The sequence below is a fragment of the Moschus berezovskii genome, chromosome 9 (genome assembly GCF_049115385.1).
Source record: "Moschus berezovskii isolate FMDL1 chromosome 9, NW_MosBer_1.0, whole genome shotgun sequence".
In the NCBI taxonomy this organism is placed as follows: Eukaryota; Metazoa; Chordata; class Mammalia; order Artiodactyla; family Moschidae; genus Moschus; species Moschus berezovskii.
In genome coordinates this window covers 21,198,976-21,270,862 of record NC_142468.1, presented here as the reverse complement: position 1 = coordinate 21,270,862, position 71,887 = coordinate 21,198,976, and the positions used below count along the sequence as shown (strand labels likewise).

General features: G+C 41.7%; 4 protein-coding genes and 3 pseudogenes across 5 annotated transcripts; 1 reads left to right on the top strand and 6 right to left on the bottom strand.

The window, feature by feature from the left end:
• The first annotated feature begins 1,010 nt into the window (after window positions 1-1,010).
• On the top strand, window positions 1,011-1,592 carry LOC129562796 (large ribosomal subunit protein uL11 pseudogene; annotated as a pseudogene).
• Window positions 1,593-9,423: 7,831 nt separating this feature from the next.
• LOC129563300 (disintegrin and metalloproteinase domain-containing protein 20-like) lies at window positions 9,424-10,620 on the bottom strand. The gene has a single exon (XM_055437164.2). It carries the CDS (start codon window positions 10,603-10,605, stop codon window positions 9,424-9,426), a length of 1,182 nt encoding a protein of 393 aa, XP_055293139.2. The 5' UTR covers window positions 10,606-10,620.
• A 17-nt stretch (window positions 10,621-10,637) lies between these two features.
• Window positions 10,638-11,648, bottom strand: LOC148776405 (disintegrin and metalloproteinase domain-containing protein 20-like). Its single transcript, XM_088840183.1, has one exon. It carries the CDS (start codon window positions 11,646-11,648, stop codon window positions 10,638-10,640), a length of 1,011 nt encoding a protein of 336 aa, XP_088696309.1.
• A 7,908-nt stretch (window positions 11,649-19,556) lies between these two features.
• LOC129563199 (syntenin-1-like) lies at window positions 19,557-27,576 on the bottom strand (annotated as a pseudogene).
• A 3,893-nt stretch (window positions 27,577-31,469) lies between these two features.
• LOC129563299 (disintegrin and metalloproteinase domain-containing protein 20-like) lies at window positions 31,470-33,758 on the bottom strand. Its single transcript, XM_055437163.2, has one exon. The coding sequence runs from the start codon at window positions 33,717-33,719 to the stop codon at window positions 31,470-31,472; it is 2,250 nt and encodes a 749-aa protein (XP_055293138.2). The 5' UTR covers window positions 33,720-33,758.
• Window positions 33,759-52,434: 18,676 nt separating this feature from the next.
• Window positions 52,435-69,936, bottom strand: MED6 (mediator complex subunit 6). Of its 2 annotated transcripts, none has more exons than XM_055436189.2 (8): window positions 69,848-69,936; window positions 66,360-66,519; window positions 65,206-65,297; window positions 63,839-63,921; window positions 63,431-63,539; window positions 61,908-62,023; window positions 53,301-53,328; window positions 52,435-52,840 (listed from the first exon to the last, which is right to left on the bottom strand). In XM_055436189.2, the coding sequence occupies exons 1-8, from the start codon at window positions 69,867-69,869 to the stop codon at window positions 52,710-52,712; spliced, it is 741 nt and encodes a 246-aa protein (XP_055292164.1). In that variant the 5' UTR covers window positions 69,870-69,936; the 3' UTR covers window positions 52,435-52,709. The 2 variants fall into 2 exon arrangements, with proteins under 2 accessions (XP_055292164.1, XP_055292165.1); XM_055436190.2 differs by having other exon boundaries at window positions 52,706-53,030.
• LOC129562766 (proteasome subunit alpha type-2 pseudogene) lies at window positions 55,745-61,899 on the bottom strand (annotated as a pseudogene).
• Window positions 69,937-71,887: the final 1,951 nt, after the last annotated feature.

The following is a 71,887-nucleotide window of genomic DNA, read 5'->3' as shown; positions in this document are numbered from 1 at the left end:
AGTAGGAAACTGCCACAGGATGGAAAATTGTCATAGCAGGGAACTGCCTCCTGCACAGTGAACTTAGGTGGAACAGGGAGGTGTAGGGTGGGCCATCATCTACTGTACCCAGGTTCCCTAGAAAATAGATGCTGAGTCAAGGATTACAAGCATTTGATCTTCTGTGGTATGATGACAATTCCTATACAGACTAGTGGCTTCTGACTTTACAGCGGTGTATTTGGCCCATCCACGGAGCAGGCTAGAAGCAAAAAGGGTTAATACATCTAGAAGCAACTCTTAATCAATGAGGAAGATTTTGCGAATAAATCTCACGGTTTCCCCAGTCCTCTTGGAACTATTCTGAGGTGTCTGACAGTGTCTCTCAGAGGGTACACAGTAGAACTGTGTCCTAGTTGATCATGTGGTCACTCACTAATGTATGCTTGATTTACTTTTATCCCTTCCCTGTCTCAGTTGTAAAATTGGGCATGGTATGAAAGTCCCAATACATCTATAACAATGTTGACAGAGAATCTCAGCTTACAGACTGTGCTGAAAATACCACCCAAGATTTGTCACACATCTGCAAAATTATAAAGATTTAGATATCTTGTATGTTTCCTATGTAAAAATTAAAGGTCCTCTTAGGAGAGAAGTGTTACCTTAAGATTTTGGATGAGAACATTTGAGGGGATGCATTTGAAAACTTGAATCGGGAGATTTTCTTGAACACTCTGGGCCAGCAGAACTCATTCCTTAATGCTTGCTATAAGAGAGCAGCCTCTCATTACCTGGAAACCAGGCTTCACCAAAGATTATGCTTACACTCCTGAAGATCTGTCCTTAATTTTCCCTCATAGCATCTAGACCAATAACTAGTGTCAGTCTGCAAAATGGTCCAAGTGGGGCTGTACAGTTCTTAGTATGAGAGGAACTGGATCATTGCTCAAAAGAACTATGGGGCTTTTTTTCGGCTTTCGGCTCGGAGGAGGCAAAGGTGCAACTTTCTTCAGTCGTCCCGAATCAGGGTTCATCTGACACCAGCTGCCTCCACCATGCTGCCTAAGTTTGACCCTAACGAGATCAAAGTCGTGTACCTGAGGTGCACCGGTGGGGAAGTCGGTGCCACGTCTGCCCTGGCACCCAAGATCGGTCCTCTGGGTCTGTCTCCAAAAAAGGTTGGTGATGACATAGCCAAGGCAACTGGTGATTGGAAGGGTCTGAAGATCACAGTGAGGATCACCCATTCAGAACAGACAAGCTCAGATTGAGGTGGTACCTTCTGCTTCTGCCCTGATCATCAAAGCCCTTAAGGAACCACCAAAGGACAGAAAGAAGCAGAAAAACATTAAGCACAGTGGAAACATCACTTTTGATGAAATCATCAACATTGCCCAGCAGATGCGACATCGGTCTCTAGCTAGAGAACTTTCTGGAACCATTAAAGAGATCCTGGGGACCGCCCAGTGTGTGGACTGCAATGTTGATGGCCGCCACCCTCATGACATCATAGATGATATCAACAGTGGTGCAGTGGAGTGCCCAGCTAGTTAAGAACTACAAAGGAAAAAGAAAAATAAAGGATCATTTGACAACCAGTGGAAAAAAAAAAAGAACTATGGGAAGTGGCTAATATAAGACCTTAGGAGTCAGATAGAGTGCCTGAAGAACTGTGGACGAAGGTTCACAACATTGTACAAGAAGCATTGATCAAAACTATTCCCAAGAAAAAGAAATGCAAAAGGGCAAAACGGTTATCTAAGAAGGCTTTGATGGAGCAAGATGGAGCTTCATCAAATCGATGGAGCAAGATGGCAGAGTAGAAGGACGTATGCTCATCTTCTCCTGCGAGAACATCAAAATTGCAACTTGCTGATGAGCAACCATTGACAGAAGAATGTTGGATCCCACCAAAAAAAGATACCCCATGTTCAAGGGCAAAGGAGAAGCCCCAGCAAGATGGTAGGAGGGGCAAAATCGTGTCTAGACTCAAACCCCATATTCACCAGAGATGCTTGGAGGGCTGAAACAAAACCTTGTGCACACTACGCCCAGAGACCCCACAGAGACTGAGCCAGACTGGCCTTGGGGTGTTTGAGTATCTCCTGTGGAGGCGCAGGTCAGCAGTGGCCTGCCGCAGGGGCAGGGGCTCTTGCTGCAGCAGACGTGGGTCACACAGCATGTGGCATAAGCCCTCTTGGAGGAAGTCACCATTAACCCCACCATAGAGCCACCAAGCAGACAACTTACAAACTGCAGAACAATTACACCAAATAAATTCTCACACTGTTAAGAAAGTTCTAGAAACCACAACAGATTTCCCAACCTGGGTGGTCTGGCAAAGGGACTGAGAAACCCCAGGGAATTTGACTTTGGAGGCCAGTGGGATTTGATTACAGAACTTACACAGGACTGGGGAAACAGACTCTTGGAGGGCACACACAAAACCTTGTGTGCACCAGGACCCAGGAGAAAGGAGCAGTGACCCCACAAGAGACTGACCCAGACTTGCCTGTGAGTCTCCAGGAGACTCTAGCGGAGGCCTGGGTCAACAGTGGCCTGCTGCAGGGTCAGGGGCACTGAATACAACAGTGCATGCACAAGAACTTTTGAAGGAGGTCACCATTATCTTCATTCAGTTCAGTTCAGTCGCCCAGTCATGTCCAACTCTTGCGACCCCATGGACTGCAGCACACCAGGCTTCCCTGTCCATTACCAACTCCCAGAGCTCACTCAAATTCATGTCCATCGAGTCAGCAATGCCATCCAACCATCTCATCCTCTGTCGTCCTCTTCTCCTCCTGCCTTCAATCTCTCCTACCATTGGGGTCTTTTCCAATAAGTCAGTTCTTTACATCAGGTGGCCAAAGTATTGGCGTTTCAGCTTCAGCATCAGTCCCTCCAATGAATATTCAGGACTGATTTCCTTTAGGATTGACTGGTTGAATCTTCTTGCTGTCCAAGGGACTCTCAGGAATCTTCTCCAACACCACAGTTCAAAAGCATCAATTCTTTGGCCCTCAGCTTTCTTTATAGTCCAACCCTCACATCCATACATGACTACTGGAAAAACCATAGCTTTGACTAGATATACCTTTGTCAGCAAAGTAATGTCTCTGTTTTTTAATTTGCTGTCTAGGTTGGTCATAGCTTTTCTCCAAGGAGTAAGAATCTTTTAATTTCATGGCTGCAGTCACCATCTGCAGTGATTTTGGAGCCCCCAAAAATAAAGTCTCTCACTGTTTCCACTGTTTACCCATCTATTTGCCATCAAGTGATGGGACCAGATGCCATGATCTTAGTTTTTTGAGTGTTGAGTTTTAAGCCAGGTTTTTCACTCTCCTCTTTCACTTCCATTAAGGTTGGGCGCGGGAGGAGAAGGGGACGACAGAGAATGAGATGGCTGGATGGCATCACCGACTCTGTGGACATGAGTTTGTGTGAACTCCGGGAGTTGGTGATGGACAGGGAGGCCTGGCGTGCTGTGATTCATGGGGTCACGGAGAGTCGGACACGACTGAGAGACTGAACTGAACTGAACTGAAGAGGTTCTTTAGTTCTTCTTAGATTTGTGCTATAAGGGTGGTATCATCTGAATATCTGAGGTTATTGATATTTCTCCCTGCAATCTTGATTCCAGCTTGTACTTCATCCAGCCTGGCATTTTGCATGATGTACTGTGCATCTAAGTTAAATAAACAGGAAGTTCTAGTTTACGTACTGCTGAAGCTTAACTTGAAGGATTTTAAGCATTACCCTGTTAGCATGTGAAATGAGCGCAATTGTATAGTAGTTGGAACATTCTTTGGCATTGCCCTTTTTTGCAATTGGAATGAAAACTGACCTTTTCCAGTCCTGTGAGTTTTCCAAATTTGCTGGCATATTGAGTGCTGTACTTTTTAACAGCATTATCTTTTAGGATTTGAAATAGCTCAGCTGGAATTCCATTACCTCCACTAGCTTTGTTTGTAGTGATGCTTCCTAAGGCCCACTTGACTTTACACTTCAGGATGTCTGGCTCTAGGTGAGTGGACACCATTTTGGTTATTTGGGTAGTTAAAATCTTTTTGTACAGTTCTTCTGTGTATTCTTGCCAGCTCTTCTTAATCTCTTCTGCTTCTGTTAGGTCCATACCATTTCTGTCCTTTATTGTGCCCAACTTTTCATGAAATGTTCCCTTTGTATCTCTAATTTTCTTGAAGAGATCTCTAGTCTCCCCTATTCTATTGCTTTCCTGTATTTCTTTGCATTGTTCACTTAAAAAGGCTTTCTTATTTATACCTGCTATTCTTTGGAATTCTGCATTCAGATGGGTTTATCTTTCCTTTTCTCTTTTGCCTTTTCACTTCTCTTCTTTTCTCAGCTATTTGTAAGGCCTCTTCAGACAAACATTTTGCCTTTTTGCATTTCTTTTTCTTTTGGATGGTTTGATCACTGCCTCCTGTACAATGTTACAAACCTCAATCCATAGTTCATTGGCACTCTATCAGATCTAATCCTTTGAATCTATTTCTCATTTCCACTGTATAATCATAAAGGGATTTGATTTAAGTCATACCTGAATGTTCTAGTGGTTTTCCCTATTTTCTTCAATTTAAGTCTGAATGTTGCAATAAGTAGTGCATCACAGTCAGTTCCTTGTTTTGTTTTTGCTGACTGTATAGAGATTCTCCATCTTTGGATGCAAAGAATATAATCAATCAGATTTCAGTATTGATCATGTGGTGATGTCCATATGTAGAGTTGTCTCTTGTGTTGTTGCAAGAAGGTGTTTGCTGTGACCAGTGCATTCTCTTGGCAAAACTATTAGCCTTTGCCCTTCTTCATTTTTTAGCCCAAGGCCAAACTTGCCTGTTACTCCAGGTATCTCTTGACTTCCTACTTTTGCTTTCCAGTCCCCTATGATGAAAATGACCTCCTTTTTCTGTGTTAGTTCTAGGTCTTGTAGGTCTTCATAGAACCGTTCAACTTCAGCTTCTTCAGCTTTAGTGGTTGGGGCATAGACTTGGATTACTGTGATATTCAATGGTTTGCCTTGGAAATGAACTGAGATCATTCTGTCATTTTTGAGATTGCGCCCAAGTACTGCATTTCAGAGTCTTGTGTTGACTATGAGGGCTACTCCATTTCTTCTAAGGGATTCTTGCCCACAGTGGTAGATATAATGGTTATCTGAATTAAATCTGCCCATTCCTTTCCATTTTAGTTCACTGATTCCTAAAATGTTGATGTTCAATCTTGCCATCTCCTGTTTTGACAGTGTTTCAAAATAAATCAACATACCTTAAAATAATTTTCAGGTAACAAGACAAATCATGAGAGATACTAGAAAATATTTCAACTGCATGAAAATAAACTTACTACATGTCAAATTTATATATTTATTCAAAGAAAATATGTAATATGCAATTACTATAGAATATTGCCTATTCTAGGATCTCACATAAATTTCAATAGTATGCATTCTTTTGAGAATTGCTTCTTTCATTCATTATTTTTGGAGATTCATCCATGCTACCTGTTCATGAAGTCTCGATAGTACTGGCATAAGAAAAGATATATAGATCAATGGGACAGAATAGGGAGTCCAGAAAGAGTTTTTCTTGCTTTGTTTTCATGATAGTTCATTATTAATGTGTAGAAAAGCAACAGATTTCTGTGTATTAATCTTGTATCCTACAACTCTATTGAACTTATTGGTTTCAATCATTTTTTGCTGGAGACCTCAGGATTTTCTCCATATATTACCATATCATCTGCAAATAGTGACAGGTTACTCTTTCTTGAATAACGTCTATTTCTTTTTCTCATCTGACTGCTATGGCAAGGACTTGCAATGATGTGTTAAATATAAATGGTTAGAGTGGGTATCCCAGTCTTGTTCCTGATTTTAGAGAAAAAGTTTCAACATTGATTATAACGTTAGTGTGGGTCTGTCATAATGGTCTTTATTAAAACGTTCCTTTTATACCCACTTGAATGAAAGTTTTTATCCTTAATGAGGTTGAATTTTGTCGAATGCTTTTCGTGGGTCTATGGAGATGATTGTGTGCTTTTTATCTTCCTTTTGTTAATGTGGTATATGACATTGATTTTTTTCAAATGTTGACTCTTCCTCACATCTCTGGAACAAATCCCACTTGATCATGGTATTTAATCCTTTCTACATATTGATGAATTTTCTTTTTTTAACTTTATTTACACATTTTCAATTAAAATGGAATAGGCATAAACTCGAGAGGGAAAAAAACCAGGATGATGTACCGCTGTCATTCTGTGAGCAGGGAGGAGGCAGGAAATGGAACAGATGAGCAGAACAATGTCCTGAGACTAGGCTACATAACAAGTAAATGCCTCAATCAAGTCAGCCCACTTAATCTACACGTGAAAAAAGGAGTCAAGGTTCATCTTATTTAGTTCAAGAATTTTACACTTAATATATAGTGCTTCATTTCTCAGAAAGTGATACCAGTTACTTTTTTTTTTTTTAGTTTCCCCATGCATATAAAAGTCATGTTTTTTTTAAATTAATTTATTTTACTTTACAGTATTGTATTGGTTTTGCCATAAATTGACCTGAATCCGCCATGAGTGTACATGTGTTCCCCATCCTGAACTCCCAGTTACTTTTATAAGGAAGAAGTTCCCATTACACAGGGACTGCTGCTGCTGCTAGAAAACCTCAAATCCAAGTAGGTAGCTCTGCTAGCTCAGGATGTACCATCAGACTGTGCAGCTTGTGTACATCTCATTTGAATGCAGAACTGCATCTGGGTTTACAAAGGCAGCAATCATTACATCTTGGCTTTTATTCTAGATGCTTAACTTAGTTAAAGTGACAGTTCAAGTGCATTAAATAGTTAAAATGTAATGACAATCAATACAATCTCAAAACTACACACATTGTAATAATGCTTACATGGAATGAAACCAGTGTTAACGTAATTGGTGTGTGACACACACAGAACTGAAGAAAAGCAATTCTAAATGTACTACAGTGACACAGTAAAAATGCAAATACACTGCAGAACTAAAGTGATCCAACAGCATTGCTTGATACCCAGGGTGAAGGTGATGGGTCTAACACAGAGTTGAGCCTGTATCAGCCATCCCACTCACAAGCTTGTGAAGCATCAGTTTGGTTCAGTTCAATTGCTCACTAGTGTCTGACTCTTTGTGACCCAATGGACTGCACCATGCCAGGCTTCCCTGTCCATCACCAACTTCCAGAGTTCACTCAAACTCATGTCCATCCAGTCGGTGATGCCATCCAACCATCTAATCTTCTGTCGTCCCCTTCTCCTCATGTCTTCATTCTTTCCCAGCATCAGGATCTTTTCCAATGAGTCAGTTCTTCACATCAGGTGGCCAAAGGATTGGAGCTTCAGCATCAGTCCTTCCAATGAATATTCAGGACTGATTTCCTTTAGGATGGACTGGTTTGATCTCCTTGCAGTCCAAGGAACTCGCAAGAGTCTTCTCCAACACCATAGTTCAAAAGCATCAGTTCTTTGGCACTCAGCTTTCTTTACAGTCCAACTCTTACATCCATACATGACCACTGGAAAAACCATAGCTTTGACTAGATGGACGTTTGTCAGCAAAGTAATGTCTTTGCTTTTTAATATGCTGTCTGGGTTGGTCATAGCTCCCCTTCCAAGGAGCCAAGCATCTTTTAATTTCATGGCTGCAGTCACCATCTGCAGTTATATTGGAGCCCAGTGATTTTGATTCTCCTTCTAGGAAAGTCTTGCTGACCAGCTGCTGCAATTATCAGCATAGAGCCTCCTGATATTAGCTCTTTGGGGTCAGCCTCAATTGCTGAGGTGCATGGCCAAGCTGTTACCCTTCTTGGGGCACCCACATCCAGTGAATGGGCAAGGGGAAAGTATGAAGACCAGGCCATTTTAGCCCAACTCAAGACTAGTCTGTCAGGTAGTATTCATTCCAGAGCTTGCTGTCAAGATTTTAGGGCTCCAAAATCTACGGATGCTGACTGCAGCCATGAAATTAAAAGACGCTTACACCTTGGAAGGAAAGTTATGACCAACCTAGACAGTATATTAAAAAGCAAGGACATTACTTTGACAACAAAGGTCCATCTAGTCAAGGCTATGGTTTTTCCAGTGGTCATGTATGGATGTGAGAGTTGGACTGTGAAGAAAGCTGATCGCCGAAGAATTGATGTTTTTGAACTGTGGTGTTGGAGAAGACTCCTGAGAGTCCCTTGGACTGCAAGGAGAACCTACCAGTCCATTCTAAAGGAGATAAGTCCTGGGTGTTCATTGAAAGGACTAATGCTAAAGCTGAAACTCCAATACTTTGGCCACCTCACGTGAAGGGTTGACTCACTGGAAAAGACTCTGATGCTGGGAGGGATTGGGGACAGGAGGAGAAGAGGATGACAGAGAGTGAGATGGCTGGATGGCATCACCGACTCGATGGACATGAGTTTGAGTGAACTCCGGGAGTTGGTGATGGACAGGGAGGCCTGGCGTGCTGTGATTCATGGGGGCGCAAAGGGTCAGACATGACTGAGCGACTGAACTGAACTGAAATGGTAGTAGTATTTCTCATCTGTACAACTAACTTGCTCAACCCTTTCTCTCTAAACTTTAATTCAGTGTCTGCTGCTGGAGAATTCAAACGATCACAATGAACTAAGTACTGAAAGCACCTTGCAGCCACAGGGCCAAGGGAACAAAAGAAAGAAGTTGGTTCATTCAAGTACTGGTGATTTCAGGAGGTCCTCTCCAGAGAAGGGACCAAGACTTCTAAGGAGGGCAAGTGACCAGCTGTTGCTGTTGCTTCAGCAACTCAGAGGAGAACCACACCGCTAACCCCAGAGCTACAACTGTGATCTCTCAGAGTATCAATGGTCAACTGGTACTTGAACTTCTAATGAAGAATGAGGGTGGTTCTAACAGTCAACAAAACTGGAATCCAAATGTAAGCTTGGCTACCAAACTGACAGAGTAACTTTTGGCACACAAGAAGGTAAACTCCCTTCTCTCTTCATCCATCATTCCAGGCTACTTTTACTGGCACCCCCTTGGCACAGCTCCCCAGAAAAGAGCTGGCAAAACAGAAATAGGATATATAGCGGCACATCTTGGACATGACATTTTAAGAGTACAAAGGTGGGAGGATGTTTACAACTGATACACATTAGCTTACAAATGTGACTTTGCCATGCCTTTGCTCAGCAAACATAAAGAGATGACTTCCAGAGGGAAAAATTGAACTTTTAATATTGCCTAACACACTGAAGAGTAAGTTAAGAACATGATAGGAATCCATCAGTGAAATATTAATGCTTATGATCCTGCTATGAGAAATCGTTACAGTTTTTTGAAGCAGTCAGATATGCCCTAATGCTCCTCTACTATTTAAAGGAAAAACTAGGGATTTCTTTTATTTTTTGTGAATGAAGTAGGAGCCTTAGTCACCTTCTTCCTCTATCTCCTCCTCTTCCATTCTGTCTTCCTTTATCATTTCTGGCTCTGCTTTTTTTTTACACTTCTTACAAAGCACAAGGAAGCAATATACAAATAAACAAATCACAGGAGGAGGCCACAGTAACATGTGAGTTTTCATCCCCATGTTTGTCTCTTCATCCTCATCTCCTTGGGAATTACCAGGTGGGCCACTACTATTACTGCCTCCGCTGCCTTCGTCCTTGCAGTAGGGAGGTGCCCATCCAGGGTTGCAGTGGCACTCTTGCTTATTATTGCAGACACCCTTCATGTGGTAGGTCTCGGGCTGACAGGCTTGTGGCTCACGAACCATACTGACACACCTGCTGTGAACACAGATCTTTTTTTGACCACACCGTGTGCCGTCTCTCACCTGGCCGATATCAGGGATGGACATTCCCATGTGGTAGTCGGTACCCCAGCAAGTGGTGTCGTTGACGTGAAACTGATGCACTGTGGAATGTTCCTTCAGATTTGGGATTACTCCCACATTTGCACACTGAACTCTCCCACACAGGATATCTGCGACTGCACATTTTATGTACACTGTGTCGCTGATACCACAGTGCCCAAATCGATTTCCTTGGGTGTTGACTTCTTCGTAGCAACGCTGAGATGCACTACTTGCATCTTTGCCGAAAATCTCCCTGCACTGTTCATCATGGTCAGCACAGTGCTTTTTATAGCAGTAGGCACCGTCACTACAGGGAATCCCATCCTGCACATAGACATCTTCTGGGCACTGATGCGACGTCCCATTGCACCACTCTGGAAGGTCACATTCATTGATCTGTTTTCTGCACAAAGTCCCTGCTGAACTGACCTTGCATTTTTTGCAGCAAGACCCAAAAGCACAAGCGGCTCCAGGCTTCAGAGTGCAATCCGGCAGACAGCAGGGATCACGTGTACACTGCGCTATGGTTCCACAGTCACACTCCTCTCCTTCTTCGACCGCTAGGTTCCCACAATACTTAATCCTAATGATCCTCTCTGGATCTGGAGCAGAGTAAAGACAAAATCCATTCCTCATCACATTTTCCCAAAACTCACCATAACTGCAGTTGCTAAATTTACTCGTTACCGTTCTGGAAGGAAACATTATGCAAAACTGAAGTTCACACACACAAAATTGAGTATCATGCAGCATACCTAAATTATGACCAAGTTCATGGGTAACAATCAGCCCAAAATCATACAGACTGTCATCTTCGAAAACATCAGTTCCACAGTTAAGAGGATACTGGCATACTCCAGCAACATAGGAAACTCCAAGTGAAGGGCCAAATGATTCTTTATGAAAAGAAGGGCTCTATCTTGTGGCAGTTGGTTATCAAGGTTAAAAAACTTCCAAGTAGCAAAATCCTCCAAAACTTTATGTATGTAATCAGTGGCAAGTTGGTTTCCTTCAGTCCAGATTTCAAGTCCAGTTAAAGTTACATCAAGTTCCAAAGGGCGATACAGGCTATTTATTACATTGACAACATTAGCTATATCATTTTGTACTACTGACACATTGCTTCCCGAGTGAACGAATCGAAGATTGTCCACAATCACTACCAGCTCAAGAAGCCGCAGGTGTGTCCACCAACCTGTGTAAGAACTTTGCGTCAGAGTGAAATTATGCAACTCCTGCAACTCCAATTGGCGTGCTAGTTCCTCTTCTGTTAACCCACATCTCATACGTGGGAACTGAGTATCGTCGACGTCTAGTCTATACACCCGGTGTTCAAATGTCTTAGAAAACCTAACTGGTTCAATTTCATAAGCAAGATCATTTATCTGCAGTATTCCTCGAAAACCTCCAGAACAGGTACTGAGGGCAACCAGGGAGTTGGGAACACCCTCCACATAACCATGATAGTAGCAGTCATCAGGAACAAAAGGCTGATCCTGGTGCAGGGAACGCTGGTCTGTGTAGGTGAACACCGGGAGGGGTCTGGAAACCAAGAACTTCTTGACCTTCATGTGGGCAATGTATCTTTGGCCCCCGAATCGCAGGCTATAGGAAAGCCAACCTGGAACCTTTGCATTTCTGCCCCAGCCAGTCACCTTCAAGGGGATCACCAACTCTGGGGAAGAGAAGTGCTGGGAGGGCCTGGCCTGAGAGTGACCAGAAATGAACAGACACACCCCAAACCAGAGCAGCAGAGGAGTGACTCTGAAGTCAGCCAGGGCCTCACCCACTGTCATTATGGAGCCACCTGCTCAGAGCAGAAGAGGGCAGGGCATCAGGCACTGCTGGTCTGGCTCCTCCCTCTGAGCTGTTGAGGGTATAGAGATGACCTTTATGGATCTGTGTCCTGGAAGAACTGGACCATCAAAGCTGCAACGCTGAAGTGAAAATAGAAGATCTAGGATAGGGTGGTTGGGGCAGACAGGGTAGGGCAGAGAGGGACAGTAAGAGAGTGATTTCAATTGGGACAAGGCTTGAATCAATAAAATTCCGGAGATTGTCTCATATATCCGTAAGGGCAAGGGATAAGGGAAGAGCAGGTTTACAGGGAAAGAAATGAAGGAAATTCATCACAGATGGGTAATTGTTGAATCCTGTTTTAATATAAGGACTCATTAATATACTATTCTCTAAGCAAGTACACTGGCATGACATTTTACATATTAGAAAGATTGACATCCGACTCCCAATCACTCCTCCACCCAAAAGTCTATTGGTACTCTGCTAGCTTCGTAAGCGTGTGGACAGCCCATCCAAAACTCACCACTTTTTCGTTTCTTTATTCAGACAGTTTGCTCCATCGCCCCTTCTCTTCTACAGACTTCTCATCTAGCTCCCATTCTGTCTGAGGTTAGCAGTCAGAGTAAGTCTCACTTGAGGGACTCATTAGTTTCGGGATCCACCACCCTAATCCAGACAAACGTGTATTTTATAACACACACTCATCTGCAGAAAACCCCTGGACCTTCTAAGGAAGGCAGCTATATTGACAGAGTAATAGGAATGAGGCTGTTATTTGGGGACAAGTCAACAACTTGATTGCCTCTAATCACAGCATGGAAGCAGCAGCCTTCTCTGCACCTAGCCCAGCTGCATCATGTTCTCAGTCATAAGAGACTCACCTTGGCTGTGTATTAGATATATTGCAACCTACATTTGACATGAATGGTGACTTAGTCGAATTCAAGAGAAGGTTTGACTGAAGAATTTAAATCTAGAGTCAGTTCACTAAAAGATTCAGAGATCACAATTTGAATGGACTTACTTCATACCTGTTGAAAACACAGATTTTAACTCAAGTTAAAGCTAATTTTAACCAAGAATGTGGGCGGCTTCGACACTGAAAATTAGGTAAACGGGTCTGGTAAACTTATCTCCTTCAGACCCCAGGAGAGAGATAGGCACAGCTGTGTGTGTGTGTAATGAAAAAATTCCTGTGAGTTAGGTAATTTAGAAATATCATGATTTGAAAATGCTATATAACCCCTTGGCTCTGAGTGCTCGGGGTCCTTGTTGAAACCCACTGCATCGGGCGGACACTTGGACCCCAGCTAGCTGGAAATAAACCTCTCTGTGTGTCTTGAAAAAAATAAATAAATAAAAAATAAAGCTAATTTTGTTCATTTGCTGACTTTCAGTTAACAGGATCAATAGTTTGCTTAACATTTGAAAACAAAAGTTTAAAAAAATTGGAGACACATCAGAACATACACTGGTGGCCTGAATATTCTAAACACGGACACAAATGGGGTTGATCGCAGAGAGCATAAGAATACTCTGGGCATTACGATGTCAGGAACACCTGGATACTCCTAGACACTTTGCCAGAACTAATGGACGGCTACTGGAGGCCAAGAATACTGGATGAAACCTCTGAGGGAAAGCGTCTCTGATATAGGTCAGATCCGAATACCACATTTCCTTTCCATGTCTCCCTTCATGATATCCTTGGTATGTGCTACAGATCTGGGGATAGTAACATGGAAATGTGTGAGGTGAAAGAGGACTATTGGAAACAAAGCATCATCAAGAGGAAAATAGCTTATGTTAAGTCATTTCCTCAGAAGGAGGATGCGGTAACAAGAGAACATTTCTTTGCCGAGGGTCTTTAAGTCACTCCAGTCTTTGCCACTGCTGTGCCATTAACTACGCTGAACTGGGGTCACGCCAAAGCCCTTCCTCTCTAGCATTACCTGCACTTCAAGCAGGGTCAGAATCTTCCTTGGCATCAGTAATTAACTCTTTCTTCTATGCCCAGCAGCTACTTCAAACTCCTCAAAACCTCTATCTTACCTCGTCTCCACTCACTCTTAGTCACAGCTAATTCAGGGTTTCTTACACTTAGGTCACAAACCATTCAGGGTCATAAGGAGAATGGAGTGAGCCACAACTAAATAAAACAACAGAAAATAGCAGAGTGCGTCACACAAATCATTTATCACGTCCTATATATCACCTGTCACCACAGAAGCTATTAGCAGAACTCTGCTGACATAGCTTATACTGATTATCAACTACTTTCTGAGTCCTAAAGCTAAAGTTTATACTTTGTCTATGGAGCTAGAGATGGGAATCTACACATTATATTTCCCCATTTCTAGCTGGATTCCTGAAAAGTGTTGTCAAGGAAAGCCTGAGAGGGAGAATAAGAAGCAAAAGGGAAGGACAAGGGGCTCTTCCTGTTTGCCTGCTGTTACTGTCAGTGACCTTCCCCCTACGCCCAGAATGGTATCTTGCTCTGGTGGTGAGAGTCAGTTACCACGTTCCCAGAACCAGCTCCATCAATCCCTACCAAAGGCACCTAGTGGACAGTGCCCCAACCCCAGAGGGCTCAGAAGCAGATGTACAGAGCAATCTCCAGTACCGTGGGCAACCCATACCAGCCAGCCAGTATCTCTTTCTCAGATATTTCAGGCTATACCACAAAGCTCCCTGAAACGGGCTTGATACACTCCATGAGACGAGTAACCCTCTGTCTCTGAGATCTGTGTCAGAGTTCTGGAGGACCTTCTTCCAAGTCCCGAAGGAACCAGTTCCAGCTCAATGTTACCTAATAGGAAGTACAGCTATCAACTCCACACTACTTTTCTGAGTTCCTAAATTACCAGCATCACCTGGGCTGGTAATGCTCTATCTTCTATTGTCCAGGTCCAGACCTATGAGGCCCACTGTGAGAGCTTCTAGGTTATGAAAACCCCAATCTCTTCCCTTTGTTCCCACAATCTTAGGGGTGAAAGTCTCTCTGGTAATTCATACTTCTGAGTACCTCCGTGTTCCCTTTTCACTTTTTCAGCCCTCTAATACCTTTTCAAGAATTCCCTATAGTAATTACTCTTGGTGGATTTTTCTTTTCTGGACTAGATCTTGACAGATACAGGACTTGGTACCAAGAGTGCTGCCAACAGAGAGAGATAAAATGGGTCTCTGGGATTTGCTTAGGTATGTCCATGGCCTTATCACACTGCTGAACACCTGTTGAATGGGGGATGGGCTCATAATAACATCACAATTAGTTAACTTTCTACTCAGTGTTGATTGTGATGAAGTGCCCTATTGAAGCACGGGTGTGGGGGACCAAGGGAGGGCTGTGATGTTGCCTAGAAGGATCTCAAAGACTGAGGGGTGGAATAGGTGTACTAAATTCTAATGGAGATTTTGCACAATGAGGCTCAAGGCTCTAAGGTCTCAGCTCAGATTGCTGATAATAGTAGACTTTAAAAAAAAAAATCTCTCCTTTAGCCACAGAGCCAACTTCAGAGAAAAAATTTAACTGTGGAGTTTCAGAATCACAGTGTAGCTGAATACCAAGATTTGCCAAGGCTGTAGTATAGTGGGAAATCTGATTGAGACAAAAACAAAAAACTTTGACCTTGATAATGGGAGTTCCAGGTGGACTGAATTGGTTCTGAGTGTCTAGATCCTCCCAAGTGCCCCTGACGCTCCTCTACCAGAGAAGGTGCCTAGACTCCTCTTGTCTGAGAAGCCTAGCCACCTCTAGCTAGAGACCCTGTAATCATCTCAGCTGGGGAAATTATCCCACTAGGGCATGTCTAAGGTTCTTTCCTCTGAATTGAGAGGAAAGAACTTCTACTCTAAAATAATGGCAATAGTTTACTAATTTATATTGACGAAAGAAAGGAAACAAACCATATTAATAGCAGAAAAGATGAAGTCATTACAGAGATAAAGATATATTTAATATGATAAAATTCAGCAGGAGTTTGTATCTACTTAACAAATAGCTTTGAAATATATAAAGTGAACACCAACAGAACAAAAAGGAGAAATAGAAAAATTCAAACTCTACTTGTAGGTATGAACATACTTTCTTTCAGCAACAAATACATCAGACCAAAAAAATAAAATAAAAAGAGTAAGTAGAAGATTTAAGCAAACTTAATCAAATTAACCTAATTGAAACAGGCTTCCCAGGTGGCCCTAGTGGTAAGAACCCACTTGCCAATGCAGAAGACTTAGAGATGTGGTTCAATCCCTGGGTCGGGAAGATCTCCTGGAGGAGGGCATGGCAACCCACTGCAGTATTCTTGCCTGGAGAATCCCATGAACAGAGAAGACTGGCAGGCTAGAGGCCATAGGGTTGCAAAGAGTCACACATGACTGAAGCAACGTAGCACACAAGCACGCACATGATAGTTACCAAAATAGACAATATCTACAGTCATAAAGGAAGTCTTAACAAATGCTAAAAATAAAAACTGCGTAACATTCCTTACTAGCAGAATTAAAATTGTAAAAAGAAGAAAAAAAAAAAACCTAGAAAACAGTCATTTGCTTCAAAGTTAAAGAACAGCCAAGATCCAAACATGGTTTAAATGTATAACTGAAAGTATCTTGGGCTGAGTGAAAATATATCATATTACACTTGTGTAATGGAGTTAAAGCAAAAGCTTAGATGAAAATTTCTGGCTTTGGGGATACATAGTAGTAAAGGCAGAGAAGGCAATGGAAACCCACTCCAGTACTCTTGCCTGGAAAATCCCATGGGCGAAGGAGCCTAGTAGGCTGCAGTCCATGGGGTCGTAAAGAGTCGGACAGGACTGAGCGACTTCACTTTCACTTTTCACTTTCTTGCATTGGAGAAGAAATGGCAACCCACGCTAGAGTTCTTGCCTGGAGAATCCCGGGTACGGCGGAGCCTGGTGGGCTGCCGTCTATGGGGTCGCACAGCGTCGGACACGACTGAAGTGACTTAGCAGCAGCAGCAGTAGCAGTAGGAAAGGAGAAAGACTAAAAATACTTTGTGTAAGATATAATGTCACAAAACTTGAAAAATAAGAGCTAATCAATCTTTAACAGCAAAATTAAAAATTAGAGTACCAAAGACATAAAAAACAAACACTGAAAAGAAAATTAAAGCCAAGTTCCTTGTAAAGAACTGACAAACACCTACCAATGATGATCAAGAACTACACTGGAGAATCGAACTGGGGTCTCCTGCGTTGCAGGTAGATTCTTTACCAGCTGAACTACCAGGGAAGCCCACCTTCTCACAAAGACATAAAAAATAATGAACATATAAACAACTTTATATCAATAAATGTGAAAATTTTAGCAATATGGGAAAATGCCTTGAAAAACCACACTAACAAAAGTAACAAAACTAAATGGTTCTATATTAACTGGAGGTTGGATCTATAGTAAAAATATAAATTAAAAATCATATATCTTTTCACAAAACCCCTAATACAGTGGATTCTTCCAACGGTTTTTGGTGGTAATACAAATGATTGAATAGTATTAAATCAGAGATTCTCCTTATCAAGTTTTATTAATAAAGCTTCAGTTGCTTCAACAATATTAACCTGAGAGCAGCTGTTTGAATCTGGAGGAATTACAAATGTCTGTGCTATGATAATGATGCCAATTATACTTGTATTTAACTCACCTGTTTCACGTACACAAATGGGTTGATCTTGAAGAGCTACTATTGAGTTTCCTAAACTAGGCACAGGTGACTGTATTTATACTGGATATTTCAGTTGTGATTTCTTTACTAAATAAGCCAAACCTAATATCCCATCACTTCATGGGAAATAGATGGAAAAACAGTGGAAACAGTGTCAGATTTTATTTTGGGGGGCTCCAAAATCACTGCAGATGCTGATTGCAGCCAGGAAATTAAAAGACGCTTACTCCTTGGAAGGAAAGTTATGACCAACCTTGATAGTATATTAAAAAGCAGAGACATTACTTTGCCAACAAAGGTCTGTCTAGTCAAGGCTATGGTTTTTCCAGGGGTCATGTATGGATGTGAGAGTTGGACTGTGAAGAAAGCTGAGCACCGAAGAATCGATGCTTTTGAACTGTGGTGTTGGAGAAGACTCTTGAGAGTCCCTTGGACTGCAAGGAGATCCAACCAGTCCATTCTAAAGGAGATCAATCCTGGGTGTTCATTGGAAGGACTGATGCTAAAGCTGAAACTGCAATACTTTGGCCACCTCATGCGATGAGTTGACTCACTGGAAAAGACTCTGATGCTGGGAAAGGTTGAGGGCGGGAGGAGAAGGGGACAACAGAGAATGAGATGGCTGGATGGCATCACCGACTCTGTGGACATGAGTTTGAGTGAACTCCGGGAGTTGGTGATGGACAGGGAGGCCTGGCGTGCTGTGATTCATGGGGTCGCAGAGAGTCGGACACGACAGAGAGACTGAACTGAACTGAACTGAATATGAAGATAATTATGCAAGGCTGAAAGCAAAAGATAAAACATCTGGATATTAAAAAGTAAAGAAAGTAGTCAATGCAAACATTATAAAAATAAATCATATTAAAAGATGACAAGGTATTGATGGTAATAAAAAGGTATAAATCAAGTAGAGAAACATCCAATATGATGAAAAGAAAAACAGGGACCATTCTACAGTGTTTTATATGCACACAGCAGCATAGCTTCAAAACATACAAAGCATATGTTGACAGATGAGAGATCATGAAGCAAGAGTTGAGAGATCAAAAAAAAGAAAAATCCAGGATCATACTTGAAGTTTACCAAGAGTAAGCATGCAAAAATTGTAAAGACATAGAAGAATTAAACAACATTGATCAAATTGACCTTGATACATATAAAATACTATACTCAAAAACTGTAGAATACACATTATTTTCAAATGCATGTGGCACATTTACCAAGATTGATGATATCCAAAGCCACAAAGCATCTACACAAACCTTAAAACATACAAATTGCACAGCGGATGCCCTTCCAATTTCCACTCTGACATGTAAAGATCTTGCACTCCCATTCTCACAAAAAGAAAAAAACTAAACTGAAAAGCAATGAGTTTTCTTCAGTTCAGTTCAGTCGCTCAGTCGTGTCCGAGTCTTTGCAACCCCGTGAACCGCAGCACGCCAGGCCTCCCTGTCCATCACCAACTCCCGGAGCTCACTCAAATCATGTCCATCCAGTTGGTGATGCCATCCAACCATCTCATCGTCTGTTATCCCCATCTCCTCATGTCTTCATTCTTTCCCAGCATCAGGGTCTTTTCCAATGAGTCAGTTCTTCACATCAGGTGGCCAAAGGATTGGAGCTTCAGCATCAGTCCTTCCAATGAATATTCAGGACTGATTTCCTTTAGGATGGACTGGTTTGATCTCCTTGCAGTCCAAGGAACTTGCAAGAGTCTTCTCCAACACCAGTTCTTTGGCGCTCAGCTTTCTTTACAGTCCAACTCACATCCATACATGACCGCTGGAAAAACCATAGCTTTGACTAGATGGACCTTTGTCAGCAAAGCAATGTCTCTGCTTCTTAATATGCTGTCTAGGTTGGTCATAGCTCGTCTTCCAAGGAGCAAGCATCTTTTAATTTCATGGCTGCAGTCACCATCTGCAGTTATTTTGGAGCCCAGTGATTTTGATCCTGGGATCAGGTTCCCAGGAAAGAAACTAGTCTGTGAAAGTCTTTTCAACTGTAAAACCAGGGTAAGATTACAACTATCTTGATGTCTGAACAAGATACCAGATCGAACAGTAAGATTCCCAGCCCTACTGCAAGACATGAAGGTCCTCACACAGCAAATGCTCACTGGCTCCTGGAAGGCTTTAAGTGCATAATATAAAGATAAGGTGCTGAAGACTTACAGGAGAACTTCTGGGAAGTTTCCACTGTGCCCTGAATTCTAAACATCAGGAATGGTGTGATCCATCAAGCTTTTCATTATGCTTGGCACCATCTGTTTAATAATGTGTCCAAAGATAATAGCAGACATGATTATAATAGTAACTATATATAACTATATTTCCAGCTGTGGACAGTACATCTGCAATTCGAGAGTCCTTCAGTCCAATGACGTTCTGTCCATTGACCTCACAGGTGTTGCGTTCTGTGAGAAGACCATTTCTAGCTGCAGAACTATCTTTCACAATGGACGTGATTTTTCCATTTTTTAAAGACAAAGTCGGCGTGTCCAGTACTATCCTTATTCAAGGTAATTGTCCGTTCAAAGGGCCTGTCACGAATGGTCATGGTGATATTCTCCCCAAAACCCTGTTTGAGCACCCTGAGTGCCTGATCCGAGCTCCAGCCCACACAGTTCTCCTTGATCTGCAGCACCTGGTTCCCAAACCGCAGACCCACCAGGGAGGATCAAGACTAGGCCTGGACGAGCTGAACAAACGCACCATTGTCTATGGATTTCAGCCTGAGCCTGATTTTTTTTTCTCTCCTAATCCTTACACAAGATGACTTCCCAGATTCCTTACTTAATCTCTGCTCTGCAGATTCCCACGTCACCACCAGTGACTGAAAGTTCATGCCAACCAACTGCCCCTGACCTGGTGCTCCAGGAACCATGGCCCTATTTGCACGCATTTCTTCTTCATTTAAACTCAGGCCCATGTACCGAGAGAACTCTGGATATAGTTTAGGACAGAGATTTCCATCTGGAGAGACAGGAGCAGAGGCTTCGGATAAAATCGCTGGGTTGGCAGGGTTCGCAGAAAAGGCAGCCTGAGCCTGAATCACCTTGTCTACCTTTCGGTCTTCAGGCGACAGGTACAGAAATATTTTTGCAGGATTCTGCGAGCCTACTGAGACCCGCTCACTGCCGCTGCCACCGCTGCTGCCAATCACTGCTCAGACTTCTGAGACCTAATATTTTCTTGAGGATTTTTGCACCTATATTCATCAGAGATATTGGCCTGTAATATTCTTTTTCTGTAGTGCCTTTGGTTTTGGTGTCAGAGTAATGGTGGCCTCGTAGAATAAATCTGGAACTCTTCAGTCTTCTTTAATTTTTGGAATAGTTTGAGAAGGATAGGTGATAATTCTTTGTTTGGTAGAATTCCCCTGTGAAGGCTTCAAGTGTTGGACTTTTGTTTGCTGGGAGTTTTTGGATTACTAGTTCAATTTTATCTTTTTCTTCCTGATTCTTTCTTGGAATATTGTAGAAATTTAAAATCTAGAAATTGATCTACGTCTTCTTAGGTTGTCGATTTGTTGGCATATATCTGTTCATGATATTCTCTTATGATTGAGTTTCTGTGATACTGGTTTTAATTTATCAACCTGCATTTTAAATTTTGCTTATTTGGGTCCTTTATCTTTTTTTCTTTTAGGTAAAGGCTTATCAATTTGCTTTTTCTTTTCAAAAATCTAGCTCTTTGCTTCATTGTTCTTTTCTATTAGTGGTGTGCTTGTTTTGGTCCTTGTTTTATTTCCTCTCTGATCTCTATTATTTCCTTCCTTTTGCTGACATTGGGCCTTGTTTCTTCTCTTCTAATTCCTTCAGATGGTCAATTAGGATGATTATTTGAGATTTTTCTTGTTTGTTGTGGTAGGCCTGTATCACTACAAACATCCCTGTTCAAATTGCTTTCACTGCCTTCCATAGACTTTGAAAGTTCTAGCTTTGTTGTCATTTTTCTTGAGGTATTTTCTGAGTTTCTATTGAATTTCTTCAGTGACACAGCGCGTTTTTAGTAGTGTGTTTATTTAGTTCTGATGTGTTTGTGTTTTTCCTATTTTTCTTTCTGTAATTAATTTCTAGTTTCATACCATTGTGCTGGGGAAAAGGCCTGATATAATTTCTATCCTCTTAAACTTGTTGAGGTTTGTTGTCTAGTATGTGATGTATCCTGAAGAATCTTCTATATGCACTTGAAAAGAAAACATTCTGCTGATTTTGGATGGAATTTCCTGTGTGTGTGTGTGTGTATACATATTAAGTGCAACTGGTCTAATGTGTCATTTAAGGCCACTGTTTCCTAATTAATTTTCTGTCTGGATGATCTGTTCCTTGATTTAAAGGGGGCTGTTAAAGTCCCTTACTATGAATGTACTATTGTCAATTTCTCCATTTATGTCTTTGAATGTTTGCTTTACGTATTTGGGTGCTCTCAAGGCAATGGCAAGCCACTCCAGTACTCTTGCCTGGAAAATCCCATGGATGGAGGAGCCTGGTGGGCTGCAGTCCATGGGGTCACTAGGGGTCGGACACGACTGAGCGACTTCACTTTCACTTTTCACTTTCACACATTGGAGAAGGAAATGGCAACCCACTCCAGTGTTCTTGCCTGGAGAATCCCAGGGACGGGGGAGCCTGGTGGGCTTTCGTCTATGGGGTCACACAGAGTCGGACACGACTGAAGTGACTTAGCAGCAGCAGCAGCATTTAGTTGCACATATGTTAACGAATGTTATATCATCTTCTTGTATTGATTTATCATTATATAATGCTATTCTTTGTCTTTCATTATAGACTTTGTTTTAAAGTTAACTTTGTCTGATATGAATATTATTACCCCAGGTTTCTTTTAATCTCCATTTACATGAAATATCTTTTTCCATCTCCTCACATGGAGTCTGTATCTTTAGATCTGAAGTGTGTCTCTTGTAGGCAGCGTATAGATGGGCCTTGTTTGTCTTTCTTTTAATCCAGTTGGCCACCTATGTCTTTTTTTTAGGATTTACTTATTTGGAGCTGTGCCGTCTTCACTGCTGTGCATGGGCTCCCTCTAGTCTCAGTGAGCAGGAGCTACACTCGAGTCGCGGTGTGTGAACTGCTCATCGTGGTGGCTCCTCTTGTTGTGGAGCGTGGGCTGTAGGAATGTGGGCTTCAGCAGTCCTGGCGTATGGGCTCAGCAGTTGTGGCTCATGGGCTCTGGAACACTGGCTCTGTAGTTGTGGCGCACAGCATTAGCTGCTCCATGGCAAGTGGGATCTTCCTGAACCAGGGAGGGAACCTGTGTCCCCTGCATTGGCAGGTAGATTCTTAACTACTGGGCTACCAGGGAAGCCCAACGCTGTGTCTTTTGACTGAGGCATTTAATCCATTGACACTCAAAGTGATTATTGATAGGTATGTACATGTTGCCATTTAGTTGCTTAATGGTTGTTTTTGTAGTTTTCCTTTGTTCTTTTTTGCTTGTCAGTTGGGTTTCTTGAGTAATAACCTGTGTTTCTTTCTCTTTAGTTTTATGTATCTATTCTGTATAGATTTGGGTTTTTTTTTTCCCAATGAAGTACAGTTGATTTATAATGCTATATTTGTACTATAAAGTGATTTAGATACGCACACACACACACACATACACACACACATACACACACAGGGAAGATCCCCTGGAGAAGGGCATGGCAACCCACTCCAGTATTTTTGCCTGGAAAATCCCACAGACAGAGGAGCCTGGCAGGTTACAGTGCATTGGGTCACAAAGAGTTGGACATGACTTAAGTGACTTAACAGCAAAGGTGAAGTACCACGAGTAACCCATGGAGATGTGTACTACACACAAAAAGAACTATCTGAGTTTTCTAATTTATAGAAGCAGACATTAAGTGAACATGTGTGAGAACGAACACTGAGTTTGGAGGATAACGGTAGAGGGATCATAACGTTGGACCGGTCTGAATTTATTGACATGGGCTCACTAAGCTGAGATTCTGTCTTTAATGTTGCAGGTTGGGGTGTCAAAAAGGGCTCTAACAATTTGTTGGTTGGTTCTCTGAAACATGGACCAAAAGAAGGCCTACTGTGAGCCAGCTGGAAATGCCCAACCTCTTTTGGTTTAACATAGAAGAAGGGATTCAGAGGATTAGGGAGACTGAAATATTAGAGTGAAGTCATTTAAGACCTGCTCACCCACACCGGGAGGTTCCAGAGGACATACCTTTCACTTAATATTTTGAGAAATAAATTTGTGAGAGGAACCCAACATCCTTGAAGGGCTCAATGATGGCTCTTCTCTGGAGGACAGATCTTTGAGTGGAAACCATGGCCACTCAATTGGGAAACTTAATGCAATAGGAATATGTAGATCCTAGGGTGGCAAGCGGAGAAGGCAATGGCACCCGACTCCAGTACTCTTGCCTGGAAAATTTCATGGATGGAGGAGCCTGGTAGGCTGCAGTCCATGGGGTCGCACAGAGTCGGACACGACTGAAGTGACTTAGCAGCAACAGCAACAGCAGGGTGGCAAGGGCCAAGTGATGGCACTCAACCACAAAAGCCAAGGGAGGCATGGTTACCATAATGAACAGTAGCCAAAGTAGCAATCAGAATAGTCAGGCTCATGCAAACCTATGGTCTTGGTGACTTAATCATGTTGCTCCTACAAGTGAAACAGAAATTCTCTCTTGAGCTAAATAAGCAGAAAAGTTCAAAGTCAAGCGAACAAAAGTCACTTGACTCAAATGAGGAAGTGAGTCACAGCCACTCAAACAATTTCCAGAGTTGAGCCAGTTTATAGACCCAGAACCCCTTGAATGAATGGGAGGTCAGGTCCCCATGAGGAAGGCCCCTGGCAGACTAATGAAGATTTATACAGTAAACTTTCTCCCAGCCTTCCCCAGAGGGACCTGTGGCCTTTTAACAGGGTAACGGGACGTTGAGGGGAAGGAAATAATCATACCTTCTGGAGGCTACCAGAGAGTGGCTCTGAACTGATACTGATTCCACAAGACTCAGAACGTCACTGTGGCCCTCCAGTGAGAGCAGGTGCTTACAGAGGTCAGGTAGTCAAGGGAGCTTTATCTCAGGCCCATCTCACATAGGCTCTCAGGGCCTCTCCATCCCCGCCCTGTGGTTACTTCCCTAGTTGTAGAATGTGTAATTGGAACAGACATATAAGGCAGCTGGAATCCTCACATTAGTCCCTCACTGGGGCAGTGAGGGCTATTATGGTAGAAAAGGCCAAGGGGAAGCCATTCGTACTATCTCTACCTAGGAAAATAATAAACCAAAAGTAATACCACATCTCTGGAAGAACTGCAGATACTGCTGCCACCATCAAGGACTTGAAGGATGCAGTCCTTCACACCACATTCTCATTCAACTCTAGCTGACCTATGCAGAAGACCGGTGGATCTCAGAGAATGACAGTGGATTACTTCATTGTAAGCTTAAGGAAGGGGTGACTCCAATTGCATCTGCTGCACCAGATTTGATTTTGTTGCTTGAGAAAATTCACACATCCCCTGGTACCTGGTATGTAGCTGCTGATGTGGCAAATGCCTTTTTCTCCATTGATGTGCACGAGGCCCACCAGAAGCAGTTTGCTTTCAACTGGCAAGGCCAGAAATACACATACACCGTTCTCCCTCAGAGACCTATCAACCACCCAGTCCTATGTCATAATTTAGTTTGCAGGGATCTCAATCACCTTTCCCTTCCACAAGATATCATACCAGCCCATTACATTGATGATACTATGTTGATTGCATCTAGTGAGTGAGTCATAGTAACTACCCTAGGCTCATTGGCAAGACATTCGTATATCAGAGGGTGGGAAATAAATCTGACCAAAATTCATTCCTACCTCAGTGAAATTTTTAGGGAATCTGTGGTCAAAATTCTCCAAGCCAGGCTTCAGCAGTATGCAAACCGTGAACTCCCAGATGTTCAAGCAGGTTTTAGAAAAGGCAGAGGCACCAGAGATCAAATTGCCAACATCCACTGGATCATGGAGAAAGCAAGAGAGTTCCAGAAAAACATCTATTTCTGCTTCATTGACTATGCCAAAGCCTTTGACTGTGTGGATCACAATAAACTGTGGAACATTCTGAAAGAGATGGGAATCCCAGACCACCTGACCTGCCTCTTGAGAAACCTGTATGCAGGTCAGGAAGCAACAGTTAGAACTGGACATGGAACAACAGACTGGTTCCAAATAGGAAAAGGTGTACGTCAAGGCTGTATATTGTCACCTTGCTTATTTAACTTATATGCAGAGTACATCACGAGGAACGCTGGGCTGGAAGAAGCACAAGTTGGAATCAAGATTGCTGGGAGAAATATCAATAACCTCAGATATGCAGATGACACCACCCTTATGGCAGAAAGTGAAGAGGAACTCAAAAGCCTCTTGATGAAAGTGAAAGAGGAGAGTGAAAAGGTTGGCTTGAAGCTCAACATTCAGAAAACAAAGATCATGGCATCTGGTCCCATCACTTCATGGGAAATGGATGGAAAAACAGTGGAAACAGTGTCAGACTTTATTTTTTTGTGCTCCAAAATCACTGCAGATGCTGATTGCAGCCATGAAATTAAAAGACGCTTGCTCCTTGGAAGGAAAGTTATGACCAACCTTGATAGTATATTAAAAAGCAGAGACATTACCTTGCCAACCAAGGTCCGTCTAGTCAAGGCTATGGTTTTTCCCGTGGTCATGTATGGATGTGAGAGTTGGACTGTGAAGAAAGCTGATCGCCGAAGAATCGATGCTTTTGAACTGTGGTGTTGGAGAAGACTCTTGAGAGTCCCTTATACTGCAAGGAGATCCAACCAGTCTATTCTAAAGGAGATCAATCCTGGATGTTCATTGGAGGGACTGATGCTAAAGCTGAAACTGCAATACTTTGGCCACCTCATGCGACGAGTTGACTCACTGGAAAAGACTCTGATACTGGGAAAGGTTGGGGGCGGGAGGAGAAGGGGACGACCGAGAATGAGATGGCTGGATGGCATCACCGACTCTGTGGACGTGGGTTTGAGTGAACTCTGGGAGTTGGTGATGGACAGGGAGGCCTGGCGTGCTGTGATTCATGGGGTCGCGGAGAGTCGGACACGACTGAGCGACTGAACTGAACTGAACTGTGGTCTGGATCATGTCAAGATATCACTTCTAAGATAAAAAGTCAGTGGTATCTGGCTCTCGTACAACCAAGAAAGAAGCTCAGTCCCCAATGGGACTCTTTGGATTTGGGAGGTAACATATTCCTCATTTGGTGTGTTACTCTAAGCCATTTACCGAGTGACCTGAAAAGGTGCTACTTCTGAGGAGGCCCAGAAGAAGAGAAGGTTCTGCCCCAGGGCCAACCTGCTATGCAAACTGCTCAGTCACTTGGGACATATTCAGCACGTGGAGTGGTGCTTCAGAGTCTCTGCAGCAGGTAGGGACATCATTTGGAGACTTTGTCAGGCTCCTATCGGTGAATCGCACTGTGTTCCTTTAAGATTTTGGAGCAAGTCTACGCCATCACCTTTGGATAACCACTCTTTTTAAGAACCAGCTCTTGGTAGATTATAGGGCCAGAGTAGATAGTGAATGCTTGATGATGGGCTTACCAGGTTGCCCATCATGAATTGGGTATGGGAGCCACCACACCATAAAGTGGGCCTGCATAGTAACATTCCATCATCAAATGGAAGTAATATATACAAGTCAGGCCTGAGCAGGGGAGCCTCATGGGGAGTTCCCTGTAGTCAGAGGACAGGGAAATAGAAGATCCAGGCCTGGTTTACAGATGGTTCTGCACAATATGCATGGACCACCTGTATGTGAAGAGCTGCAACACTACGACTCTTTGCGGGGACATTCCTGAAGCACAGAAGAAGGAAAATTCTCCCAGTGCACAGGACTCTGGGGAGTGCACTTCATTGTGCACATTGCTTGCAAGGAGAAATGGCCAGATCTGAGATTATATACCAATTCATGTGCTGTGGCCAATGGTTTAGGGACATGAGAGGAACATGATGTGAAAATTGGTGACAAAGAAATATGGGAAAGAGGTATGTGGATGGGCTTCTCTGGTCAAAAACATGAAGGTATTTGTGTCACACATGACTGCTCACCAAACGGTTACCTCAGCAGAGGATTCTAATAACCAAGTGGATAGGATGACTCATTCTGTGGATACCAGTCGGCCTGTTTCCCTAGCTACCTATCATTACCCAATGGGCTCATTAACAAAGTAACCATGGTGGTAGGGCAGAGTTGACAGTTACACTTGGGCTCAGCAACATTGACTTCCACTCACCAAGAATGACCAGGCTATAGCCACCACTAACTGCCCAGTCTTCAGTGGCAGAGACCGACACTGAGCCTCCAATATGGCAATATTTCCTGGGGTGATCAGACAGCTTCCTAGTGTGTGCTTCAGAAGGTGGTTCATTACACTGGACTGCTTCCAATATACAAGGTGAAGCATTTTATTCCTACACTAGTAGACACTCTGGATGTAATCTGCCCCACCCCACCCCACCCCACACCCAGTACTTCTGCCAAAGATACCATCCATGGACTTAAAGAATGCCTTATCCATCAGCATGGTATTCCACACAGCATTACTTCTGATCAAGAAATGTATTTTACAGAAAAGAAATGTGGCAATGGGTACATGCTTATAGAATTCACTGGTCTTACCATGTGCCCCACCATCCTGAAGCAGCTGTCTTGACAGAACAGCCTTTTGAAGACTCCGTTATAGTGCTAGCTAGGTGGCCATACCTTTCGGGATCAAAGCAAGAGCCTTCAGAAGGCTGCTTATGCCCAGAATCAATGTCGAATATATGGTGCTATTTCTCCATACCCAGGACTCAAGGGTCCAGGAATCAACGTGGAAGTGGAATTGATCACACTTAGTATTAACCTTAGTGACCTACTAGCAAAATTTTTGCTTCCTATTCTCATGATTTTACACTTTGCTAGCCTAGAAGTCTTAGTCCTAGAGGGGCAAATGCTTCCACCAGGAGACACAACAGTGATTTCATTAACAGAAAGTTAAGACTGCCACCTGGACAATTTGGTTTCCCATGCCTCTGAATCAATGAATGGAACTATGGTGATGACTAGGGTGATGAGGGAAAACTGGACTACTATTCCACAGTAAAGGTAAAGAAGAGAAGGTCTGGAAAACAGGAAATATCTTAGGGTATCTCTCAGTATTACCATGCCCTGTGATTAAGGTCAATGGCAGGTTGATTGGCCCAGACCCTCCAGGAATAAAGGTTTGGATTACCCCATCAGATAAAGAACCATGATCAGATAAAGTACCATGATGATATAAAGTGCTTGCAGAAGACAAAGGAAAAAAATGGGTAGTAAAAGAAGATGGTCATAAATACCAGCCACAACCATATGAGCAGTTATAGAAACAAGGATTGGAATATTATTTTGGTATATTTTTATATTCATATTTCTTGTCTGTTCTTGTTATTTCCTCTTATTCTACCATGTAGCATAAGGCGTATTGAATTTATATCATAATATCTCATGATTAATTTCCCATTGTAGTGTTAAAGTTACCAGATTTCAAGAAGAATAAATATCACCCAAGGACTTTACTTCCTCTTCTGAGGAAAGGGTAAATATATAAATCTCCGTAGCCTCTTGGTTCTGTCTCCCTGGGGAACTCTAAACAGGAACCATCCCAGGATGGACTGTACACACTAAACCAGAGACCCTGACAAGGGTCTGGGAACCAGGGTCTGGAAGTAGCAGTGGCACCGCTTACCGTCACTCCCTATGACTTATTGGTCTGTTTGTACTTCCAGTTCCCTGCAACTCTGGGCTCCGCAGAGTCACCAAATGGGTCATATTTTTGCCTGGGGACAAAGTTAAAGTCCCAGTGGAAATAAAAGCTTCCACCTGGGTCTTTGGGGATCCTTGAATCCCGGTAGTAGCAAGAAGAGGTCACAGCCTCGATGGGCAGAGCTGAGCCTAATCATAGGAGGAAGGGAAGGCGTGTGGAACCCAGGTGGTCTCAGGTGCCTCTTCTTATCCTCCAGCTCTTGTGACTGTGACTGGATAGATGCAGCAATACCAGCCTGAGAAAGGCAACGTGATCAGACATTCGGGGACTTTAAAGATAAGGACCTGGGTAACGACACAGGGTGAATATCCAACCCAAACCATCAGAACGCTATCTAGAGATGAGTGAAACTCATAGTGGAGAGAGGCAGTAAGAATCGACTTCAGCTCCAAAACCAAACACAGTAGTAGGGTCCGTGCTTCATGCCACTAACTTCCCACTTCTGTGGTTCCCCACAAGCAGAGGTGCCTGCCAGAATCCCAGAGAAGTTGTTTTAAAACATAGAAAGAAAAGCTGATCAGAGCAATGTAAAGGTCAGACTGTGGAGTTTCCAAATCAGCCACCTTCGTCCTCCTTCCAGGAAAGTCTTGCTGACCAGCTGCTGGTATTATCAGCATAGAGCCTCCAGATATTAGCTCTTTGGGGTCAGCCTCAGTTGCTGAGGTGCATGGCCAAGCTGTTACCCTTCTTGGGGCACCCACATCCAGTGAATGGGCAAGGGGAAAGTATGAAGACCAGGCCATTTTAGCCCAACTCAAGACTAGTCTGTCAGGTAATATTCATTCCAGAGCTTGCTGCCAAGATGGCCAAGGCTGAAATGGTAGTAGTACTTCCCATCTGTACAGCTAAATTGCTCCACCCTTTCTCTCTAAACTCGAATTCAGTGTCTGCTGCTGGAGAATCCAAACGATCACAATGAACTAAGTACTGAAAGCAACTTGCAGCCACAGGGCCAAGGGAACAAAAGAAAGAAGTTGGTTCATTCAAGTACTGGTGATGTCAGGAGGTCCTCTCCAGAGAAGGGACCAGGACTTCTAAGGAGGGCAAGTGACCAGCTGCTGCTGGTGCTCCAGCAACTCAGAGGAGAACCACACCACTAACCCCAGAGCTACAACTGTGATCTCTCAGAGTATCAGTGGTCAACTGGTGCTTGAACTTCTAATGAAGAATGAGGGCGGTTCCAACAGTCAGCAAAACTGGAATCAAATCTAAGCTTGGCTACCAAAATCACTGTGGATGCTGATTGCAGCCATCCAAGTTAAAAGATGCTTACTCCTTGGAAGGAAAATTGTGACCAAGCTAGACAGCATATTAAAAAGCAGAGACATTACTTTGCCAACCAAGGTCCATCTAGTCAAGGCTATGGTTTATCCCGTGGTCATGTATGGATGTGAGAGTTGGACTGTGAAGAAAGCTGAGCACCGAAGAATTGATGCTTTTGAACTGTGGTGTTGGAGAAGACTCTTGAGAGTCCCTTGGACTGCAAGGAGATCCAACCAGTCCATTCTAAAGGAGATCGATCCTGGGTGTTCATTGGAAGGACTGATGCTAAAGCTGAAACTCCAATACTTTGGCCACCTCATGCGACGAGTTGACTCACTGGAAAAGACTCTGATGCTGGGAAGGATTGGGGGTGGGAGGAGAAGGGGACGACAGAGAATGAGATGGCTGGATGGCATAACCGACTCGATGGACATGAGTTTGAGTGAACTCCAGAAGTTGGTGATGGACAGGAAGGCCTGGTGTGCTGTGATTCATGGGGTCGCAAAGAGTCGGACACGACTGACTGAACTGAACTGAACCAAATTGACAGAGTAACTTTTGGCACACAAGAAGGTAAACTCCCTTCTCCCTTCATCTATCATTCCAGGCTAGCTTTACTGGCACCCCCTTGGCACAGCTCCCCAGAAAAGAGCTGGCAAAACAGAAATAGGGTATATAGCGTCTCACCTTAGACATGACGTTTTAAGAGTACAAAGGTGGGAGGATGTTTACAACTGATACACATTAGCTTACAAATGTGACTTTGCCATGCCTTTGCTCAGCAAACATAAAGAGATGACTTCCAGAGGGAAAAATTGAACTTTTAATATTGCTTAACGCACTGAAGAGTAAGTTAAGAACACGATAGGAATCCATCAGTGAAATATTAATGCTTATGATCCTGCCATGAGTGATCCTTAAATTTTTCTTGAAGCAGTCAGACATGCCCTAATGCTCCTTTACTATTTAAAAGAAAAACCAGGGATTTCTTTTTTTGTGTGTGAATGAAGCAGGAGCTTTAGTCACTTTCTTCCTCTGTCCCTTCTTCGACCATTCCTTCTTCCTTCATCATTTCTGGCTCCTTTTTCTTTTTACACTTCTTACAAAGCACAAGGAAGCAACATACAAATAAACAAATCAAAGGAAGAGGCCACAGTAACATGTGAGTTTTATTTCCCATGTTTGTCTCTTCTGCCTCTTCTGTCTCATCGGTCTCTTCTTCCTCATCTCCTTGGGAATTACCAGGTGGGCCACTACTATTACTGCCTCCACTGCCTTCGTCCTTGCAGTAGGGAGGTGCCCATCCAGGGTTGCAGTGGCACTCTTGCTTATTATTGCAGACCCCCTTCATGTGGCAGGTCTCGGGCTGACAGGCTTGTGGCTCACGAACCATACTGACACACCTGCTGTGAACACAGATCTTTTTTTGACCACACAGTGTGCCGTCTCTCACCTGGCCGATATCAGGGATGGACATTCCCATGTGGTAGTCGGTACCCCAGCAAGTGGTGTCGTTGACGTGAAACTGATACACTGTGGAATGTTCCATCAGATTCGGGATTACTCCCACATTGGCACACTGAACTCTCCCACACAGGATATCTGCGACTGCACATTTTATGTACACTGTGTCGCTGATACCACAGTGACCAAATCGATTTCCTTGGGTGTTGACTTCTTCGTAGCAGCTCTGAGATGCACTCCTTGCACCTTTGCCGAAAATCTCCCTGCACTGTTCATCACGGTCAGCACAGTGCTTTTTATAGCAGTAGGCACCGTCACTACAGGGAATCCCATCCTGCACATGGACATCTTCTGGGCACTGATGCGACGTCCCATTGCACCACTCTGGAAGGTCACATTCATTGATCTGTTTTCTGCACAAAGTCCCTGCTGAACTGACCTTGCATTTTTTGCAGCAAGACCCAAAAGCACAAGAGGCTCCAGGCTTCAGAGTGCAATCCGGCAGACAGCAGGGATCACGTGTACACTGCGCTATGGTTCCACAGTCACACTCCTCTCCTTCTTCGACCACTAGGTTCCCACAATACTTAATCCTAATGATCCTCTCTGGATCTGGAGCAGAGTAAAGACAAAATCCATTCCTCATCACATTGTCCCAAAACTCACCATAACTGCAGTTGCTAAATTTACTCGTTACCGTTCTGGAAGGAAACATTATGCAATACTGAAGTTCACACACACAAAATTGAGTATCATGCAGCATACCTAAATTATGACCAAGTTCATGGGTAACAATCAGCCCAAAATCATACAGACTTTCATCTTCGAAAACATCAGTTCCACAGTTAAGAGGATACTGGCATACTCCAGCAACATAGGAAAGTCCAAGCTGCATGCCAAACGATTTCTTTATGAAAAGATGGGCTGCATCATGTGGCAGTCGGTTATCAAGGTTAAAAAACTTCCAAATAGCAAAATCCTCCAACATTTTATCCATGGTAACAGTGGCAATTTGGTTTCCTTCAGTCCAGATTTCAAGTCCAGTTAAAGTTACATCAAGTTCCAAAGGGCGATACAGGCTATTTATTACGTTGACAACATTAGCTATATCATTTTGTACTACTGACACATTGCTTCCCGAGTGAACGAATCGAAGATTGTCCACAATCACTACCAGCTCAAGAAGCCGCAGGTGTGTCCACCAGCCTGTGTAAGAACTTTGTGTCAGAGTGAAATTATGCAACTCCTGCAACTCCAATTGGCGTGCTATTTCCTCTTCTGTTAACCCACATCTCATACGTGGGAACTGAGTATCGTCGACGTCTAGTCTATACACCCGGTGTTCAAATGTCTTAGAAAACCTAACTGGTTCAATTTCATAAGCAAGATCATTTATCTGCAGTATTCCTCGAAAACCTCCAGAACAGGTACTGAGGGCAACCAGGGAGTTGGGAACACCCTCCACATAACCATGATAGTAGCAGTCATCAGGAACAAAAGGCTGATCCTGGTGCAGGGAACGCTGGTCTGTGTAGGTAAACACCGGGAGGGGTCTGGACACCAAGAACTTCTTGACCTTCATGTGGGCAATGTGTCTTTGGCCCCCGAATCGCAGGCTATAGGAAAGCCAGCCTGGAACCTTTGCATTTCTGCCCCAGCCAGTCACCTTCAAGGGGATCACCAACTCTGGGGAAGAGAAGTGCTGGGAGGGCCTGGCCTGAGAGTGACCAGAAATGAACAGACACACCCCAAACCAGAGCAGCAGAGTGACTCTGAAGTCGACCAGGGCCTCACCCACTGTCATTATGGAGCCACCTGCTCAGGGCAGAAGAGGGCAGGGCATCAGGCACTGCTGGTCTGGCTCCTCCCTCTGAGCTGTTGAGGGTATAGAGATGACCTTTATGGATCTGTGTCCTGGAAGAACTGGACCATCAAAGCTGCAACGCTGAAGTGAAAATAGAAAGAAGATCTAGGATAGGGAGGTTGGGGCAGACAGGGTAAGGCAGAGAGGGTAGGGCAGAGAGGGACAGGAAGAGAGTGATTTCAATTGGGACAAGGCTTGAACCAATAAAATTCCGGAGATTGTCTCATATATCCGTAAGGGCAAGGGATAAGGGAAGAGCAGGTTTACAGGGAAAGAAATGAAGGAAATTCATCACAGATGGGTAATTGTTGAATCCTGTTTTAATATAAGGACTCATTAATATACTATTCTCTAAGCAAGTACACTGGCATGACATTTTACATATTAGAAAGATTGACATCTGACTCCCAATCACTCCTCCACCCAAAAGTCTATTGGTACTCTGCTAGCTTCAGTAAGCGTGTGGACAGCCCATCCAAAACTCACCATTTTTTCGTTTCTTTATTCACACAGTTTGCTCCATCTCCCCTTCTCTTCTACAGACTTCTCATCTAGCTCCCATTCTGTCTGAGGTTAGCAGTCAGAGTAAGTCTCACTTGAGGGACTCATTAATTTCGGGAGCCACCACCCTAATCCAGACAAACGTGTATTTTATAACACACACTCATCTGCAGAAAACCCCTGGACCTTCCAAGGAAGGCAGCTATATTGACAGAGTAATAGGAATGAGGCTGTTATTTGGGGACAAGTCAACAACCCAGTTGCCTCTAATCACAGCATGGAAGCAGCAGCCTTCTCTGCACCTAGCCCAGCTGCATCATGTTCTCAGTCATAAGAGACTCACCTTGGCTGTGTATTAGATATATTGCAACCTACATTTGACATGAATGGTGACTTAGCCGAATTCAAGAGAAGGTTTGAAGAATTTAAATCTAGAGTCAGTTCACTAAAAGATTCAGAGATCACAATTTGAATGGACTTACTTCATACCTGTTGAAAACACAAATTTTAACTCAAGTAAAAGCTAATTTTGTTCATTTGCTGACTTTCAGTTAACAGGATCAATACTTTGCTTAACATTTGAAAACAAAAGATTAAAATTTAAAAAAATATTGGAGACACATCAGAACATACACTGGTGGCCTGAATATTCTAAACACGGACACAAATGGGGTTGATCGCAGAGAGCATAAGGATACTCTGGGCATTACGATGTCAGGAACACCTGGATACTCCTAGACACTTTGCCAGAACTAATGGATGGCTACTGGAGGCCAAGAATACTGGATGAAACCTCTGAGGGAAAGCATCTCTGATATAGGTCAGATCCGAATACCACATTTCCCTTCCATGTCTCCCTTCATGATATTCTTGGTATGTGCTACAGATCTGGGGATAGTAAGATGGAAATGTGTGAGGTGAAAGAGGACTATTGGAAACAAAGCATCATCAAGAGGAAAATAGCTTATGTTAAGTCATTTCCTCAGAAGGAGGATGCGGTAACAGAGAACATTTCTTTTCCGAGGATCTTTAAGTCACTCCAGTCTTTGTGACTGCTGTGCCATTAACTACGCTGAACTGGGGTCACGCCAAAGCCCTTCCTCTCTAGCATTACCTGCACTTCAAGCAGGGTCAGAATCTTCCTCGGCATCAGTAATTAACTCTTTCTTCTATGCCCAGCAGCTACTTCAAACTCCTCAAAACCTCTATCTTACCTCGTCTCCACTCACTCTTAGTCACAGCTAATTCAGGGTTTCTTACACTTAGGTCACAAACCATTCAGGGTCATAAGGAGAATGTAGTGAGCCACAACTAAATAAAACAACAGAAAATGTCAGAATGCGTCACACAAATCATTTATCACGTCCTATATATCACCTGTCACCACAGAAGCTATTAGCAGAACTCTGCTGACATAGCTTATACTGATTATCAACTACTTTCTGAGTCCTAAAGCTAAAGTTTATACTTTGTCTATGGAGTTAGAGATGGGAATCTACACATTATATTTCCCCATTTCTAGCTGGATTCCTGAAAAGTGTTGTCAAGGAAAGCCTGAGAGGGAGAATAAGAAGCAAAAGGGAAGGACAAGGGGCTCTTCCTGTTTGCCTGCTGTTACTGTCAGTGACCTTCCCCCTACGCCCAGAATGGTATCTTGCTCTGGTGGTGAGAGTCAGTTACCACGTTCCCAGAACCAGCTCCATCAATCCCTACCAAAGGCACCTAGTGGACAGTGCCCCCACCCCAGAGGGCTCAGAAGCAGATGTACAGAGCAATCTCCAGTACTGTGGGCAACCCATACCAGCCAGCCAGTATCTCTTTCTCAGATGTTTCAGGCTATACCACAAAGCTCCCTGATACGGGCTTGATACGCTCCATGAGACGAGTAACCCTCTGTCTCTGAGATCTGTGTCAGAGTTCTGGAGGACCTTTTTCCAAGTCCCGAAGGAACCTAATATTACCTAATAGGAAGTACAGCTATCAACTCCACACTACTTTTCTGAGTTCCACAGCATCACCTGGGCTGGTAATGCTCTATCTTCTATTGTCCAGGTCCAGACCTATGAGGCCCACTGTGAGAGCTTCTAGGTTATGAAAACCCCAATCTCTTCCCTTTGTTCCCACAATCTTAGGGGTGAAAGTCTCTCTGGTAATTCATACTTCTGAGTACCTCCGTGTTCCCTTTTCACTTTTTCAGCCCTCTAATACCTGTTCAAGAATTCCCTATAGTAATTACTCTTGGTGGATTTTTCTTTTCTGGACTAGATCTTGACAGATACAGGACTTGGTACCAAGAGTGCTGCCAACAGAGAGAGATAAAATCCCAGGGTCTCTGGGATTCGCTTAGGTATGTCCATGGCCTTAACACACTGCTGAACACCTGTTGAATGGGGGATGGGCTCATAATAACATCACAATTAGTTAACTTTCTACTCAGTGTTGATTGTGATGAAGTGCCCTATTGAAGCAAGGGTGTGGGGGACCAAGGGAGGGCTGTGATGTTGCCTAGAAGGATCTCAAAGACTGAGGGGTAGAATGGGTGTACTAAATTCTAATGGAGATTTTGCACAATGAGGCTGAAGGCTCTAGGTCTCAGCTCAGATTGCTGATAATAGTAGACTTAAAAAAAAAATCTCTCCTTTAGCCACAGAGCCAACTTCAGAGAAAAACAAAATTTAACTGTGGAGTTTCAGAATCACAGCGTAAGCTGAATACCGAGATTTGCCAAGACTGTAGTGGGAAATCTGATTGAGACAAAACAAAACAAAACTTTGACCTTGATAATGGGAGTTCCAGGTGGACTGAATTGGTTCTGAGTGTCTAGATCCTCCCAAGTGCCCCTGACGCTCCTCTGCCAGAGAAGGTGCCTAGCCACCTTGTCTGAGAAGCCTAGCCACCTCTAGCTAGAGACCCTGTAATCATCTCAGCTGGGGAAATTATCCCACTAGGGCATGTCTAAGGTTCTTTCCTCTGAAGTGAGAGGAAAGAACTTCTACTCTAAAATAATGGCAGTAGTTTACTAATTTATATTGACAAAAGAAAGGAAACAAACCATATTAATAGCAGAAAAGATGAAGACGTTACAGAGATAAAGATATATTTAATATGATAAAATTCAGCAGGAGTTTGTATCTACTTAACAAATAGCTTTGAAATATATAAAGTGAACACCAACAGAACAAAAAGGAGAAATAGAAAAATTCAAACTCTACTTGTAGGTATGAACATACTTTCTTTCAGCAACAAATACATCAGACCAAAAAAATAAAATAAAAAGAGTAAGTAGAAGATTTAAGCAAACTTAATCAAATTAACCTAATTGAAACAGGCTTCCCAGGTGGCCCTAGTGGTAAGAACCCACTTGCCAATGCAGAAGACTTAGAGACGTGGTTCAATCCCTGGGTCGGGAAGATCTCCTGGAGGAGGGCATGGCAACCCACTGCAGTATTCTTGCCTGGAGAATCCCAATGAACAGAGAAGACTGGCAGGCTAGAGGCCATAGGGTTGCAAAGAGTCACACATGACTGAAGCAACTTAGCACACAAGCACGTACATGACAGTTATCAAAATAGACAATATCTACAGTCATAAAGGAAGTCTTAACAAATGCTAAAAATAAAAACTTCATAACATTCCTTGCTTGCAGAATTAAAATTGTAAAAAGAAGAAAAAAAAAAAACTAGAAAACAGTCATTTGCTTCAAAGTTAAAGAACAGCCAAGATCCAAACATGGTTTAAATGTATAACTGAAAATATTTTGGTCTGAATGAAAATATAACATATTACACTTGTAGAATGGAGTTAAAGCAAAAGCTTAGATGAAAATTTCTGGCTTTGGGGATACATAGTAGGAAAGGAAAAAGACTAAAAATACTTTGTATAAGATATAATGTCACAAAACTTGAAAGATAACAGCTAATCAATCTTTCAGTTCAGTTAACAGCAGAATTAAAAATTAGAGTACCAAAGACATAAAAAACAAACACTGAAAAGAAAATTAAAGCCAAGTTCCTTGTAAAGAACTGACAAACACCTACCAATGATGATCAAGAACTACACTGGAGAATCAAACTGGGGTCTCCTGCGTTGCAGGTAGATTCTTTACCAGCTGAACTACCAGGGAAGCCCACCTTCTCACAGGACATAAGAAATAATGAACATATAAACAACTTTATATCGATAAATTTGAAAATTTTAGCAATATGGGAAAATTCCTTGAAAAACCACACTAACAAAAGTAACAAGAAAACTAAATGGTTCTATATTAACTGGAGGTTGGATCTACAGTAAAAATATACATTAAAAATAATATATCTTTTCACAAAACCCCTAGTACAGTGGATTCTTCCAACGGTTTTTGGCGGTAGTACAAATGCCTGAATAGTAATAAATCAGAGATTATCCTTAACAAGTTTTATTAATAAAGCTTCAGTTGCTTCAACAATAGTAACCTGAGAGCAGATGTTTGACTCTGGTGGAATTACAAATGTCTGTGCTATGATAATAATACCAATACACTTGTATTTAACTCACCTGTTTCACGTACACAAGTAGGTTGATCTTGAAGAGTTACTATCGAGTTTTCTAAACTAGGCACAGGTGACTGTATTTATACTGGCTATTTCAGTTGTGATTTCTTTACTAAATAAGCCAAACCTAATATGAAGATAATTATGCAAGGCTGAAAGCAAAAGATAAAACATCTGGATATTAAAAAGTAAAGAAAGTAGTCAATGCAAACATTATAAAAATAAATCATATTAAAAGATGACAAGGTATTGACAGTAATAAAAAGGTATAAATCAAGTAGAGAAACATCCAATATGATAAAAAAAAAAAACAGGGACCATTCCACAGTGTTTTATATGCACACAGCAGCATAGCTTCAAAACATACAAAGCATATGTTGAGAGATGAGGGATCATGAAGCAAGAGTTGAGAGATCAAAAAAAAAGAAAAATCCAGGATCATACTTGAAGAAGTTTACCAAGAGTAAAATGCAAAAATTGTAAAGACTTAGAAGAATTAAACAACATTGATCAAATTGACCTTGATACATATAAAATGTTATACTCAAAAACTGTAGAATACACATTATTTTTAAATGCATGTGGCACATTTACCAAGATTGATGATATCCAAAGCCACAAAGCATCTACACAAACCTTAAAACACACAAATTGCACAGCGGATGCCCTTCCAATTTCCACTCTGACACGTAAAGATCTTGCACCCCCATTCTCACAAAAAGAAAAAAACTAAACTGAAAAGCCATGAGTTTTCTTCACTTCAGTTCAGTTCAGTTCAGTAGCCCAGTCGTGTCCGACTCTTTGCGACCACATGAACTGCAGCACGCCAGGCCTCCCTGTCCATCACCAACTCCCGGAGTCCAACCAAACCCATGTCCATTGCATTGGTGATGCCATCCAACCATCTCATTTTCTGTCGTCCCCTTCTCCTTCTGCCTTCAATCTTTCCCTGCATCAGGGTCTTTTCAAATGAGTGAATTCTTTGTGTCAGGTAGCCAAAGGATTGGAGTTTCACTTCAACATCAGTCCTTCCAATGTATATTCAGGACTGATCTCCTTTAGGATGGACTGGCTGGATCTCCTTGCAGTCCAAGGGACTTTCAAGTCTTCTCCAAAACCATAGTTCAAAAGCATCAATTCTTCAGCACTCAACTTTCTTTATAGTCCAACTCTCACATCCATACATGACTACTGGAAATCCATAACCTTGATGAGACAGGCCTTTGTTGGCAAAGTAATGTCTTTGCTTTTTAATATGCTGTCTAGGTTGGTCATAACTTTCCTTCCAAGGAGTAAGCATCTTTTAATTTCATGGTTGCAATCACCATCTGCAGTGATTTTGGAGCCCAGAAAATTAAAGTCAGCCACTGTTTCCACTGTTTCCCCATCTATTTCCCATGAAATGATGGGACCAGATATCATGATCTTGGTTTTCTGAATGTTGAGCTTCAAGCCAACTTTTTCACTCTCCTCTTTCATTTTCATCAAGAGGCTCTTTAGTTCTTCACTTTCTGCCATAAGGGTGGTGTCATCTGCATATCTGAGGTTATTGATATTTCTCCTGGCAATCTTGATTCCAGCTTGTGCTTCCTCCAGCCCAGAGTTTCTCACGATGTACTCTGCATATAAGTTAAATAAGCAGGGTGACAATATACAGCCTTGACGTACGCCTTTTCCTGTTTGGAACCAGTCTGTTGTTCCATGTCCAGTTCTAACTGTTGGTTCCTGACCTGCATACAGATTTCTCAAGAGGCAGGTCAGGTGGTCTGGTATTCCCATCTCTTTCAGAATTTTCCAGTTTGTTATGATCCACACAAAGGCTTTGGCATAGTCAATAAAGCAGAAATAGATGTTTTTCTGGAACTCTCTTGCTTTTTCAGTGATCCAGCAGATGTTGGCAATTTGATCTCTAGTTCCTCTGACTTTTCCAGCTTGAACATCTGGAAGTTCACAGTTCACGTACTGTTGAAGGCTGGCTTGGAGAATTTTGAGCATTACTTTGCTAGCGTGTGAGATGATTGCAATTGTGTGGTAATTTGAGCATTCTTTGGCATTGCCTTTCTTTGGGATTGGAATGAAAACTGACCTTTTCCAGTCCTGTGGCCACTGCTGAGTTTTCCAAACTTGCTGGCATATGGAGTGCAGCACTTTCACAGCATCATCTGTCAGGATTTGCAATAGCTCAACTGGAATTCCATCACCTCCACTAGCTTTGTTTGTAGTGATGCTCTCTAAGGCCCACTTGACTTCACATTCCAGAATGTCTGGCTCTAGATGAGTGATCACACCATCATGATTATCTGGATCATGAAGATCTTTTCTGTACAGTTCTTCTGTGTATTCTTGCCACCTCTTCTTAATATCTTCTGCTTCTGTTAGGTACATACCATTTCTATCCTTTACTGAGCCCATCTTTGCATGAAATGTTCCTTTGGTATCTCTAATTTTCTTGAAGAGATCTCTAGTCTTTCCCATTCTGTTGTTTTCCTCTATTTCTTTGCATTGATCGCTGAGGAAGGCTTTCTTATTTCTCCTTGCTATTCTTTGGAAGTCTGCATTCAGATGCTTATACCTTTTCTCCTCTGCTTTTCACTTCTCTTCTTTTCACAGCTATTTGTAAGGCTTCCTCAGACAGCCGTTTTGCTTTTTTGCATTTCTTTTTCTTGGGGATGGTCTTGATCCCTGTCTCCTGTACAATGTCACAAACCTCCGTCCATAGTTCATCAGGCACTCTATCAGATCTAGTCCCTTAAATCTATTTCTCACTTCCACTGTATAATCATTAGGGATTTGATTTAGGTCATACCTGAATGGTCTAGTGGTTTTCCCTACTTTCTTCAATTTAAGTCTGAATTTGGCAATAAGGAGTTCATGATCTGAGCCACAGTCAGCTCCTGGTCTTGTTTTTGCTGACTGTATAGAGCTTCTCCATCTTTGGCTGCAAAGAATATAATCAATCAGATTTCAGTGTTGACCATCTGGTGATGTCCATGTGTAGAGTCTTCTCTTGTGTTGTTGGAAGAGGGTACTTGCTATTACCAGTGTGTTCTCTTTGCAAAACCCTATCAGCCTTTGCCCTGCTTCATTCTGTACTAAAAGGCCAAATTTGCCTGTTACTCCAGGTGTTTCTTGACTTCCTACTTTTGCATTCCAGTCCCCTATAATGAAAAGGACATATTTTTGGGTGTTCTAAAACTATTAACAATAGACAGATCAATAGGCCAGAACAGAAAGACTAGAAATAGACCCACACAGTATGGCAACAGATTTTTGACAAAGGTAAATCACTGGAGAAAGGGTAGCCATTTTGTATGCAGTGCTGGAACAACCGAATGGAAAACAAAAGAACTTAATTTCATATCTTCCATCACATACAAAAAATAGTGTAAAATAGACCACAGACCAATATGTAAAGCTGAAAACTATAAAGCTTCTGTAAGTAAACACAGGAGAAATCTTTTAAACTGGGAGCTGAAAGTTAAGCAAAAATTTCTTAGATGAAATTCATGAAAGAACAAAATGCTAAGTTGAACTTCATCATACCTACAAGCTTCTTTTTAAAATATTTTATTAAGAGAATTAAGAGACAAGACACAGACTGGGGTAAAATATTTTTTTAATGTATATTTGCTAAAGGACTATTCAAAATATATATTTTCAAAAAAGCTCAAAACTCAGTAAGAAACAAATCCTCAAGAAACAGGCAAGAGATCTGAACATATACTTCACCAAAGAAGATACATGGAAGGCTAATAAGCACAGAAAAAGATGCTCAACCTCACTAGTAATAGGAAAATACAAAATTAGCCACAACGTATATCACTACACAATTAGAATGGCTAAAATTTAAAAGACTGACCATACCAACCGATGGTAAAGATACAGAGGGATTAGAATTCTTACAATATACTGCTGATGGAAATGTAGAATGGTACAACCACTTTGGAAAACAGTTCTGCGGTTTCTTAAAAAGTTAAACATTCAACTACTATATATCCAGTCATCCCACTCTCAAGTTTTTACCCAAGAGAAAAGAAAGCCCAGGTTCATACAAAGATATAAACATGGAGGCTCACAGCAACTTCATTTGTTTAATAGTCTTAAAGTGGAAACGAAAATAATGTCCACCTATTGACTGGAAAACAGATAGCAAATCATGGTGGTTTCAGGGAAGTACACATATATAAAAATTTAGCTAGTTATGTTACAGAAATCACAAGTCTGTGTGCCCAACACACAGTGAGGCCCATCAATACTGAACATTAGAGTTTGGAACAGAGAAAATTTCATTACAGATTCATACAAAGAGATAGGTGGCTCATGCACTAAGAAACTCAAAGTTAATGAAAGCTTCCAGCAAGTCCATGTAAAAGCCAAAGGTGAGGGATGGGTGTGGTTAGTTATTGCAGACTTCTTGGTGTCAGATACTTTGCTCTTGAAGTCTGGTCATGGTCAGGTAATGATGTTCCTGTAAATCTCTACCAGGTGAATGTTCTTCTCTGTCCTGAGCAGAAAGGGCAAAGTCCCAAGGCACCACTTTCACCCTCCAAGGTCCCAGCCCTGGCTAAGAGGAGGCAGATCTCAGTTGGCAGTTCCTTTAGGGCCAGATACCCACATCCTACCCACTGGTCATGCCTGAGGGAGCCAGGCATCCAGTTCAACTGGCCCTCAGTCTCCTCAGACCGCCCAAACGGGGAGACCAGGTCTCACAGACCATGACCAGACAGATGGCCACCATTATTAGGTCACAGACACCGGGATCGGGGCAGAGGTTCACCACTGCCTCAAGGCCTGGACCGAGGCTAGTGGAGGGCCTTAATGAGGGTTCTGGAGCCCTGCAGGACATAGGGCCCAGTCTGTTCCCTGGGCCCTCCAGCTCATCTGCTGGCCCAAGGCTTGGGTGAGCTGGGGGCCCTCCAGAAGGCGTGGTTCTGCCTCTTACCTCACTGTCCACCTGATGACCACCATACCACCTACCCTGGACTGAATCACTCTCCCCAATGGTCCCTCACTGAGATACCAGTGGGCAGGGCCCACTGAGAACCCCAAGCAATGGCTGAGCAAGACCTGATGCCTTAGTTACAGGGTGCAGAGTAGTGAGGCACAGCAATGGCTGCCTGCTAGGAGCTGTGCTCATTCTGCTCTGTTGCAGTTACACAATGTATGTGTAGTTTGCTATAGAATAAATAAACTGCAATAAAGCTATTTTATTAAAATAAAATTTAAAGGGGTGAAAAATTATACTGTATTAAACTATTAGCACTCTGTTTCACACACACACACACAAACATACATACACACACCCTATTTACTCTTTACTGCAGGAGTTTAGCAAAAATGCAGTTAACACCCTCTTAGACTTCCTCACGGAAACAGACTTACATTATGTCCCTTTTAGGAACAGCCAGCAGCTGGCTGTAGTAAAATTTTATCAGCCCATGGTGGGAACAGGTTACTGAAAATTTAGTTTTGCCTATTTGTTCAGGACCAATACCAAGACGTGAAACAGGCTTGATCTCTCAACTTCCATAGCCTCTTCCAGAACGCTGACCCTCTAAGCTTCTCTCTTCCAAACTAAATTCCCTTCGCCACAGCGTACCCTTTCGCTGCTGTCGCTTCCCTACACCTCCTCACTCCTCCCCTCCACACTGCTTCAGTTGCCTGCTCAGTTCCCTCTTGTCACTCTACCTTTTTTCCTGTACTTCTCCCTCTGGCCAGCTTCCAGACCCTGGAACCCCAGCCCCACTTCCTTATAACGGACTAGCACTGAGGAGCCGCCCCTTTTCTCAGGGCCAGGGCGGCGGCCCCCCCAACCCAGAAAGCTGGGTTCCGGCCTTGGAAGAGGGTTTGCTTCGGAAGCAGATTTGCATACTCAAGACCCCATCACCCACCTTCCCAAGACCAGAGAACTGCGCTGTAGCTCTCCGAAAGGCCGCATGATGGAGAGCGGTGTGGGCAACGTGCCTGCGACTGCGCCCTCCTGCGGCTCAGGCTGCAGGTGCTCCTGGCCCGCCCGCAGGCTCCGCGCAAATCCGGCCCAACTGGAACCCAGGCTCGTCCAAAGTGGGGCTCCCCCAACGTCCCCTGCGCACGTGGAGCCTTCGAGGGTGGCTCAGCTGCACCCGCGATATTCGTCTACAGCCTAAGAAGCTCTTGGTTTCCAGAAACCTACAGGGAGCAGGGTGGATCCCTTCATCCCGGATAACTGCTACTATCATGGTTACGTGAAAGGGCTCCCAATTCTGGTTGTCCAGCATTGGGGAGCCTTTCGAGGGATGCCACAGATAAATGACCTCACTTACGAAATTGAGCCCTGAAGCACTTTACCACATTTGAACACCAGATGTGTTAGATAAGATAGTAACAAGGGTCAGTTTTCATGAAATGCAGCTTCGAGGAAGAAATAACTATGTCAGAAGCTGGAGTTCAAGGCAGAGTTTAAAACTGCCACAGTGCCACAAAACTGCCATTCCCTTGGCTGCTGGACTCACTGGCCCTTTGTGGAGTGTGCTTATGGTGGTGGACAATTACAGTTTCAAGTAGTCAAATGTCTCCAGGGCCACAGAAGATATATTAAATGTGCCTAATGTAACAGATCCAATCTGTCTGCTCTGTCTTCACGTTTCTGTAATTGGGACTGAGATTTGGAACCACAGGAATTTTATTAATGTCGACCAAGACATGAGTCAACTTCTTGACAGCTTCAAGTCAACAGAAGTATTCATCTATACCCCCGTTTGCCACGTTTCTGGGCATCTGTTTGTGTGCGAGGACTTTTCTAATGCATTTAAGCTGGCTTGAATCTCAGGGATATGCTACCACCATTTTGGGCTGCTGCTGCTGCTGCTAAGTCACTTCAGTCGTGTCCGACTCTGTGTGACCCCACAGACGGCAGCCAACCAGGCTCCCCCGTCCCTGGGATTCTCCAGGCAAGAACACTGGAGTAGGTTGCCATTTCCTTCTCCAATGTGTGAAAGTGAAAAGTGAAAGTGAAGTCGCTCAGTCGTGTCCGACTAGTAGCGACTCCATGGACTGCAGCCCACCAGGCTCCCCTGTCCATGCGATTTTCTAGGCAAGAGTACTGGAGTGGCTTGCCATTGCCTTTGGGCTAACAGTTTATAAATGCCTCAAAGGTAAATCAATTGCTTTCATTTTGCAGTGGTCACTGTTCAACAAGGGTCACAATCTTGGTATGTCTCATACATAGGACTTCTGTTTATGAGAAAAACCAGTGCATCACTAATGCCTATAATACAAATACCAGTGCTTCTGGCAACTGCTGCTATGGAAGTTACTTTAACCTCATTAATCACAAGGGACTCTGTGTGATGAATACACCAGCTTCTCAGAACAGCACCCATCAGAATAATGTCATAACAAAGAAGGGGAAGTTGAAAAAGTATGCTGTGACTGTGGATCAAATGTCAGTGCAGAAAGGATCCTTGTGTACTTCTTGTAGATTGAAACCTTGGGCAGGCTGCTTTTGGATCTTGCAATGTAAAATGTAAGTTTGCTTCTCTTAGAATGCTCTGTAGAGCACAAGCATGTAACCTGCCTGAGTGGTACAATGGAAGTTCAAGGTGACGCCCTGACAATTTCTATGTGCAGGATGGGATGCCTTGTGGTGACAGCATCTACTGTTATCACAAAATGTGGAACAACCACAATAAACAAGGTCAATACGTTTTTGATCAAACAGCAAGGAGTGCCCTCTGAGTTGATACAAAACAATTAACGCACAAGGGGATAGTTGAGGCAAATATGGTGTGGAAATTCAACATACAAGATGTCTTCCTTCAAATGTTTTGTGTGAAAGAGTAGAGCGTGAATATATAAACAATTCCCAATCTAAAGTAACACAATGCCATAATTCGGATAACACTGTTAAAGGTATCAAGTATTGGGAAGCCAGCTCCCACTTTGGGAAGGATATAGTTGATATTGGAGAAGTAAAAGATGGCACCCTGTGTGCTCTAGGCAAGGTATGTATAAGGAGGAGCTGTGTCAGTTATTTGACCCTCAACTCTGTAAATTAGAGAAATGCCATTAAAAGAGGAGTATGCAATGATGAAAAACATTGCAACTATTGATTGGAGTATGCTCCTCCCTATTGTGACCTTACAGGCTATGGAGAATGCAAAATAATGAAGCTTGTACATAATGACAGAAGAGTACATTTTCATAACTGCAATGTAGAGAAAAACCTCAAACAAGACACAAAAAAGCATTAACAAAGGAGGAGACTGACAAACTATGTTAACATTAGAAACACTTGATCATTTCTCAGTTCAGTTCAGTTGCTCAGTCGTGTCCGACTCTTTGTGACCCCATGGACTGCAGCACACCAACTCCCGGAGTTTACCCAAACTCATGTCCATTGAGTCGGTGATGCCATCCAACCATCTCATCCTCTGTTGTCCCCTTCTCCTCCTGCCCTCAATCTTTCCCAGCATCAGGGTCTTTTCAAATGGATAAGCTCTTCGCATCAGATGGCCAAAGGATTGGTGTTTCAGCTTCAACATCAGTCCTTCCAATGAACACCCAGGACTGATTTCCTTTAGGATGGACTGGTTGGATCTTCTTGCAGTCCAAGGGACTCTCAAGAGTCTTCTCCAACACCACAGTTCAAAAGCATCAATTCTTCAGTGCTCAGCTTTCTTTATAGTCCAACTGTCAGATCCATACATGACCAGTGGAAAAACAATAGCCTTGACTAGACAGACCTTTTGTTGACAAAGTAATGTCTCTGCTTTTTAATATGCTGTCTAGGTTGGTCATAACTTTCCATTAAAAGGAGCAAGCATCTTTTAATTTCATGGCTGCAATCACCATCTGCAGTGATTTTGGAGCCCCCCAAAATAAAGTCAGCCACTGTTTCCACTGTTTCCCCATCTATTTGCCATGAAGTGATGGAACCAGATGCCATGATCTGAATGTTGAACTTTAAACCAACTTTTTCACTCTTCTCTTTCACTTTCATCAAGAGGCTCTTTAGTTCTTCTCCACTTTCTGCCATCAGGGTGGTGTCATCTGCATATCTGAGGTTATTGATATTTCTCCCGGCAATCTTGATTCCAGTTTGGTTTCTTCCAGCCCAGTGTTTCTCATGATCATTTTTAGGTCACCACTAAAGGGTAAGAAGGCAAGCCAGAGTGGACTTACACTCTGGCTTTAAAGATACATTTAAAAACAATACATGTAAGGACTCTTGTCCATACATACAAAGGACTCTTCTGACTCTGAGAGACAGACAAAACATACTTCACAAAAATGGACACACTTCACAAAAAAGAATATTCAAATAGTCAACAGTCACAGGAAAGAATGCTTAATTAACATCACTAAATCACCAGGAAATACAAATTTCAGCCTCAACAAGATACATAAGATGGGTGGTAATGGTGCTGTTCAGTCACCTAGTCATCTTTGACTCTTTGTGACCCCGTGGACTGCTGCAAGCCAGGCCTCTCTGTCCCTCACTGTCTCCCAAAGTTGGCTTTTCACATCAAGTGGTCAAAGTATTAGAGCTTCAGCTTCAGCTTCAGTTCTTCTAACGAATATTCAGGCTTGATTTCCTTTAAGATTGTTTGGTTTAATCTCTTTACTGTCCAAGGGACTTTCAAGAGTCTTCTCCAGCACCACAGTTCAAAAGCATCAATTCTTTGGCACTCAACCTTCTTTATGGTCCAACTCTCACATACATACACAACCACAGGAAAAACCATAGTTTTGAATATAATATGGACCTTTAAAAGTGATGTCTCTGCTTTTTAATATGCTATCTAGGTGTCTTTTAATTTCATGGCTGCAGTCACCATCTGCAGTGATTTTGGGGGTAGCTTTTAATATATACAGAATAAACAGATACGTGTGTATTCGTTCATGTCACACACACACACACATTTTTTTTTCGCCATGCCATGCAGCATGCAGGATCTTACTTCCAGAACCAGGGATCGAACCCATGCCCCCTGTAATGGCAGCAGAGTCTTAACCACCAGGCCACCAGAGAAGTCCCAGTATATATCTATTTCTTAACTCTATCAGCTAAAAAAGCCCAGAAGCCATGGCACCTCAGTAGAAAATGAACACACCTAGCACACAGATCGTGACTTCCAAATATATTCTCTATTAAAAAGGAGGGATCCTTAGAGAAATGGCTGACTCTAGGGTTTTTGAGATGAACTTGGGGTATCTTATTGTGCCAAAACATAAAAGAAGATACTCAAGGAACAACAGGATTATGTCAAAAGGACCACAGGAATCAGTTTGAACCGGTTCCCATTGGCCCAATCTGGCACAATTTGAGCATCAATATAAATTAACGATAGTGAAGAAATACAACACATTGAACAAATGCGATTCCAGGCGTCTATAGTGATATAAACAAATAAATACTGGGGTGAGGTGGGCAGGGGGTGCGGGTGCAGCTCTTATTTATAACAGAAAGCCAAGTAATAATCACAGAAAGAAAGAAATTAGAAAACCACCGTTTGGCACCCCTAATAGTAATAAATGATTCAGGTAAGAATGATCAATGAAAGCTGCCGGAGGGTAAAAGTTTTTAGGAATAACATGGTATTTACAGAGCCTCAAACTACTCCCCACCTTGGGCTGCAAGGAGATCCAACCAGTCCATTCTAAAGATCAATCCTGGGTGTTCACTGGAAGGACTGATGCTAAAGCTGAAACTCCAATACTTTGGCCACCTCATGGGAAGGGTTGACTCACTGGAAAAGACTCTGATGCTGGGAGGGATTGGGGGCAGGAGGAGAAGGGGACGACAGAGAATGAGATGGCTGGATGGCATCACTGATTCGATGGACATGAGTTTGAGTGAACTCTGGGAGTTGGTGATGGACAGGGAGGCCTGGCATGCTGTGATTCATGGGGTCGCAAAGAGTCGGACACGACTGAGCGACTGAACTGAACTGAAACTACTCCCCCACCCCCTACACCCACCTCATGATACTTAAAATTACAAAAAGAAAAATTGTTACTTTACAGTGGAGTACCTGACACACACTACCTTAACCAAGTATTCCAAAGTTAACATCACCAGCAATGGAACAAATAGACAGCTCATGCCTCCATAAGCATCTTTTCCATGGTATTCCTAACAAAAGTACATGAGGTCAATTTAATTATGAAAACATATCAAACAAACCCAAACTAAGAGACATTCAACAAAATAACTGTCCAAAACTCTTTAAATATCAAGTCATGAAAAACAAGGAAGATTAAGAGCTGTTCCAGATTAAAGCAGACTAGAGAGACAGGACAACCAAATCTAATGTACAATTCAGGATATTCTTTTGCTGACATTCTTGGCACCACTGCTGCTGCTAAGTCACTTCAGTCGTGTCCGACTCTGTGAGACCCCATAGATGGAGGCCCACCAGGCTCCCCCATCCCTGGGATTCTCCAGGCAAGAACACTGGAGTTGGTTGCCATTTCCTTCTCCAATGCATGAAAGTGAAAAGTGAAAGTGAAGTCGCTCAGTCCTGTCTGACCCTTAGTGACCCCACGGACTGCAGCCTACCAGGCTCCTCCATCCATGGGATTTCCTTGGCAAGAGTACTGGAGTGGCTTGCCATTGCCTTCTCCTGCTGCTAAGTCACTTCAGTCGTGTCCGACTCTGTGTGACCCCAAAGACGGAAGCCCACCAGGCTCCCCTGTCCCTGGGATTCTCCAGGCAAGAACATTGCAGTGGGTTGCCATTTCCTTCTCCTGTGAAAGTGGAAAATGAAAAGTGAAAGTGAAGTTGCTCAGTCGTGTCCGACCCTTAGCGACCCCATGGACTGCAGCCTACCAGGCTCCTCCATCCATGGGATTTTCTAGGCAAGAGTACTAGAGTGGCTTGCCATTGCCTTCTCTGGCCTTCTCCTAGCAAGACCTAAAAAAGACCTACAGATTAGATAATGGTATACTACTGGTTTAATTTTGATAATTGTGCCAAGACTATGTAGGAGAATGTCCTTGATCTTAGGAAATGTACACTAAAATTCTCAGGGGAAATGGGTATCATGACTGCAGCTGTCTCTCAATTCAAAATAAGAGGTGTATATATGTATTATACATATGCATACACACTCACAGGTCTTCCCTGGTGGCTCAGTGGTAAAGAATCCACCTGCCAATGCAGGAGACGCAGCTTTCAACCCTGGGTCTGGAAGATCCCCCGGAGAAGGAAATGGCAACCCAATCCAGTACTCTTGTCTGGAAAGTCCCATGGATGTAGGAGCCTGGTGGGCTACAGTCCATGGGACTGCAAAAGAGTTGGTCATGACAAAGCGACTAAACAATAATATACACATTCGCACATATACAGAGAGAGAGACAGCCAGTGACAGCAGGAGTTGGAGACAGGGAGAGAGACAAAGAACAAAGAATAAACATGGAAAATGTTAATATACGGGGAATTTGGGCAAAAGGTATATATGGAGGAATTATTTGTACTATTTGTACAATTATTTGTAACTTTCCTATAAGTCTGAAATTATGTCAAAATTAAAAAATCTTACACAATTCAGAAAATTAGATATTAAAGCAAAAATCAAAGATAAGAAATTATTCAACCACTTAAAATAATAAAACACCATTTTTTTGCTATTTTGCACTAAAAATGTACACTACAATACTTAGTGTTAGCGAGGTTCTGGAGAAGTTGGCATTTTCATATTTTGCTGTTACAGTAGTAACGGTAAAACTTTTGAGAAAAACAACCTGCCAATATGGACTAACAGCAAAAAAAAAAAGTACAGATTCTAGTGATTCTACTGCTGGGAGTCTATACTAAGGAAATAAACGCTAAATGCAATCACTGCATGCGTGCATGCTAAGTTGTTTCAGTCGTGTCCAACTCTGCAACCACATGAACTGCAGCCTGCCAGACCTCTGTCCCTGGGATTCTCCAGGCAGAATACTGGAGTGGGTTGCTGTGTCCTCCTCCAGGAGACTTTCCCGACCTAAGGATTGAACCTGTGTCTCTTGCATCTCACCTGCACTGACAGGCAGGTTCATTACTACTTAACACCACCTGGAAAGCCCCGAAATCACTACAGTCTTATTGAAATAATACAAATTGGGAAAAACTTAAGTACAACACAGTACATTCTTAAACAGATACAATCATTCACAGGAATTATTCAGTCAATAAACTATAAATAGTCTATAAAAACTAAGTAACCATGGCATAGTGCATACAACAGACAAAACATGATAAAGTAAAACAGTATGAACAGAAAAACTGCAAACTATGGTTTTAAAAATATCTACACACAGAAACTTTCCTGATGGTCCAGTGGTTAAGACTCCATGCTTCCATGCCACGCAGTGAAGCCAAAAAAAAAAAAAAAAAAGAATCTACACATAGAAAAAGAAGACAAGGGAAATTCACAACATTGTTATGGTATCTGTGGGACAGTGGTTTCGGTGAATAAGGTTGTTTTCCCTTTATCTTTCACACTGTTAGTAACTTTACTGTTTTAATACTGAGGAATATGCAACTAAGAATAGAAAATCAGCTCAGTTACTACTTTAACAAAAATCCTTTGTGTTCTCAAAATGTACCTGGAAATATTTCAGAGGGAAAATGGGGGGGAGGGGGTAGAGTCAAGATAAAGTAATTTATACAAATACCTTTATTTTGTTTTTAAACATATATAGCAGTAAACATGTGAGACAGGAAGCTGCTTAAGTCCAGAAGGGAAAAGGTTTACAAAAGACACATTAAAAATATTTAGGCTGAAAGCATGAGCATCCTTACAGCCTTTCTTAAAGAATAAGCACATTCTATACAAACGACTGTGACAAAGAATCTCGAAGTTCAGAGCCTGTCGCAGTAACGAGGCGAACTGTGGACAAGAGGAGTCTTGCCGGCTCCCCTCTTCTCCGATGCTCACTGAAGCCTCATTCGCTTTTCAGGTGGGCCTTTAGTACCCACTGTCTGTTGCACATTCTTTGCGGTCTCCTTCTCCTCAGATTTTACAGTCTCTGGTAGAGGTTCTGCCTCTTTCTTTGTCTGATCCACTGGACATCAAAAGCAGATATTTTTTGGAGGGGGTGGTGGGTGGAGGGATGAGACCAGTTTAGACAATGGTTAATGTGAATGGTTCAGACACTCAAATTCATTTAAACTACTTATCCCAAGTTTTGATTTAGCTGTTTCATCAGGCAGATGTTTAAGAACCAATTCATTTTACCTGGTAAAATCCAAAACCTGGTAATACAAGCAAATTATGAAACAACCTCAAATCACCTCAGCTTTTCCACGCATCCTCAATTCTTATTCATCCCACTCCAATTCATCTTTTAAATACTACTATAATTACCACAAAAACACCATCTTTTGGCAATTCAGCAAATCAAAACAAAGGTTAGGAGTAACAAATTACCATTAGAGAGTTTAAAAGGACAAAATGACAATTCATCTCACATATTATGGTTATTATTATTTCAAGTTTAATAAGAATTATCAGATGAACCATACCTGGGACAGGCTTTTCCCCAGACTTTTGCTGTAATTTTAAGAAAGAGTAGGGGAGGGAGGTGGAGGAAAAGGAGAAAAAAAACAGGGAAGGTTAGCAAAGCTTTCTTCTTATTAACTTCATAATTTTCATTAAAATTATACCTGCATGCAAATTATATTATAAATGACTTCATGAAGAACTACTATCCATGTACCATAAAAAGTAAACTTATCATTTTCTACTTCTTATCCCCCAGTTCTGAAAAGACACAAATGTAAAACTAGAACAAAAGAATCAAACATTTAAAAAAAAGAAAAACCTTGAACATCAACAAAGTCTGCACTGAGGCTACAATATTTTAAAAAAGTAGCTAAGGAGAATCCAATGAGAGGGAATAATGGAGCTTTTCAAAAATCCATAGACTTATTTGCTTAGGGGAAACGAGCTATAAGTAAGCAGAATGAAATCTGGATGACTGATTTTTAAAGTTGGCAGGTATGGGAAGTAAAGAAATAGAGGTATTTTCCTCTGAATATAAGACTTCTGTCGAGTGAATGCACTATTAGAAATCAAACTGCAGGAAAAAATGACGGGGGCACTAGGAGTCAGGAACAAGGTCAGATCCTTCATTCAGCACGGCAATTCTTTTACTTGAGTGGGCCCTGTCGTCTCTGGGATCTCACTACCAAAGTTAAATGCTTTAAAACACTTTCTTCCTCCCCCGCTCTCTTCCTCAAGGCTCACAACCTACCCTTCACCATCAGCCAAGGAAGGTGTCAACATCCCAAACTCTCTCCGTTCTATCTACCTTCAAACTTTTAATACTTTTACATGCAGACATACATACATGAAAAATACTTCTCTATACTTCCCTGTCATCTCAGAATAAAAGTGTTCTAATAGAACATTTAATGCCTCTATTTATTTTCTGAATTTCCTTCTGAATTTACATGCCCTCCCTAAGCTTTCTTTTCTATTCCTATGACTAAAGGCTTCAAAATTTTCTGTTATCACATGCTCCAGAGTCATGCTGCCCACTGCCTACCAACCCACTCCAACTACAAGTTCTGGGAACCACTACACTTAATAAGACCAAAACTGAGTTCCCCATTATTACCCACTGTACAGAAAAGGTTAACACAGAAGGCCTGAGGCTATGATCCTTAAAAGGGCCAGCTTGCAAGGTTGGCCTTTGACTGGTATCTGGAAACTTGGATTTCTGGAGGGTTCTCACCATTTCCTAACTGATAACAGCAGTTCAGCATGCCTAGACTGTTTGTATTTATAACATTGTTTCTGCTTCCTTCAAAGAGTGTGGTAGAATTTTGGTATGTGTTAGGTGCATGGGTGCTAAGTTCCTTCAGTTGTGTCCAACTCTGTGCGACCCTATGAACTACAGTCCGCCAGGCTTCTCTGCCCATGGGATCCTCCAGGTATGAATACTGGAGTGGGTTGCCATGCCCTTCTCCAGGGGATCTTCCCAACCCAGGGACTGAACCCAAATCTCAAGTCTCATGCATTCGCAGGCAGGTTCTTTACCACTAGTGCCACCCAAGAAGCCCACGTGTGTTAAGTAAAAGGCACCTGAAAAACCTCCCAAAACCTGGGCACCACGTCTCTAACAGACTTCCTAGGGCAGAAATATCACAAACATGTTGCTGCATTTTCACTGTTGAAACAAGAGTATATCCCGTATGACTCTTGGGTTATGGGTTTAAAATAGTGACTGAACACTGGACTATAGAGTTAACAATAAACTCCTTTGTGGAGCATACAAAGTTCTTCTAAATTATGACTTTAATTTTTAAGTCTCATATTTCACCACTCTTCCCTTCATAAAACATGTAAGAGTAATCAAACTTCAGAGTATTTTCTGGTTCTTTTTTTACAAGTACACTGCAGTATAACTGATATGCAAAAATATGGCACATATTTGACATACACAACTAGGTGAATCTGGACATATACATACACCTGTGATACCATCACTACAATCAAGGTAATAAACATGTCCCTCACCTCCAAAAGATTCCTTTTGCTCCTTTAGTTTGGAGTTCTGTGTGTATGTGTGCGTGCACGCTAAGAACACTCAACATGAGTTCCACCCTTTTAGCAAGTTTTTAAATGCACAACACCATACTGTCAACTATAAGCAGTATGTTATACAGCCTATCTCTACAACGCATTCATCTTTAGAGAGCTGTAACTACATCCTTTTTACAACTCCTTATTTTCCTCTTCCTTCATCCTCTGGCAACCACTATAATGTTTTCTGCACCTGTAAGTCTGACTATTGAATATTTTGGATACTTCATATAAGTGAAATCATACAGTATTCATCCTTCGGTGACTGACTTATCTCACTTAGCACATATCTCCCAGGTTCATCCATGATACCACAAATAGTACAAGTTCCTTCTTTTTCTAAGACTGAATAATATTTAACTGTATGTCTATTCCACAGTTTCTTTCTTTTTTTTTTTTGGAAGTTAATTTAAGAGTTTATTATGATTTACAAGTCTCATTTTAAAAACATCAGTCCATCAAACCATGTAGAAATAAGTATGCAAAAAGTCTGCAAAACAAAACATACTTTAAACATGTTTAAGTAGAGAAGTTATCTGAAATTCTGGATTTTCAGTCACTTCATTATTTGCATTATTATGCAATGGCAGCCAAATAATCCTTAACTTCAGTTGGGGTAAGCCTCCTAAATCCAGCTTCGTTACAGATTCCAACTTCTATATTATCTTCTGTCAAATGTCCTTCAAAGCTTTCCTTTAGTGTTAATATGACTGTATGAATGGCATCTTCAAGTTCCAGATCTTCACTATATCTTTTCTCAAGGAAAGTTTTCCCATTCACATAGTTCTTTCCCATTGCTGTGGCTTTCCAAGCAAAGTAAGCTCCAGATGGATCTGACTGAAATAAATATGGCCATCCCTCATTCCAACCACAGGTAAGTAAAGAAACTCCAAATGGGCAAACACCACCTGACTGGGGGTATTCCTGCATCACGGAAGCTACTCTCTGGACCAGCTGAGCTGTGGGAATGGGTTCTTGGTAAACAAGAGTGTACTGTTGAGCTAGTTTTCAAGTTCTGTGCACAAGTACCCTGTAATCTGGGCCCATGCCACTATACACCAAACCTATATGCTTGGTAATTAGTTCCACTTTGTGGACACTTTGCTCATCATACAGAATGGATTTCTGTTTCTTCTCAGTTGCCAAGACCATGCCATTTGCAGCTTTAATTCCCACTGAAGGAGCTCCTCCAGCTACAGCAGCCAAAGCATATTCTATCTGGACAAGTTACCAGATGGGCTGAATGTAGTCAGCAAAAAGCTGTAACTACGCTCCGCCATCTCTACCCGAAGACCTTATCCCAGTTTCTTTATCCATTCATCTGTTGATGGACAATATGGCTGCTTCCAGATTTTGGCTATTGTGAATAATGCTAAAATAATTATAAATGTGGGAGTACAAATAACTCGGACTTCAATCTATATTACAAAGCCACAGAAACCAAAACAGTATGGTATTGGAATAAAAACAGACACAGAGCAATGAGACAAAATAGAGAGCCCAGAAGTAAACTCATGTTCATATGGTCAGTTTACACCACACACAAAAATTAACTCAAAATGGATTAAAGACTTGAATGGAAGACCTGAAATCATAAAACTCCCGGAAGAATAGACAGGAAGTTCCCTGACATCAGTCTTGGTGATGACTTTTTGGGTATGACACCAAAAGCAAATGCACCAACAGCAAACATAAACAAGTGGGACTATATACATCAAACCAAAGAGCTTCTGCTCAGCAAAGTAAATCATCAACAAAATGAAAAGACAATCTATAAAATGGAAAGAAATATTTGCAAATCTCCTATCTGATAAGAAGTTAATATCCAAAATATATAAAGAACTCACACAAGTCAACAGCATAAAACAAACAATTCAGTTAAAAACTGGGCAGAGGATCTGAATAGGTAATTTACCAAAAAAGGCACACAAATGGCCAACAGACACATGAAAGGTGCTCAACATCACTAACCATCCAACACACCACTGTAAAGCAATTAAATTCCAATTAAAAAAAAAAGACAAATGGTGAGAATGTTAAAAAAAGAAAGGAGGGGAGGAACACCTGTGCACTATTGGTGGAAATCTAGTGTAGCCACTGTAGAAAACTATATGGAGGTTCCCCTGAAAATTAACAACAGAACTATCATATGACCCAGCAATCCCATTTCTGGGTATATATTCAAAGGGAATGAATACAAGACCTTTAACAGACACCTGCATTCCCACGTTCACTGAAGCATTATTCACCAAAGTTAAGATGTAGAAAACAACCTATACATCTGTCACCAGAAAGGATAAAGATGTGACGTGTTTACGTGTGTGTGTATGTGTGTGAGAGAGAGACTTACGTGATACACACACACACACTGGAATATTATTCAGCCATGAGAAAGGATATCCTGCCACTTGTGAAAAAACGGATGAACTGAAAGAGCATTATACTAAGTGTTGCATAGAGAAAGCCAAATATCGTATCATTTATATGTGAAATCTAAAATATTTAAACTCATAGAAAGAACAGAGTGGTTCCCACCAGTGGTTGAGGGAGTGGGGGAAATGGGGAGATGCTGGTCAAAGGTAAAAGATGAAATAAGTTCTGGGAATCTAATGTGCAACTTGGTGATTACTGCTAATATTACTGTAGTATATATTTCAAAGCTGCTAAGAGTAAGGAGATCAAACCAGTCAATCCTAAAGGAAATCAACTCTGAACATTCATTAGAAGGACGATGCTGAAGCTGAAGCTCCAGCCACTTGATGTGAAAAGCTGACTCATTGGAAAAGACCCTGATGCTGGGAAAGACTGAAGGCAGGAGAAGGGGACAACAGAGGATGAGATGGTTGGATGGCATCACTGATTCAATGGACAAGAGTTTGAACAAACTCCAGGTGACAGTGAAGGACAGGGCAGCCTGGAGTGCTGCACTCCATGGGGTTGCAAAGAGTCAGACGAGACTGAGTGACTGAACAAGAGAGTAAAGCTTAAATGAATTCACCATAAAAATAAATAGTAATTATGTGACATAACAGAGGTATTAGCTAATGCTATGGTGGTAATCATTTTGCAATATATGTCTATCAAATCCACAGGTTGTACATGTCAAACTTACATAACACTGTACACCAGTTATATCTCAATAAAGTTGATAATTAAAAGCTTATCCCTGAGTGTTTTTTGATGCTATTTTAAATGGAATTTTCTTGTTTTTACTTATAGTTTGTTGTTAGTATACAGACATGCAACTGATTTTGCGGTATTGATTTTATATCCTGAAACTTCACTGAATTCATGTACTGGTTCTAACAGTTTTTTAATGGAGCCATTAGGGTTTGTTATGCAAGCAGACAATTTTACTACTTTCCTATTTGAATCCCTTTATTTTTTTGTTGCCTAATTTTTCTAGCTAGGCCTTCTAATACTGTGTTGAATGGAGAATGTATGCAGAATGTATATCTTTGTCTTGTTCTTCATCCTAAGAGAAAATGCTTTGTTCTTCATGACTGAATATGATAGCTGTGGGTTTGTTACAAATGGCTTTTATTATGGTGAGGTATGTTCCTTTCATACCTTTGTTTTTATCATAACAGGATACTGAATTTTCCCAAATGCTTTTTCTTTATCTATTGAGATGACTATGTGATTTTTATCCTTCATCCTGATAATGTAGTGTACTATAATGATTGATTTTGGTATGTTGAACCATCTCTGCATCCCAGGGATAAATCCCACTTGATCATGATATATGATCCTCTTAATGGGCTACTGCATTTAACTTGTTAGTATTTCATTGAGAATTTTTGCACCTATTTTTAATTGGAATATCGGTCTGCAGTTTTCTTGTCTTGTAGTGTCTGTGTCTTTGTTATCAGAGCAATGCTGGCCTCATAAAATGAATCTGGAAGTGTTCCCTCCTCTTCAGTTTTTTGGAAGAGTCTGAGAATGATTGGTGTTAATTCTCTTTAAATGTTTGGTAGAATTCACCCATGAAGTCGTCTCTTCCTGGACTTTTCTTTGTTGGGAGGCTTAAGATTACTGATTCAGTCTCCTTACTCATTATTGGTCTGTTCAGATTTTCTATTTTTAATGAGTCAGTCTTGGTAGGTCATGTATTGAGGAATTTCTTATAGGTTATCCAATTTCTTGGCATATAAACTGTTTACAGTAGTCTCTTATGATCATTTTATTTCTGTGGCTTCAGTAGTAATGTCTCAAATTTTATTTGAGTCTTGTTAGTCTAGCTAAAATTTAGTCAATTTTATCTTTTGAAAACACCAGCTCTTAGTTCCTTTGCCTTTTTATCGTTTGTTTGCTTGTTTTTTAAATTGAAGTATAGCTGATTTAAAATGTTGTGTTAGTTTCTGGTGTACCATTGATTCTTTTCTATTATTTTTCTAGTCTCTATCAGTGGAAGTTAAACAACACATTCCTGGAACAACCAAAAGGCCAAAGAAGGAATAAAAAAGGAGAATCAGAAATTATATGGAGAGAAATGAAATTGAAAACATATCAAAACTTATGGGACAGCAAAAGTACTAAGAAGGAAGTTTACAGTAATAAAACCCTTCATTAAAAAGAAGGAAAGATCTCAAAAAATATAACTTTTCACCTCAGGAAATTAGCAAAAGAACAAACAAGGGATTTTCTTGGTTTCTGAGTATATTTTCATCAATAATTTTTCATGTTTCTTGTTTTGCATTTTCCATTTCCCTTTTCTAAATCAGCACTGCACACACACAAAAAATGTGAGCCACAAATGCAACTATATATGTAATTTTAAATTTTCTAGTAGTCACATTTTCAGAAACAGATGAACTTTAGTATTTTTAACCAAATGTATTTCAAACAGTGTCCTAGAGATATAACCAACGTTTTTAAACTAGATATTTTATACATATTTGTCCTTGAACCCACACATATATCACAACTCAATATGGACTAGGTATGTTTCAAATGCACAATAGTCACATGTGCTGAGGGTCTATTGTACTGTGTAGGTCTAGATGTTCTGCCTCCAGCATTCCTAGTACATACTATGTATTCACAGAATGAATGGTCAACCACAACTAATCTCTGACACTCTGTAGTCACCACTCATTATCTTACTGCTGCTACTGCTACTGCTAAGTCACTTCAGTCGTGTCCGACTCTGTGTGACCCCATAGACGGAAGCCCACCAGGCTCCCCCGTCCCTGGGACTCTCCAGGCAAGAACACTGGAGTGGGTTGCCATTTGCTTCTCCAATGTGTGAAAGTGAAAAGTGAAAGTGAAGTCGCTCAGTCGTGTCTGACCCTTAGCGACCCCACAGACTACAGCCTACCAGGCTCCTCCATCCATGGGATTTTCTAGGCAAGAGTACTGGAGTGGCTTGCCATTGCCTTCTCCGCATTATCTTACATACAGCTGTAATTCACCTATTTATTTATTCAACACTGTTTCATCTTCAAGTGCAATTCATGAGATTTCTCTAAACTGACTTTTCTGTTCTGAGTTCCAACCGGGCCTCTGCTCTCTTCAGTACCATATCACCATTCCAACAGCACATCTCACCCAGTAGTCAGAGAAGGGGGAAGGGGAGTCTGTTCTAAAGTCATCTCAGGGTATGAAAAATCTCAATCAGAAACCACCCTTGAAAATCTCTTAAACAGGCCCTCAACAAGAAAAACAGTATCTATGACCTTAAGTCTAAGTATCTAAGCTGTATCTGACTCGTGCAACCCCATGGACTGTAGCCCACCAGGCTCCTCTGTCTGTGGGATTCTCCAGGCAAGAATACTGGAGTAGGTTGCCATTTCCTTCACCAGGGGATCTTCCTGACCTGGGATCGAACCCAGGCCTCCTGCATTGCAAGCCAATTCTTTACCTACTGAGCTACAAGGGAAACCCATCTATGACCTTGTGTGTATACAATCCTGTAAAGACAAATAAGAGCTGAGACAAATCATGAGAATAACATGTTCACATATTCCATTTCACACCTACTTCTCAGCCAAAGCTCATTTAGTAGACCTGCTACTGCTGTTGGAATACCCAAAATAACATAATAGAATTCATTTTAATTTCAACACCAGTATGATATAAGCCTATTTATTTTTACTCCTGCCTCCTCCATTTGTCATGCCAAACCCTCCACATCAAATGTGCTATTCTGTTACAAAAGTTTAAACTATTCTATCATTTAACAACTTAAATATCCACTATATTCAGGCTAGAAGGTAGCATACAGAGTGACAACATGAGTTCCAAATTCTAGTTTCATTACCAACACTTTCAGCAACCTTCTGAATATATTATCTATAAGCAGGCCTCACAGTCTGTGAAGATTCCATGAGGAATTAAATTTAAGAGCACAGAATAGTATTAATTAGATTTCTTTTACCCATTTCTTCCATTAAGTCCTTGAAAAACTTTCTTTTGATTCAGAGTTTTTAACTAATAAGGAAATCAATATGTTTAGATCACATCCGAAACAGTTCTTACTTAAAAATAAAAATGTCAGGAAAAAGTGTTGAATCAAAATTAACCACATGTATTCTCATTACCTGCACAAATTTGGGTGGAAATTTTTGTCTAAGATCTAGGAGTAAAGCATCCACACGCTGTCTCTGGAAAATAGAGCTTGGTTCTTCTTTCCTTTTGACTTTAGGTTTGACTTTATCTATTAAAATATGAAGTCCACATTAAAACACTAATTACTTTGGTGCCTTATATTTTATAAATCTTTATCTGCCACAAATATATTCAAATTTCATTTTTTTTAATGGCTGCTATTCCAAAGGCAATCCCCCTAAATACACTAAACATAGCATAAGGACAGAAGCATTCAAATTCCATCTCTGAAATGAGGTTAAAATTCTAACATTTAAAAAGCTGACATATCTTTTAAAGATATTTCAGTTTTAGCATGGATAGACATTATTCTTACGTTTTCATAATTATTTAATTATGAAAAACTTTAAGGCTACATTTTCCATAATTATCTAACACATTCTGGTTATGTCTGAAATTATCTTATGTTTACTTTAAGTAGATTAAATTTGTTTTCCCACAAAACCTAATAGGCACAAATGGAAAATGTAATTTTCATAAACTTAAGTTACCATACTCAATTATGAAGACTATAGTCCACTAAAATCAGGACAAATCAGACAACAAAAGATCATTAAGAGAGAAAAGAACTTACAAGAGAAATTCTGAAATTAATCATGTGTGGGATTTTCCCTGGGAGGGGAATGTGCTGGTGGATTGTTTCTAAAGGAAGGGTTCCAGTTAAGTTTTATTTCAAATACTTCATTACGGGAAAGAGCTCTTGGGAGAAGTTTATTCAACTCATGCAAACTTTCCTAAGTCAAATGTTGTTGCCAGCACCTACTAACAAGAATAAACACAACTACATCTCAAAGACCCTTTATTCCACGGGTCTGAATTTTATTTCAAGGCTACCTTTTCCATAGTAATTCATCCTAAGTTGCTATTTCGCTATTTCTCTAAAGAGAAATGCAGAATATAAGTATACTGCTGTAGATATGTTTCTAGAAGTATTTTTATTGGCAAAATATGGTGCAGAACAAGTAGTGGATTAGCAGCTATGGAAACTAGACACCTGGCATCACAACAGGTGGTAATATGGAAAAATCAGAAACAGATTGGTAATCATCTGGAGATATGGCTTTAAGAGCATCTCCCCTAGTTCAAAGACTCAGATTTAGGTTCCAGGCTTCAAGATGACTCAAGACTTAGATAAGAAGGAAATATCATCATTACTCTTTCCTCATCATTGATTTCCCTTATGTTTTCTAAATATTTTAAAATCTTGAATCAACTTATCAAAGACATCACTTACCAAAGAGATTAAAATTTATACCTGCTGTTACTATGGGAATGCTATGACTACCACATCTAGTTACAGGAAACCTAGCTCTGACAATGTTTATCATCCTATGGAATCTTCCTATAAGAGGTAAAACACACCAAGAAATCATTGATAGCCATTTTTTGAAAGAAGAACAGCTTCATCCTCCAAGTAACAAAAAGTGTTTTAGGAGGGTCCAGGTGTTCCACCTACCTTGCTCTTCGTGATCTTTGAAGTGCCACCAATACCCTTTGGAAGGGTGATATCGACAGTATGACATAGCTTCATCAAAAGCTGACTGAATGCCATGCACTGCAGTAAGCTGATAAAGGGAAAACCAATTTTGAATTTTTTATCAGTCATCCATAATTTGCAAAGTAACTACAAAGTATTACATGTGCAAAGACAGTAATTCTTCTGTTTTTCAGAACCTGAATCACTATGTATCTGGGGCTGTGGTATACACTTTGAACATGGAGCTGGCCCACAGGAAGCAATGCTTAAGACATTCTAATGGTCAACACTTTATTCCAAGGGAGAGGAGTTCCTGTTTAATTCTTGGAAGCAAGGTAGTTCAGCTAGAAGTTTTCTGTAATGTTTAAAGAATATAAAGGCACTTACCACTCTAGAGTTTATAACTGACCCCAAGTCTGGTGCCTGATAGATCACTCCAGCAATAATATAGTAATCAGCCAGTGGGATAACTAAAGCAGTGGGAGAAACAAATGTTTATTAATACAGCTGTGCACACAAACTGCTAAACACTCTTCCTTAAGAACAACTAAAGTTTGACATTTTATTAAAGCTGAATGTGGGATTTGCCAATTCCTGTTTTTGTAAATAAAGTTATATAGAAAAATCACCACACCCTTCATTTGCATCATTATCTAAGGCTGCTACAGCACTACTGGGGTAGTCTCAGAGACCGTGGGGCCCACAAAACCTAAATACTTAGTCTTTGTGATGTGGACCATCACAGAAGTGGGCTAACTTTTGCTCTAGGAGCAGTGCTTCTTAAACTTACTGGTCATCTGAATCATCTGAGTATCTTGTTAAAATTTGACTCTGAGCAGTAAGGACAATGCATTTTAACAAATTCCTAAGTGATCCAATGCTGCTGTCAGTCAACCACACTTTGGGGAATAAGACCTCAGAGCATGAGAGATTTAGGGTCCAGGATGGAGGTATCAGATGCACTGAACTTGGCTGTGCGCTCCAGTCCAAGGTTCTAAGGAATAAAACAGCTGCTAGTGAGGCTGGTGTCATCGCTGGTCACTTCTGTACCTGGAATCCTTCCATCATGGAAATTGTGTCCCTGGGGAGGGATTCTGATCTTTGATTTTGAAAGTTAGTTTGGATTCTTGACTCTGGCACCACACCTTTATTAGCACAGTCATTCTCTGGAATCAACACCAGGGTAAAGGTTGTTCTCAAAGATCTTGAAGAGAGTATGTAGTTTAGGAGACGTAGCTGATCATCTCTGGAATGAGTGACTAGCTCTTTGATTCGAAATCAAGTCTGAATTCTATACTCTTCATACGATTTCTAAAGCAAGTTTTTATTTGGTAATATAACCCAAATAAGACTTTTGGTTCAATGTGTTGATAAGGGTTTTCAATTGATCTTTTATGAATCTGGTGCAACTGCATCTACCAGGAATTAAACATGATTTCCTTCTGAGAGACTAGAATTTTGACAGGAAGAGGATGTCTACAGGATCAGCCCTCAGTAAAAATTCTGGACTCAAGAGTCTCCAAGGGTCTTCCCTGAGCAGACATCTTATGCACGTGAGGGTGCGTTTCACTACTGGAGGGAGGGTGTACTTGGTGTGGCCCCTCACAGAAGGGAAAGCATGGGAAGCCTACACATGGGTTCCTACAGATCCCTAAAACACAAGCCAATCCAAAAACAAAAGAACATAAAGCTCAGGAGTCAATATATCATGGTATTTTAAGAAGAAAATAATACCTGAAGTTTACACATTTTACCTTGAGTAGGGGACTGCCGCTGCTGTTTCCGAATGATAAAAAGAATGGGTTCTTGAGCATGTAAAAGGATGTATTCCACTCCAACCATCTGACTGAAAATAGGAGACAACAATTCAGACATCTATGAATGCCCTACAAACAATTCTGCAGAACATTCAATTATTATATAAAAGCAGAGCAACATTGTAAATAGGATAAAACTGCCTATGTGTGATATTAAAAATTGGCTGTTCAATAAAACTGGCTGTTTTTCCCAGGTAAGTGAAGCACAGAGAAAGTAAGATTTGGGTTTTAAACAACAATAAAATTTCTCTATAAAAATTCATGATGAACTTACGTTAGAGTATTTTCAGTCACGAAAGTACACTGAACTTACATTTCAAAAAAGGCAACTAAAATACCCATGATGCTTCCTGACCAAGGAGATCTACAAATATATATAAAATATAAAAATATACGTGAATACTATATCTGTCTTAATTATATATCTCTGCTATACATTCTACCCAACCAGAAAACATCAAACCTTATCCTCACCTCCAGCAAATTTTCTCCTGAGATACTATATTTAAAAGCAACATCAGTAAATGTAAATATTTACCTCACAACGAAAGCTATTTAAAATACCAGAAATTTAATTACCTGGAATCCACACTCCCCATGTTTAGCTGATAGATGAAAAATTCTATTACACAGTTGTTTCAGAAACTTTTGTATCAGTAATAAATTCTTAATTATTTAGCATCTGAAGTCTGAAGAATCTTGCTTTGCATTTGTATGGCTAAAATTTTACTTGTCATACAAAAAAAATTTCTATAAACTGCACTATGGTTTGACATTAAATTACATGTAGAGGAGATAATAAATACAGTTACCTGGTTAAGGACAACAGAGCTGCATTGTTAAAATCAATAACATCTACATCTAAACTTCATACTGCATTTTAAATGGACTATAATATAGGAAGTTATAAAGAAAAGACTTCCTAGGTTACAAGTGACTACTAATAATTCCTTTGCATGTCAAACTTATACAAACAAAACTCCAGTTCTTCCAAAACTTCTGCTCTGTACTTCATGATTCACAGCTGGAAAGAAATATTCATTACAAAATCTGTAACTGGCAAAGATGCTACCTTCTTACTAATAACTTACTTTAAGTGCTCTAAAGTTAGCCGCTGCATTTTGACCACTTCGTTATTACATGTCCTGTCATAAAAAGGATTACTTCTTTCTGAAAAATAATCCAGGACACTTCCACTGTTCAAAATAGGGATCCAGGAACTGTCAACCCAAGAGATTCCCAGGAGATTATCTTCAAAAAAAGAAACAAAATGATAAAGGGTGAGAAAAGAGAAAAAAATCCAATTCAACAAACATTTATTATGCATATAACACAGGAGGCACTATGAATCTAAGAATGTTATGGATCCTAAACTATATAGCCTCACAGTCTAACAGAAGTGATAAGTATGCAAGAAAACAACGACAATACAACATTAAGAACTATAATAAAGGTGTGAATAAATATGTTATGGGAGCACCGTGGAGAGAGCAGAATACCTCACCTGAGGGAACAGAAATGATTTTTCATGGGGTGAGGAGCCCACACACCTCTCTACACTCGGCTGCCTCAAAATCAAAATACTGAGTAAGGAGAATTTCTGAGAGAAGTCAGGGCTGATACCACAGATTTGGAGACCACTAGTAGGTGGCTCAGAGGTTAACGCGTCTGCCTCCAATGCGGGAGACCCGGGTTCGATCCCTGGGTCGGGAAGATCCCCTGGAGAAGGAAATGGTAACCCACTCCAGTATTCTTGCCTGGAGAATCCCATGGATGGAGAAGCCTGGTAGGCTACAGTCCACGGGGTCGCAAAGAGTCGGACACGACTGAGCGACAGAACAGAACAGAACAGTAGCACAACGAGTGCTGTCCTATAGAAGTTGCAGTCTAATCAAATTCATTTCCTCTTCTCCATTCCTTTTGCCAGTATCACATCTAATCTTCCAAGTGTCACTTGGACAGCAGCCTCCTTACCGGGCTTCCTGTCTCCAGATCTTCTCTCAATCCTATTCAGCCTTAAAAATGCCACTTACACATTAAAAAAAAAATTAATTGATTGATTTTGTTATTTCTGGCTCTGCTGGGTCTTTGTTGCTGCGAGCGGGCTTTTTCTAATTGTTTAGAGCAGGGGCTACACTTCGCCGCGGTGCATAGGCTTCTCACTACAGTGGCTTCTTTGCTGCAAAGCACGCCGGCTCGCTAGCTGTGGCGCATAGGCTTAGTTAGTTGCCCCATGGCACGTGGAATTTTCCCAGACCAGGGATCAAACCTGTATCCCCTGGATTGGCAGGCAAATTATTAACCACTCGACCACCGGGGAAGCCCAACTTGTACATTTTTGAGTGAGAGCTGCATAATACGTCATGATATTCTATGCAAAATTTAATTATGTCACTTCTTACTTAAAGAACAGCAGTGCATCTACAGTCTAAAAGAACAAGGTCCAAATTCTTTAACATGGCATTTCACAATCTAGCTCCACTATTCCTACTTCACTGCCCACAATTCACCATCACACAGCAGAATGGCATAAGGAAAAAGTACTGACAACTATAAGGCTTCAGGCAAGTTAACCTCCCCATGCCTTACTTTTCTCACCTATAAAACAGGGATTATTATGTACGTAAAACGTTTAGTACACTGTAAAAATCCAGTGTCAATAATGATGATGATGGTGGTAGTGCTGGTAGTCAATTTCATTTAAGATTAATATGACTGACCTTATTTCTGGCTTAACCAAGGCTCTCCTAGTTTGGGCCTCTTTTTTCTTTTTTTCTAGATTATACACTTTTTGGGAAAAATAGAAACCTCTTTCATTCTCAAAAGGGTATAGGTTTACCAGAAAATTCAAAGGGTCATGCTAGATTAAACTCATTTCAAATGTTATTAATCTCTGAAAAGTCTTTCTCCAGTTTGCAAGGTAGAAATAATGGCTTCTTTCTCTATGTTCTCACAGCAGTTTCTATATACTTCAATTATTAATGATTAATAACCCACAAAAACAAATGGGTTCCGATTAAATGCTGACTTTTTAAGAAACCGGGGCTGTGGGTTACTAATCAAAACTAGCACAGGATCTGACTGGTAAGAGTTAGAAAAAGTTTATTAATTCATGATTAAGGGCTAAGGGTAAGTTACTCTACTGGTCATAAATTTACACATACTCCAGTATCCAAAGATGTTCATTTACAAAATAGTTAACTGGGTGGTGTGTGGCTGTAAAATAGAATACCTTAGCTCTCCCCCACATAGAAACTACCTAAGACCACAGCCCAATAAAGAGAATACACTACCAAAACAAGCAGACTCCAACTACTTCTTACGATCTCCACTGTTACCACCCTAGTCTGAGCTATCCCCAAATCCCCATGCATTACAAAAACGGCCTTCTAACTAGCCTCCCTAATTTCACCATTGCCCTCCTACACTGTTCTCAGCAGCCAAGGTGATCGTAAAAAAAAGTAAGCTACATTATGTTCCTCCTTTTTGGTCAGAACCCTCCAGTGGGTCTCCGTTTTTACTCAGGGGAAAAGCCAAAGACCTTACAACAGCCTACAATTCCTATATGACTAAGTCACCAATTCTCTCTGACCTCCTCTACTTCCGGCCTCCTCACTCACTCGGCTTCAGCCATACTGGCATCCTTGCTGTTAAGGCACACCAGACACATTCCCACCTTAGAGTCTTTGCAATGGCCTTAACAAATCTAAATAAAAAGTGAAAGTTGCTCAGTCGTGTCCGACTCTTTGTGAACCCAATGACGATACAGTCCATGGAATGCTCCAGGCCAGAATAATGGAGTGGGTGGGTAGCCTTTCCCTTCTCCAGGGGATCTTCCTAACCCAGAGATCGAACCCAGTTCTCCCGCTTTGCAGGTGGATTCTTTACCAGCTGAGCCACCAGGGAAGTCTAAAGTTATGAAAACTGAACAGTCTGAAAGACTTATTACTTAATTGCAAATGAGAGTGTGTTAACGTGACCCTAACAAAGCTCTCTGACAACAAGCGAGTAATGAAATTAGGTACTTGATAATGAAAGAAAAACATAGTAAGCATTATTCAGAAATGCTGAAGATCACTAGACATTTTGACAATATATAAATGACGATATATTTGCAATGCATGTGCCAGACTCCAATTCGGTCAATAAAGAAAAAGGAATCTCAAACGTCAGGATTAAGGTGGCCCCCAGGCCAAGTCCCAAGGATGAACGAATCCCTGTCGGCGGCTTATTACCCGACCCGCTTCTCTACCCAAAGGCCGTTCCTTCACCCGGACAGACAGCCCCAACCAATACTGTTGGAGAGACACGTATGTAGAGCAACACCGCAGGTATCAGGCAGGGGTCAAAGCCCAGGATTTCTTCCAACCTCCTTCGTTTTAACGTTTCTAAGAGACTCCTGAAGAACTGCGAAAATCTAGGCAGCTTTCCGCCAGATTAGAGCTTCGAGTCGTTCAGAAAAAACAACCAAAAGAGCTTGGCAGACATCACAAAGGAACCAGAATTTTGCCCTCAAGAGCTGTAAATCCCTAAACCAGGCCCAGACAATCAGAAAACAAAGGATGATAACTCAGGTTACCTCGGATATCCACCGCCGCCATAACTCCGAAAGCGTTCTCAGCTCCTTCTTCCGGCGCAGAGAAAACGTCACAACTCAGAGACGAAAGAGGCAGGCTGCAGAGCGGAAGAATGTCGAGGAGGAACCAAAAGAGGGCGAGGCGGACAGAGAGGGGGTGGAGCGGCGATGGGGAGAGGGCGGAACTGAGGCCGAGTGGGCGGGGCCAGGAGGCGGAGTTGGGAGGGGAGGAGGGGAGAGGAGAGCCTTGATGGCAGAGCTGCTGCTGCTGCTAAGTCGCTTCAGTCGTGTCCGACTCTGTGCGACCCCATAGACGCAGCCCACCAGGCTCCCCCGTCCCTGGGATTCTCCAGGCAAGAGTACTGGAGTGGGTTGCCATTTCCTTCTCCAATGCATGAAAGTGAAAAGTGAAAGTGAAGTCGCTCTGTCGTGTCTGACTCAGGGACCCCATGGACTGCAGCCTACCAGGCTCCTCCGTCCATGGGATTTTCCAGGCAAGAGTACTGGAGTGGGTTGCTGGTTCCTTCTCCATGCTGCAAAGAGAGAGCAGCTTCAAAGAAAGGAGAGGTAGAAGCAGGAGATGCTATTGGGTTAAAAATTTGGAGACCTTGAGGAAATCGGGACTGAGCAGAGGCCTGCCCAACACCCATCTCTGAGGGATTCGAAAATTCCACCTTGATCTGTGATATTTTTAAAAAAACAAATTCTGATTGTGCAGAATTGGGGGTGGTAACATTTTTAATTTTAAAAACTCTTTCAGTCGTATTCAATGAACTGCTCAGTTTAGGAGCCACTGTACTGTTCTGAGTCGCTCAGTCGTGTTGGTTTCTTTGTGACACCATGGACTGTAGCTTGCCAGGATCCTCTGTCCATGGGGATTCTCCAGGCAAGAATATTGGAGTGGGTTGCCATGCCCTCCTCTAGGGGATCTTCCCAACTCAGGGATCGAACCCAGGTCTCCCACATTGCAGGCAGATTCTTTACCGTCTGAGCCACCAGGGAAGCCCAAGAATATTGTAGTGGGTAGCCTATCCCTTCTCCAGGGGATTTTTCCTACCCAGGGATCGAACCAGGGTCTCCTGCATTGCAGGTGGATTCTTTACCAGCTGAGCTACCTGGGAAGCCCTTAGGGGCCACTGACCATTCTATTTTTCACCCTACCTCAACTGTGGGGATCAGACAGGACGAAGCAGGAGGAATTTGACAGCTATTAGATTTATCTGACTAAGGCCATTAAAAGTCTTAACCATTGAAGAAAATATTACATACCTTTGAGGCAAAATTTTCACAAGACAAGGCTTCCAGCATAAAACATTAACAATATTAAAAGAAAGGGAATATTCTGGGTCTCTGAGTGAAGACCTAGCGTCCAAATTCCAGGTAATCTGGGCTAGATAGCAAGATGCCTTGGAACAATTCTGGAATGGGGAAGCTCTAGGAAGTCTTAGAAGAAATTTCAAGCTCCAGTGTGTTTCCATAAAGGCAAATGTTAAGGATATTTGCAAGCAAGACACAGATGCCAAGAAGAGAACCCCAAAATCTGAAGAAGCCCTTTTGTATGGGGATGAAGTGTTAGTGCCTATATCTTCTCCAGAATTTAGGTAGTGTGAAGGTTCCCACAGAATTTAAGCACAAAACAGTGGTAAGGGGTGGGGGGTACAGGGGTGGGGGTGGGAGGCAGAATGACCATGAATTTACTGGAATTTTCTATGTTATAGACTGGGAATTCAAAACTTTTAACTCTAAGTGGCATAAAAATATATTGCTTTGTTTAACTCCAGTTTTTGAACTGGGATTTTATGCTTGAGATGGTATGTAAACGTGTCCCAATAAAAGTATGTGCACACACACAGCAGAGTTTAGTTTTCAAAGGAGGAAGCCCTGGTGGGGCCTGGTTGAGGAGGCATTCCAAAGCAGGGGTTATCGCATCCAATAAACAGAACTGTGAAACATCAAGCTGTTTTGTTTGTTATGTCTTCTTGTACTTTTATTAGGAGAAAATAACAGAACACAGATTCTTAGGTAATAAAGCATATGGTAAAC

Bases quoted from the DNA above. Each gene is read 5' to 3' on its own strand.
- LOC148776405 (XM_088840183.1), bottom strand. From the start codon at position 11,648: ATGACAGTGGGTGAGGCCCTGGCTGACTTCAGAGTCACTCCTCTGCTG.
- MED6 (XM_055436189.2), bottom strand. From the start codon at position 69,869: ATGGCGGCGGTGGATATCCGAG. The intron at 65,298-66,359 runs GTAAGTTATTAG...TCCTATTTTCAG, and splicing joins CTAACTTTAGAGCACTTAAA to TCAGATGGTTGGAGTGGAAT. The intron at 53,329-61,907 runs GTAATGAGAATA...TTAAAATTACAG, and splicing joins TTCCACCCAAATTTGTGCAG to CAAAAGTCTGGGGAAAAGCC.
- LOC129563299 (XM_055437163.2), bottom strand. From the start codon at position 33,719: ATGACAGTGGGTGAGGCCCTGGTCGACTTCAGAGTCACTCTGCTGCTC.
- LOC129563300 (XM_055437164.2), bottom strand. From the start codon at position 10,605: ATGCTGCATGATACTCAATTTTGTGTGTGTGAACTTCAGTTTTGCATA.